The 72,089-nt window shown below is 41.6% G+C and overlaps 1 long non-coding RNA gene across 4 annotated transcripts; it reads left to right on the top strand.

The window, feature by feature from the left end:
- The first annotated feature begins 26,887 nt into the window (after nucleotides 1–26,887).
- Nucleotides 26,888–36,194, top strand: LOC308187472. Of its 4 annotated transcripts, none has more exons than XR_013944716.1 (3): nucleotides 26,888–27,869; nucleotides 32,118–32,211; nucleotides 35,944–36,194. It is a non-coding gene; the product is annotated as an uncharacterized lncRNA (long non-coding RNA). The 4 variants fall into 4 exon arrangements; XR_013944717.1 differs by having other exon boundaries at nucleotides 32,118–32,216; XR_013944718.1 differs by having other exon boundaries at nucleotides 26,888–28,107.
- Nucleotides 36,195–72,089: the final 35,895 nt, after the last annotated feature.

Genomic DNA, 72,089 nt, shown 5'->3' with positions numbered 1-72,089 from the left:
CTAATGAATATGTGTATGTTACTGGCAACCAAGAGGAGAGGAGTGGTTTCCATTATAACTGGTTTTCTTACTGAGGTTGGTTGGTAGAACTTCTCACAGGAAGGACGTAACACAGAAGGTGGCTGATTAAAATCTCCTGTTTCTAAATGGAGCCAACTGCTGTTTACAAGCAACTGCACCCTGGAGGCACTGAGGCATAAATACCTACCCAACAGCCTATAGCCAGGTAAATAAATTGCAGGCTTTCATAGATCTCTGGCTTGTGTGCAACTAGCCAATGATTCCTAATGAAATCCTGAAACCTTTCATCACACAACTCTCCAACAGCTTTCTGCATTTGTCCTAGAGCCATTGAACTGGCCCTTACCATTCCAGGCAAGGATTCCCAAAAGACGTAATTACCCATCCATTGGAAAGACCCCTAACAAGACAAACCCTTCTGGAGTGACCGAGGGGTGCTTCCTTGCAAGACTATCAGGGGGTTCGCTATCTTGGCAGCTGACTGACTCATGATACTAAGTACTCTCAGAAGTTAAAATATTGACTCTTGGATGCAGTTCTGCAAGCAGTACCAATCACATGTGAAGACTGTCTCATTTCCCATGCCACCTAAGGTCCCAAACACTTGCTCCAGCTTGTGCTGGGTTCATTGTAAAACCAGGGTTCGGTTTTCTCAGAGCAGAGTCTTCCTTGGCTAATCCAAAGTCTGGGTTAGATATCAAGAGAGGACATCCTGTAGGCTCTCCATAGATGCAGAGAGAGTTCCTTCTGCTGTCATTCAAGGAGTAAGTTATAGCTCTAAGGACCATCACTTTTCTTAGAGGAGAGGATGAAGGGAATCAGGCACCAAACTTTCTGTCCTGAACAAGTGGTGTTTTTTGATGACATTGCAAGATCTGATGACATTGCAAGAAAGTGGATATTAAGAGGCATTTGGTTCCATGCATTGCCAAAAGATCAGCTTGCACAACTCAGATAAACTTTGGAATTTTTCATCAATCTTCCAGTATACAAAGAAATTTCAGCTTCTTGTATGTGGAGGAACAACATCTACTTTAAGTAGCTACATCAACTTTTTCAGAACTGTATCCATTTACATCAGCAGAGGATGGCTATCTGTGAGCAAACAAAATGCTGCTAGGCCCTAACACTCAGTTAAGAATTTCACAAGTGGCTATACAAGCTAGCTTCAGTAGTAGAGCATCTGGCAGAGGTCATTCGTCAAAGGTTGGTGGAACAGATATACTGCTGTATTGGGTTTACATGGCAAGAAATTGTTAGTAAGGGACTGCAGGGGTGGCCTCTGTGAGCAGAGCCCAGCAGCTGCCTCATGTCAGAGCAGAGCCAGCTCCAGATGGCTCCAAAAGGGAACCACTGCTGGCCAGAGCCAAGACAGGAAGCGAAGCTGGTTGGGCCGCTGGGAGAGCAGAGTTAAGGAAGAGAAAAGCCACCATACAAAATCAGCTGGGGGAGAGGGGTGAGAACATGTGAGAGAACCAGCCCTGCAGCCCCCCAGGTGAGTGCAGCAGGAGGGCAGGAGGTGCTCCAGGCAGGCAGCAGCAGTTCCCCTGCGGCCTGTGCAGGGAGAGGCCCCCGGTGGAGCAGGCTGTCCCCCTGCAGCCCATGGGTCCCACACGGAGCAGATCTCCACGCTGCAGCCCGTGGAGGAGCCCACGTGGAGCAGGTGGATGTGGCCTGGAGGAGGCTGCGGCCCATGGAGAGCCCCCGCAGGAGCAGGCCCCGGGCCGGAGCTGCAGCCCGTGGAGAGGAGCCCACGCAGGAGCAGGGGGTCTGGGGGGAGCTGCCGCCCGCCCGTGGGGGACCCGTGCTGGAGCAGTTTGCTCCTGGGGGATGGATGGAGCCCGTGGTACGGAGCCGTGTGGGAGCAGTGCTGGAAGAGCTGCTGCCTGTGGGCAGCCCCCGCAGGCTCAGCTCGGGAAGGACGGCATCCCGTGGGAGGGACCCCGCGGGGAGCAGGGGCAGAGAGGGACCGTGAGGGAGCGGCGGAGATGAAGTGTCAGGGACTGACCGCAGCCCCCATTCCCTCATTCCCCTGCTGGGGGGAAGAAGGTAGAAAAGGCTGGATGGGGGAAGGTGTTTTTAGTTTTCTTTTAGTTTCTCACTGCTCTAGCTTGTTAGTTATAGGTAATACATTATATTAATCTCTCTGTGCTGAGTCTGTATTGCCCGTGACGATAACTGATGAGTGATCTCCCTGTCCTTATCTCAACCCTTGAGCCCTTTTCATCATATTTTCTCCTCCTTTCCCTTTGAGGAGGGAAAGTGGGAGTGCGGTGGTGGTGGAGCTCAGCTGTCCTGCTGGGTAATACCACCACAACTGTACCTTTACTCTTTGGGCACCTTTTGGATTTGTAATTCTTAGGTTAATTCCATCTAACACGAACTGCCTGCCTCTGGCACTGCAGAATAAAAAAAAATAAAATTGAGAAAGAACAGAATGGCTTGAAGTCTGAGAAGAAAATTTGCAGTGAGATACCTATTCTGTTCCTGTCTGGAGCACGAGACCTTTGCATCCATTTAACTCCCATGCCTCTTATAAGTCTGACAGTGTAAAGAAGAACAATGAAGAGACTAAGTAGACCTCTGCAGTGTGGCAGGAGGAGAGAGGAACAAGAGGGAAAGCCATCCTGTAGTTTGCCTTGGTTAACTCACGTGTTTATGTTTACTTGGAAAATCAGTAGAAAGGCAGGAAAACTATTTTCCTGTGTGCCAAAACTCTTAATCTTTTAACCTTTGTGATAACTAATCAGACAGTTCCATAACTCTTATTGTAACTGCATGTCCTTGCAAGACAAATCTGTTCCTGCTGAAATGAGGGATGAATAACTTAGAAAGAATCAACAAACTTTTTAAAGGTAAAGATGGCTGTGAGCAGTAAAGGGGAAGGTAAGGCAAAGTGATCTTCAGAACATAATCAGGAAAGGAGGGAAGCAAAGATGTCCTCTGCACCTCCCTTGGCAAAATTCAGAGATCAACAAGGAAATAATTGAAAATCATCAGCCTGGAGAAAGATGTAGATAACAGAATAAGCTCAAGGAGAAGCATACACCAGTATGCAACAGTCCCATCAGGAATGTCTGTGCAAAACCGTGTGGCAGCAAGATGACTCCATTTATTACAGTTTAATTTATTGGCTGCTGACAATGTGTTCTATTCAGAACAAATATAGTGCAGTCTCTGTCCCCACAAGTATTCAGTTTAGCTATAAAAAAGATTAATTAAGATCTTTCAGAGTGCCCTCTGTGTATTTTAATGCAGAGGTGTTGCAGAGTCGCTCTCTTGCATTCGCTGATTTTATTAGCTGTTGCATGCAAGAAGGAAGTTGCTTATTAACAAATTTGACCTTTTGGTTTGCCCATTTTCCTTGCAATTCTTTTCTCACCTTCCTCCCCAGAGGGAAGCCCTTAGGCACAGACCAAAGGCTGGGGAGGATCATCTTTATCCATGTCCCATGCTAAGCTTTTTCTGTTTCTCAAAGGTGAGCCGCTACTGCAATGTGGTGCAGACATGAGAGCCAAGAAATCAGCGGAGGCCATGAACCCTCCTGTCCCGCTCACTGTAGTGCAATGCTGCAGCCAAAGTTTGCAGCTTTGGTTTTCATATTGAATGTGTCTCACACTGTGCAAACATGATATTATAAAGCATTCTGTGTTGCCCAAACTGTGGCAACACAGCTTGGAGAGGAAGACAAATTGCCTTTCAGAAACCATGTGTATTCATAAAGTTTTAATGGCTAGGGGAGGGATTGTTTCAGATATGTGTCAATTGGAGAGAGTTGAAGGATAACCTATAAAAGACTTTATCTTAATTTAAGGAAGGGAAAAAAAGAATAGCACTCATCACAGTTTATCTTGTTGCCCACTGGTAAAGCTTCTCTTCACAAAATCTGGTTTAATGTGGCGTGGGGTACCTATTGTTGAAACCATTGAAGTTGAGAATTGAGCACATTAATTGCATTTATTGTTCTGGAATCTGGATGAAGGGTTCCCATGGCAGGAGTACGTGTATGTCTAGAGGTGGAACTCTTTTCTACACATTACCAAGTGGCTGAATTTCTGATGGAGAACACTAGATAGTCATTCAAATGGCAGTAATTCAGGTTGTAACAAAGAACCTGTGACATACTAATAAAAGCCCCATTTCTATTTTATAAGTCACAATAATGGATGTCACATTCAGTGCTTCTTATGGTGAACAGGCTACGTATTAGGCATAGTCTATGACTTTATTTCATGTTAAAATTGCCATCTTTTCCAATTATTCTAACTTTTTAGAATTTTCCCCCTTTTAAACCAGGATATTTTTAGCATGGACTACAAGTTACAAACAACAGAAGTTGCTATAGAAACAGAAAAGGCACTTTGTAGAATGAAAATGCAGGAAGAAATATAGTTCACTATTTATCTGGTGCAGACAGTAAGATAGAATCAATATATATATATGTATGTGTATGAGTATATATATATATATAAATACATATGTATGGATATATATGACTTTCCTTACTATATCTATGAAGGCTTCAGTGCTCATCTTTCTGTCCTAACATTTAGCTGATTTTTGGCACTTCTGCACCAGAAGGCTGTTATCCCCAGCTGCATACAACTACCCTGTAGCTAGGTGCCCTGCAAGCATCTCTTTAATTCAGTCAGCCAAACCACTGCAAGTAAAACTGATGAGATATTGCAGCACAGCTAGAGACAAGTGCTAGAGACAAGATGGGATGGGGGGTGGTGGGAAGCTGCTCAGCATTCGGATCTCCCATTGTGTGACACGGATCACCCACCATGTTGGACGTTGCTAATAGAGGGGACTCAGCTGGCTCCTTTCCTCCCAACCTGAATCAGCCCCTACCATACAACCATTGTGATTTTTCTTTTACATTCTTTTGTTTGCTGTTTCAGTTATAAAAATAAACTTCATGCTCTAGCAACTTTAAACTAAGCAAAGGTAATTTCCAGTCACAGGATTTGGGCTATTTCTGAACACCGTATTTTAAATGCTGTGCAATCGCTGAGTCTTGTCTATATGGGGCTAATATGGGTGAAGTATTATGTAATTTTAAGCAGCTGGGAATCAGACTCAAAGCCTAGTGCAACTGCATGGATTACTGAGACAGATTCATAGGAAACAATAGTTTAGATTACTCTTCATGCCCTCATTAGATTGTAACTAAAAACATTGTGTGTTTCATGGGCAAGGTGTCTGCAAGACTGGACCTCAAATGTTTTTCTGGCTTCTGCTCCTATACCTCTTATTTAACTTCATTGTTCTTCAGAATGATTGTACAGGTCCGGTTTGCAATCCTTCTGTGTTAAGAACAGGTCAGAAAAGCAGCGATTAGAGATGGTTTAGAAATAGTTGATCCTGCCCTGGAGTAGAGATGCTGGAGGCAAGGGAATGAATTGGATAGGAATCAAAGACCCTTCCAAAGCTCTTTTTTCCTGTGTTCCATTATTGTTAGAGTAGTTCAACACTGCCTTAAGGAACAAGGCAGTGCTTCAGAATTCATACATAATGCCAGCAAACCACTTTGGACCAGATTTTGGAGTACTTAGGTGCCCCAAATTGGAGATGGTTGCTTGCAGTGATTGCCAAGAGGATCTTGAAAAAAATCCACTAGGTATTTTTTTTATACATGTTAGTTGCCCAAATAACTCTGAGAAGTTTCTTTCCTGCCTGTCTTCTTTTCCTTCCTTCCTTCCTTCCTTCCTTCCTTCCTTCCTTCCTTCCTTCCTTCCTTCCTTCCTTCCTTCCTTCCTTTCTCTTTCTTCCTTTCTTTCTTCCTTCCTTTCTTCCTTTCTTTCTTTCTTTCTTTCTTTCTTTCTTTCTTTCTTTCTTTCTTTCTTTCTTTCTTTCTTTCTTTCTTTCTTTCTTTCTTTCTTTCTTTTCTTTCTTTCTTTTTTTCTTTCTTTTTCTTTCTTTCTCTCTCCCTCTCTCTTTCTCTCTTTCTCTCTTTCTCTCTTTCTCTCTTTCTCTCTTTCTCTCTTTCTCTCTTTCTCTCTTTCTCTTTCTTTCTTTCATCTTTTCTTTCTTTCTTCTTTTCTTTCTTCTTTTCTTTCTTTCTTTCTTTCTTTCTTTCTTTCTTTCTTTCTTTCTTTCTTTCTTTCTTTCTTTCTTTCTTTTTCTTTCTTTCCTTCGTTCCTTCGTTCCTTCGTTCCTCTCTTAGATTGTCATCAAGTGTGAGATCCTGGTTTCCCAGCTGTCTGCCTGGCTGTGGCCTTGAAGTCCAGTTTTCAGGAGAACTGTGGACTCTTAGCAGCAACAGAAGCCAGCAGAGCCATCCTGAAATGTCTGAAGCTGTGTGTAAGTCCAATCACTCCAAAAGTAATGTGTCTTAATGGTTATCACTATTCTCCAAATGCTGTGCACCCCATCCATGCCATAGCTCTCCGTCAGCACAAGACTCAGATGTGTCTCTGTAGGCAAGTGGTCTTGTCTGAAAAGCAGTCTGAACAGTCTGAATGGGTGGTAAAGAAGGGATCTCTGTGATCTAAAGGGAATCATCTAGCCAGAATGAAACCTTGAGGTGGAACATGCCCACCCTGCCATCTAGACATAACCAATTGGGCAACCAAAGCCTTTTTTTTTTTTTTTTTTTATTGTCAACTTGTTTTGACTCAATTCATGGTTTACAAAAAGGGCATATTAAGAAGAAGCTTTTGGAGCTTATGAAGTTTTAAGGAGTAAAATAGAAATCCTCATGAGAAAATTGAGGATTAACTTCCAAGGAGGCCTGGAAAAGCATTCATGTTATAACAGCCTAGGAGAACACACTGAAAGGCAGATGAAAAGTAAAATGTGAAGAGCTGCTTGTTAAATAAGCAACACGCATCTAAGATACCAAGTAAGGCAGAGGTCCTAGAAAAAGAATAATAAATGACCCTGCAATTAGCGACTGTATCCTAATGCACACTTTCCTGGGGAGAGATGAAGCACTCACAGGTAATATGAAATCTGACAATTCCTGTTTTCAGAGCTTTACTTTCCTATGCTGGTCAGAGCGCAGGCAAAAGGTTAGCCTGTACCTGTCTATTTGTACATACTTAGAGGCTTCCAAGTGGTTCAACCTTAATTACTGCTTATAAAATCAGGTCTGATTTCAGAATTTGAGTCAGCATTGGTACATAGTCATTACTGACCCATGGATGTGATTTATATGTGCATTGTTTGGCCAATATTCTTGAGTAAGGTTATTTTCAATGCTGGTAATACTCAAGCAGTATACTACTTTTTAATATGCACGTCATTCTCTCTGACTCGAGCTCCTCAGTTCTTGAATACATCCTTGTTAAAGAGAACAGATGGTTTCAGTTTCACTAGATGAACTCTTAAGCGTAACTTCAAATCTGGGCAATACCGCTGATTATTTGGTTGAACTGTAACATAGGCCTGAGAGTCTTTGCTACATTGCTCCAAGCCTGCCTACTTCTCTTACACTTTCTGTCTTTCTTTAATTCCAGGTGGCCTTTGCAGCTAGAATAAAAGAGCAGCATCCTTCTCCAGACCAATCTTTTGTCTCTAATACCCACTTACAATAGGTAGCCAGCTGATTCCAGTGTTTTCTTCCGGTGTTTTAGCTTTACTGCCCAGACTAAGCACAGGCACGGATGCAGCTACCGACTGAGCCACAGCACTGCCATTCCAGCCTGTGCAGGCAACTGGAAGACATGGCTCAGGTCTGTAAATGCACCAGCCACATGTGCCTGCCCATGGCCTTGATGCTAGGCAGGACATTAGGATCTCTCTCAGCACGCAGGAGCTTCACCACCACTGCCCAGCACCCCCTCCTTGCTCATTGTAGCTCTGTGTGCCCTGTCTTACAATGTAGTAGTGCTGGAGGCAAGTTTTCTCCCACAGCACCAAAGTGATTCCTGCCTCCCCCATCTCTCAGCCCTACACACAGAAGCCACACGTTGGAAGGACCTCCGACAGAGAAGGCTGCCCTGGCACCTCTGCATAGTGCATCTTGTCAGTGCCTCCGCAGCACCCTCCCAGGATATCCTCTCATCCTTGACATGCTCTTGCCTAATTGTCCTGGCACTAACAGCCATAGAAGCCTGGTCTCAGGCCACGCTGATGTATGGGCAGACACTGAGGAGGGTAAAAAAAATGGCTGAATGACCAGGCCCAGAGGGTGGTGAGCAGGGGCACTAAGTCTTTTTGGAAACTTATGATGTTCACCAAGAAGTGCAAAGTCCTGCACATGGGGAGGAAAAACCCCAGGCACCAGCCCATTATGGGGGCACCCAGGAAAAATAGTTTGTCAGAAAAGGACCTTGGGTTCCTGGCCTGCCTGAAACTGCCTCTTTTTTTTTTCTTTTTTTTTTTCCTTCTTTTTTTTCTTTTTCTTTTTTTTTTTTTTTTTACTTTCATAATATTCCAGCTGGATTTTTTTTGCCTATCAAAATTTTATTGACTTAGAGTAAGTCTTTGCAAATGATAGATTAACTTTAACCTCATAAATATACAAAGCATTGTTAAAAGGGAGAGCCTGAAAGAATTACAATGCACTAGATCTATTTCCCAAACAGAAGTACATACAGTGGGTGAAATCAGTGATCAGTGTGCAGCCCTGCAGCCTGGTCAAGTGCATCCGTGTTGTTTGTATGACACGAGCAAAACACTAGCTGCTATACCTGTTTTCTGAACAAATTTCCCTGGAAATTAATTAGGTGGGCAGAGGTAGAGAAAGATTCTCAGAGATCAAAGACAGCACTTACCATAAGCGACCGGTTCAAAGGGAGGCTGGCTATCTGGCTTTGGTTGAGATGGATGAAAGAGCTGCTTGGGTTAGGAGAGAGATCTACTTCATAAGTTACATCTGGGTGTCCGTGTTTCAGTGAGCCATGAGTTAGATTATGATTTAGTATATTTTTACAGGGGAGCCAGGTCTTTGTGACAAGCTTTCACTTTCCTGCACAGGACAGGGAGAAGAGCAGCAGGTGACCAAGAACAGGACAAGGAAATGCGAGGGGGGAAGATAGGCTGCATCAGGCTGTAATGACAAGCCATGTGAGGGGCTTGTCAAGCTATCAAGGGAAACCTGGAAAGCCTGCAGTCTGCAGTGAGCTCTTGCAAGAGCAGCCTGAGGTGGTAGGAGGAAGTGGAACAGTGGTTTAAGATTTCTACCGGATGCTCTTGCTGTAACATGAGTCCTGGTGTAGAGCTGTCTTTTTGACTCCAGTGAGGTCCTTATGAATTCTTGATGACAGGAAACAGATTCAGCATTAATCTCTCCCTTTGTAGAGGTGCTTGCCATTTTCTTAGTCTTTCACTGGGCCTTCCTGTAAAGCAGTCAGCCTACCAACTGAGACTGCCACTTGTAAATCATCCTTGGAAGAGAAGTGGCTGCATGCCAACGCAGTAGTAAGGTGTCGGCTGATTTTACAATAGAAACCACAAAGAGTATGAGAAAGCAGAGTTTTACTTTAGAATTGCTCCTCTGAACTGTGTTAGTAAGTATGATTCTGATCATATTAGCAAAATTTACCTGCCAGACCCTTTGCATTATTTTTTGTAGCACCCTATAGTATCGGCCATCCCATTCAGAAAGCCATTTAATCATGTTAATCAAGAGTACCTCCTCCTTCTGCTGCCCTCCCAGCTCCTTTATGAAATGAAGTATCAGGCCAGCTTTTTCAGTAGAGCATTGCAATGAGAGCTAATGGTCTCTACATTTGGACCTAGGTACCCAGGTTTTCCAGGGCAGTCTCCTCTCTATTGGTTTAACCTGTGTTCTGGTTCCCAGCAGTCGTACCTTGCATCTGACTGCATTAGATGTTCTCTGATGGTTCCTGATTATTTAACCAAAGAAACTGGACTAGAATGTGCTAATGGTCTGCTCTCATTATTAAATATTGCATCAATTCTGGTGCTGTTTGCAATGTTGCAATGAATACTTAATGTTTTCCCAGTCAGAAGTCTTGAAGTTGTGGCTTATGGCCACTGTGGGTCTGTGTAGTCCTTCCCAGGGGCAAAAAGGTAACCGAGAAAAGCAGTCCTCCTGTCAGTCAGCTTTAGTTTCAGGATGGGAGGTGGGATGTGTTTCATGGCACGACAAATCTAATAAAAGCTTGAGCTAAGTCACTGATGACAATAGCAGTGTTAAAACAAAAATTGATTTCCTGGGACACTGCAGGAAAGAGTCTCACTTGCTGATATCTAAGCCTTAGCAACTACCATCAGAGATGTGTCATGAACTAATTCTCAAGCCATCTAATACATGCTCTGTTAATTCCATATAATGCAAGCTTTTTAACCAAAATGTCATGCGGTGCTAAGCCAAATGCCTTGGAGAAATCTAAATGTATTATATCAACACAATCGTCTTTATCAACCGAACCTATAATCCTGTTTTCAAGAAGAGACAATGGGTTTATTTGACAAAACCTACCTCGTATGTTGCCTGGCATTAAGTATATTTTTAACTTCTAGTTCTTTGTGAATAGACTCCCACATCAACTGTTCCAGTATTATTGCTGGGATGAGTGTCACAATAATTGTTCCCTAGTTCCCTGAGCCATCCCTTTTGCCCTTTTCAAATATTAGGAACGTTTGTAGTTCTGCAGTCCTTTGGAATTCCTTATTTTTCCAAGAGTTAGTAAATAGTGACAGATCATTACAGCTCCCTATAGGGTTCCTTTAAATCACATTGAAACTAACTTATCAGATAGAGTTTGTTTTAAAATGCTGAACCTAGGTGTGACTGCTCTGTCCCTTCCGTACTTGCAACTGTCAGGCCTCTGTTTCGGGACAATGCCAGCTGTCATATATTTACTTCACACGCAAGGTTTAGAAAAACAGGCAGTGGTGATTTGGTGTTTTCTGTATCACATATTTACAGTGTTACCATCAAATTTTAACCTGAGTTTTTACCTAGCCTGCGTGTTTTGTTTGTTCCTGATTTTTGGACTCTTATTATATACAGTTGAATTGATTATTAAATATTGATACTGTATTGATTATTTTCTCTTCCCTTATCATTCTCCTATATTGTTAAACTTATAAAATGTATTAATGGCCGTTTGCCTCTATTTTTCCTCCTATTTCTCACATATTAGTTAGATGTTTTATTGCTGTTTTCCTATCTTTGTATAACAAGGATGAATTCTGGGTCAAAACAGACCTTTTCTGGTGTCTGCACTAAGACAGCTTCTTGGCAGGATATTGAATTGGCTGTTCACAAATGATTCTTACTATTCATTAATGTTTACATGTTTAATGTACATTATCAGTTTATTTGGCTAATAAGTTGTTTAAACTTTGGAAAGTGTTCTTTTCCAAATTTCCAAAAAACAAGCTAAAAGTACCACTTTTATTTTCATGAAGAAAACACAAGTTCTGCTGGCTGGTACATCCAATCATCCATTTTTTAGGATTACAATTAACTACTGTTTGTCCATCTTCTTTCAATTAATTTCACTGATTCAGCCTGCGATGTTCACACCATCAGGTGTTGAGATGCTGCCTGTTAAAAGGAGCTCTCTGGGAGCTTCAGTATTTTTTTCAGGTCATTTGAGTTGACCAGTAAGTATCTCCTTATAATTTTACCCAAATTTGTTCTGTTGTTGCTTTCTTAACAGATCAGCTATTAAACTAAGTGTGATATGTCTAAATAAACAATTCTCATTGCCTGGTCTCATACAATATTCATACATTGATACAGATTAATTCCACAGTCTTCAGACAGCCTGAGTTTTGTTTCCTTACTGTGTCGTTCAGTGGGAAGAGAAGAGGCACAGAGACCTTCTTTACTAAGGTAATGAAGCCATTGAACAAATGGATGTTTTGGGCATAGGTTAAAGACACTGCAAGAACCAGACAGAGCTGGGTGGAAGTGAACAGCTTTAGCTGACTGAACCACAGGCAAGCAGACAGATCTTACTCTTCTTAAGTCTTGGCATAGTTTATAACATATTTGTATACATAATACATCTTCTGGAATTTTCACATTAAAGTGACAGCTGAGGGAAGCTGACAGCTGAAAAATTAACTAATATACCATGGCTATGCCATTCCTAGGAACTCAGCTATCTTGGGGACAGGAAAATACGAAAACAAATGATTTTAAGAAAAACTGAAAATAAATAAAGTAAGCTCATACGCTTGCATACTGAGTGACCTGAGAAAAATTACTGCGCCAAGCGGGCAGGAACTATGGGTTTCTGTAGATCTACAGAGCCTTTGGAATCACTGTGCAGCAAAATGAATTAATTCCCATGAAAACTGTTTTTAGAATATTAATATAATTGGAATGACACTGTTATATCAGTGTTTTATTTTGCATTTTGTACTGTGGAAATAGCAGTGCATTTGTCTTATCTCTTATAGTAGAAGGTCCGTAAAGTAGACACAAAGTCTGTGATGCAAAACCAAAACTCTATAAAGAATTAGTAGGATGCAGTTCTCAAGCTGAAAGCTGAACATGCAATCAGGACAATTTTCATCAGCTTTGGTGTAACTCCTAGTGTAGTTGTCAACTCCCTCACAGACAAAGGAAAAGACAGATGGCTGATTCATATTCTAACTTTTGCACCATACAGTGGTAGGAAGTAGATCCTAAGAGCATTCAGAAATCTCTGTATGGCACTGAATTGTGTTGTGTAGTCTTCCCTCCATTCTATGTTTTTTCTTACGCGTTCTTTACTCCCTTCCCTCAACTAACTTCATCACTGATGCAATGAATTCCTTGCTGACACTGAAATATTCCTCAAAGTCTAGCTTTCTTTCATTTATATATGGAAATCTGTATTTTTTCTTTCTTTATTTTGTTTATAAGGTAGATCTATCTGTTGGAAAACTAAGTATTATATGTTTCAGAGAGAGTGAGAGGTTTCAGAGAGAGCGAGAAAGAGAGTGAGAGAGTGAAAGAAAAAGAAAGAAAGAAAAAGAAAGAAAGAAAGAAAGAAAGAAAGAGAAAGAAAGAAAGAAAGAAAGAAAGAAAGAAAGAAAGAAAGAAAGAAAGAAAGAAAGAAAGAAAGAAAGAAAGAAAGAAAGAAAGAAAGAAAGAAAGAAAGAAAAATATTGATTTAAGACCTCCCAGCCAATGGGAAGATGACTTAGAAAAAGCATCCTGGGATTCTATTTGGTCAGTAAAACCTTAACAGGTGACAAAAGGGAGGAAGAGCACATACAGTTTCCTACACCACACAGGATTTGCATGAAAGTTAAGATGGAGAGATTCAGCACAGGGGTGGTTTGCTGATGCTCTTGTTAGCGGAACTGCAGAAACACATTGGAAGAAGGTCTGAACATACAGAAGAGCAAGAAATCTATTCCAGAGTGTGTTGGTAACACTGAATATAGATGTTATAATTACAAAATACCCCGTATTGACACAATGAAAACCATATTCACATCTGGCACAGAATATCAGTAACTGAAATGGATTCTTGGGAAGGTATAATAACAACAGCAGTAATAATAATAATCATAGAAATGTGCATAGCACAAAACAAAATAGCCTGATGGTATAAATATGGTGAATTTCCTCATTGATATTAATACTTTCTGGCACCTTTCCTTATCTGATTGTATATAGCTTTGGGGTTATTTTTTTCCTTTACTTCTCTCTTCTCTTTGCATTGCTTTAAGGAAAAGACACAAGAATCTCATCATTCATACACTAGGGAGTCAATTAAAAGCCAAATGGACATGCTTTGCTGGTTTTATGAGTGGCTGTTCTCTGGGTCCAGTGCTCCTAACTTTTCATCCTACACTATGTCTGAGTAGTGTCTGAGGCAGGGGTGCTAAATCTGTTCACCAGCCTCTGGGTTGGGTGTCGAGGAAGAAGATATCTGCTAGCCCATCCATGGCTTCCCTCATCCCTGTGTGCTGGCCAGGTAACTGTGGAGTCAGCATTGCACTTTCAAGATCATAAATGACTTTTAATGACCTCAGACTATAATGACCTTAATTCCTTCTCCAGCCACAGTCAAAGGGGATCTGTCACCTCAGTGCCAGAATTTTGAAATTTTGAAAATGTTATCCCAGCAACTGCCTTGCGCAGCGTAGGGCACAGAGCCTGTTCTATTGCCTTCGAAGGGTGAGGTGTCTCCTGTGGAAGCTCTTGTCTTGTATCATGCGTGAGGCTGTCCCACAGCCTAAGTGCTTGTCTTCTGAGGCTGATGAATGTCCTTTCACCTTTCAACTATCCTTTCAACTGGATAAAGTTAGTGCCACTATGTAGAGATGTGGGGTGTGGCTGGCAGAAGTGAAAAGCTACCTGAATATTTTGCAAGCCCTATGTAAACACACTGCTTCTGGTAAACACAAGCACTCGGTTCCTCAAAAAGAAGGACACCACGCGTGTTCCTGGTTTTCTCCATTCTGTAGTATGAAGCATGAATGTTTCCTTTTCACAGCCACAGCCTTCACACTGATCCTCCCCTTGATAGCTGCACCATGTTCTCAGGGCCCGAGGGCACCCCCAGCCCTGACTGTCCCCCGGCAGCCTCCTGGGGCTCCCCCACCTGCCCAGGCCCAGGCCCCCACATCAGCCCCGGGGCTTCCAGTCCCTTCCCCAGCGAGGCCACAGCAGGGCCAGGCTCCAGCTCCCCACAGACCTGCCCTGCCTGGCCATGGGCCCTGCCCCGCCATGGGCCCTGCCCCACCATGGGCCCAGCCTCAAGGGCACAGGAGCCAAACCCAACCCTGGTTCGCAAGAGTAGGGGTGAAGAAAGCCCGTCTTCCTAGTTCCTCCCTGCTACTGTTGTATACGAGGCCTATCCCTTGGCCTGTGAAGGATTCCCAGCAACTGCAAGGGAATAAAAGTAAAGGTATGTTCAATGTGAAAGAGAAAACATCGCATACAAGACTTAAAGCTACTAATACCTGAAAATTTTACCCCAATGATTCATTATGTTATAGTTTGAAGACACAGCAACAACCCCAGCTATGCTGCATGCAGAAGTGAGCATTTCCTCCTGTGTGCTTCTTCTGCCGTGCATTGTCCTGCTCTATGTAAGAACAGAAAAAGTAGTAGAAAGAACCAGTATAAATTGGCTATCTGTCAAATTTACTGTACCCTGGCACTCCATAGCAGACCACAGCAAGATGAGATCCCCTAGACAAGCAAGCATGAAGTGTTATTTGAATAATTCTGAATTGATCATGAAAAATGCTTAGTTAGCCTTTCCCACATCAATACTTGGCAGTATACAAACATCATTAACATCGTTTCCCCTTAAAATTGAACCAGCTGTCATTTTTTAATGGATATATTGTCTGTCTGAAGTAGGAAAAGGGATTGATTTGCAATTATTTCTTTCAGATCTTGTGTAGTTTGATACACAGTTTGATTTTCTTCCAGCAATTAAATTCTTTGTCTGTATATGTTACAGATAAATTCAAAATGATGCAGAATTGGGAAATAACAGCTTTTAACCAGATTGCTCTTTGACTAACCCACATGTACCCAGTGAACTCCAGAAATGACAGTTCTCTCTGGGCATATCTCAAAATGTAGAATGAAAGCAGTAGGCATCTGGTATTGTTGAGTTCATGACAATAGAGTTTCAGCATGGATGAATTAACTGCACACATACCTAGGATTTCTTTCCCATGCTGCCCTTCTTCAACTAGCTCTTTTAAAATGATGTCTTTTATGACAACAAATTTAATGCAAGAAATGTTCATGAAATCAAAAGAAGTTTCAGTTTCCAAACGTAAAGAATTGTAGCACCTGTGAATTGTTATATGGAAAACACTACAATGAGCTTATTCATGAGGTAGAACAGGACAAGGAACAAAACTAAGAGACTTCCTCTACAGGAGACTTTAGAGCAGGATGGGATGGTGTGTTCAGCCCCAGTAGGATTTTTAAAGCTCTCTAAAATGTTTGTTTGCCATCCTATCTTAATGACCATTTTCAATGGTAGCATAAAGTAACGAGTCATAGAAACTTATTATAGCATGTAACAGCCTTTTATGATATGTGGAAAGTTATGGTAGTTTTAACTAAGGCCTAAACATGTTACCAAGTTCCCAAGCACTCCTAGGTCTGCACAAGTGTCCTGAACCAGGACTTACCTGGCCACCCCAAATCTGCCAGCGATGACATGTGACAACCCAGGCTGGGCACAAAAAGGGATGTGTAGTAGAAATTACAAGATATTTGTGAAGGTACAGAAGCTTTTACTGTTTTACAGCTGAGCATTGTCCCCTTTCAGTATTTACTTGAAAATGAATAGCCTACATTGTTGTTTGGTAGAAAACTTTTCTCTTAAAATTTTGTTACTTTCGACAGAAAACCACACATAAATTGCACACATGCCTATTGCAAAACTTTCTTTTGAGGTTCCTCTCAACCAAACGTACTAGATCTAATAGTGCTCAGGAGATTTGAAATTTTAAGCAGAGTCCAAGACTCTAGTCATTAAGGGCATTAGAAAATAAAATACTATATTCATTGGAATGAGCTTTATCACCTATCACCTTTGCACAGAGCATACCTTAACATCAGACATGAAAGCCTCATTAAAATGGAGAATGATTTAAAACCAAGTATTATATGAGAATAACTCCAGAGGTATAATCATAGCATATCTCGGTTTATATGGAGCTTACCAGTAAAAGTGGTTTCAGACCACATTAAAAAAATAAAAGAGAAAGAAACAAGGTAAAACTTCTGTCTTTCAATGAACTAATTGCGGATGCTCAAATTAATCTCATCAGCATGCAAACAAGCAGAGGTAGAGATTTCAATTACCTAATAGTATATTGGAAATGTCTTAACAAGGTGCTGTGTCTTTATGCCCTCAGAAGTGAAATACTTCTTGGCTGAAGTTGCATTGCATTTAATAGCACGCCTGAACTTCAAGCACATTGCATCTGACAATAGATGTGAATTTATTAGCCCCACTGAACTAAGCTATATTTACCAAGGATTTAAGACTGTACACAGCTAGTTTCACAGAGTTAGGTAGTGATAGAGCAAGAAAATCCAGTCTTTTAAAACCTGCTAATGTCTGAACAGAGGAGAAAGTACAAAGCCCTGCTATGAAGTACTGAAGTTCTATCAGTTTGGTAAAAGTGATGTTCCTCACAGACATTTTCTAAAGCAATAGTCACTTGAAGTTCACATATGACTCCATATAGAAACACACTTTCAAATCCTGCAGTTGCTATGATAATTTAGAAGAGCACAAATAATGCTTCAATCTTTCAAGGTAATCTGATTAACCATATGATTAAAAACTTGAAAATCATAGCAATCATTGTTGCCTCAGTGTGGATGAGAACATATGAACTGGAACTATTTACTTCACAGGTTGGGGAATAATCTGGCAAATATGAAACAACTTCTTATGGACCCCAAATTGCATGACAGGAGGACTGTCAGACCAGTCAGCGTGGGTTTGTAAAAGTCAGTTCTGCTTGATTAATCTGTTCTCCTTCTGTGAGAAGATAACCTGATGGTAGACAAGGGAAAGGCTGTGGATGTTGTTTACTTGGACTTTAGCATAGCATTTGCCACTGTTTTGCAGTGTTTTCCTGGAGAAACTGTCTGTTCATGACTTGGATGGATGTATTTTTCAATAGGTGAAAAACTGTCTGTGTGGCTGGGGGCAGAGGGTCATTGGCAATGGACTTAAATCTGCTGGGTATCCGGTCACAAGAGGTGGTCCCCAGGGCTCAGTACTGGGGTCAATTTTGTTTAATATTTTTATCAATGATCTTGATGAGGGGATCAAGTTCTCAGTAAGTTTGCAGAGGACATTTAAGTTGGGTGAGAGTATTGATCTGCTTGAAGGTAGGAAGGCTTTGCAGAGTGATCTAAATAGGTTAGATCTATGGTCTGCATCTAGTTGTGTTGGCATTCAACAAGGCTAAATGCCAGGTGCTGCACTTTAGTCGTAACAACCCCATGCAGTGGTATAGGCTTGGGGAAGAGTGGCTGGAAAGTTGCCTAGCCAAAAAGGACCCAGGGGTAGTTCTGATCCACAGACATCTGAACACGAGCCAGCAGTGTGCCCAGGTGGCCAAGAAGGCCAATGGCATCCTGGCCTGCATCACAAGTACTGTGGCCAGCAAGACTAGATAAGCAATTATCCTTCAGTACTTAGCACTGGTGACACCACACCTCCAATATTGGGTTCAGTTTGAGGCTCCTGGCTACAAGAAAGATACTGAGTTGCTGGAACGTTCAGAGAAGAGCAACAAAGCTGGTGAAGGGTCTAGAAAGGAAGACAAATGAGGAGTAGCTGAGAAAAGTGGGGCTGTTTAGTCCGGAGAAAAGAAGGCTGAGGGGGGACCTCATCGCTCTCTACTACCACCTGAAAGGAGGTTGTAGTAAGGTGAGCGTTGGTCTCTTTTCTCAGGTGACAAGTGATAGGATGCAAGGAAACATCCTGAAGTTGTGCCAGGGGATGTTAAGATTGAATACCAGGAAGAATTTCTTCATACAAGGGGTGATTAAGCATTGGAATGGGCTGCCCAGGAAAGTGGTGGAGTTGCCATTCCTGGAGGTATTTAAGAGCTGTGTGGATGTGGTGCTTAGAGACATGGTTTAGTGATATGTAGCCAGGTGGTTGGGCTTGATGATCTTAAAGGCCTTTTCCAACCTAAAATGTTCTATGATTCCATGATTCTATGTGAAAGTAGAGGAGAAGATCAAACTAGTCAGTCTGAATAAGACAAAATAATTAATTTTGTAAGCATTATTTCTAGGAGATGTTGGGACTGCAGAATGAAATCCAACATACAGAATTCTTGGGAGCAAAGAGGTAAAAAAAAAGTCCTTGATTTAGTTGTGGTGGTAAGAGGTAACAGTTCCTATAAAAGTGGGATACAGTATGGTATATCTCCTCTTTTTTTTTTTCTTCTATTAACTGATTTACACAGTGCAAATGTTCTTTTGGCCCCTCTTCTACAAAGAGAAAGCCGTGTGAAAATAGCAGAACACAGCAACAGACAGGTGAATAAGGCTTTATGAATTGTTTCTGAAAAGTTAACTCTACATCAAGGACTGTAAATGTGGAGTCAACAAGTTGACATAAATAACAGCAATTGTATTTAACAGATTTTAGGTTTGAGTTCCAAATTGCAAGTTTCTGACATTTTTTTCGTTTTCAGTATATGACTTTAAGCAAATGAAATAGATGTGATTTATAACTTAAACACATCAGAAGAAAGAGATTTCATTACTTGGAGGTGACGATCCTACATTTCCTATGATGTTTCCTACTATTTCACATTTATTTTCACTTTATGTGATTACATGTGATGAAACGATATCACATTGTTCAAGAACATTTTTTGTTTGCATGTTTTGTATGGTATACTTGGCAATGAAACAGCTATTGATATAAAAAAAATCATCCCAAGTGTAACTGCGTAATTCAAGATACACCCTCCAAGAACACAAAATCTTGATTGAATTTTATCTTTGATTAACTTGATTTTCCCAGTAACAATTTAATTTAAGTCCCTGTAAAGATTTTCACAAATGTACTGGAGGGGAAATTCCAAGCTTCCCAGGATACTTTTATAAAATATATATGCAAAATATGAATGTGAAGTTGTAGACATACCTTTCAAACTGAGTAATGAAATGCAGTGGTAACCCTGATATACAAGATTTCCAGTCACTTTCATATGTGCGTTTGCCAGGACATGTCAAGATGTCTATAATTTATTTACCTATTCAGATATCCATTATAAATATTACCTATTTGTTTGTATCTTATATTTCCTATAACCATTCTGTTTTACTTCCATGTATTAAATGATTTTTAATTTTTACAGTTCTCTAAGGAAAAACAATGATACTGTTCAGATATGTTCAGGAACACTAGTGGGTTTCAGGTCTCCATTTCCCCTTTTTTACTGTTTATTATGTGAAAACAAAATCTCTGTATTCATTTTTTTTTCAGAGCATTTATTACTCTTCACACTCTTTACAGTTTTTTTCTCCCTCTTTTTCTCTCTCTGTCTGACCTGTCCCCCACTCATTACATAGATGGCTAAATGAAAGCTTTTAAAAATGATTATATCTCCACGGAAATAAACAAACAAACAACAAACAAACAAACAAAACAACCATGTCTCATTTGTTCTCCAGGATTCCTAAGTAAATGTTTTAAACTTTCTTGTGGTGTGGATTCCAGTCAGGGCTCTGTGTGTGTGTATGTGTGGTTTCCTAACACAACTCTAACTTTCTTAGTGCTGTAATATTTAATATTGTAGTTTCAAGCTATATTACACACCAACATGTAATATTTGTTAATACACAAAAAGTAGATCTTATGAGATTCCATTTTTCCCAAACATTTTCATGGAAAAAATCTTCAGCTGTTTTGTGGACTAACAGCACAGAAGATTGAAATGTTGTTTCCTTAGAAGATGTGAAGACCAGAGGTAGCAGCAGACATAATTTCTCCCCAGCATCTGCCACCTAAGACAGTTTGACCTGGGAGGAAAAGACAGGAAGAGGAAAGAGTTTGATTTTTCTCTACCTGTGTTCTGTGTTCTCAATCAGCACTGTGAACAAGGGCCCCAGTGCTCTAATCAAAATGGTTACGGGCTTTATTTGGTTGGTTTGGTTTTTGCTCGTGTTTTGTTAACATGAGTCTGCCCCTAAAAGAGTAAACTACTGATCCAAAACAGAGAGCAAATGGCCCGGTGTGGGAAGCTGGACACTCACATAACGTGGACTCTTCAGGCTGGTAATTGAAATTTAAATTTTCAATTTTAAAATTCAAAACCCTTTTGGGTAGCATGTGGGAGCAGAAAATAACTAAAAGTTACTCCTGATCTAATCATTTATGCTCTCAAATTTTCCCTGTCAAAATATAACACTAAACACATCTACATCAGGAAAGACAGAAAGTGAGAAGACAGAATTCAATAGTGTGAAAAACACAGTAGATGTGACCAAGCCATTTTAATCTAGAGAGCCCTACCTAGCCTGTCATCAGTGAATTGGTTATGACACATTAAAACAGAGCCGAGACCCCACAATGTGCTTTTGGTTAACGCACTAAACAAGCTTGTCCTTTCTTGAGGAAACCTGATTGCTAAAAGCCCTCATCTGTTATGCAGTCCACTGATAAGGAAGCCTGTCACACAGTTCTTCATCACTGACTGTCACTTCACTCAATTTACATTTGCATCTTAATCCCGACTTGATGTTTCAAAGTTTGCAAGGAACATGGGCAGAGGTCAAAGAGATACACTATTCAGATACTTGCAAGGTTATCGCAGGATCAGAAGAGAGGACTTTTCCTTTTTCCTAATGATTTTTTATGTCGACCTTTGAATAAAGTTTTGCACACTCTACGAGTAACAGTTAAGCTAAAGCTTGTGGTCCAAATGAATTAGAGGTTAATTTAAAGGTATATTAATGTATAAGCACACATATATATGTATCTTGCTTTCTGTTTCCTTGAAGGGCTTGCTTTTGCTACAGTCCAAACATCATTGCTAAATTTAGATTATTTTAAAAAGAATATATTCAGATTTTAGGAATCAATTTTAGGAATCTTATAAAATGCCCACACAAAAGTTTTAAATCTTTAGTAGTAATCCATATCTCTCTATTTCACTTTGTTTTATCTGCTTGTCAGAATTTAATTTTCATTTTAGCCAAATGAAAGACCAGCCAAGTTTCTGTTACAAGAATGTGAATGAATAGGCGAATTGCAAGGGAATGAATGGCTGAGTGCACATATATTTGACCTACCACAACAAAAGCAGAAATTTAATCCAGGGCAAAGATTCCTGAAGCGTGCAGCTGAAAGCTTGAGCATCCAAATGCCAACCGCTAGACACAAATGTATGTGGGAACTGGCAGCGCAGGCTCTGATAGTGATACAGAATCAAACAAAGGTTGGAGCTCCTGGTGTAGAGGACTACTTTCTGTCGTTATGAAACTGAAACCCCAGTTAGCAGTATATGGGGTAGATTTAAATCAATAGAAGTTCATTCCAAGAGCAGAGATCCATGTTTCAGAATGTAGGCTTTTTGAAGTAAGTAGCCAGAATTTTATGAGTAAGTAAGTAGCCATCAGCAATTCATTACAGAAACCATGCGTGGAGAGGACTTGCATTAGGTAAATTGGTGTGGTCTGAATCCTGTAAGCCAGGGATGCTGATGGCACTGAGTGTGAGTTCAAGTAGAATTTCTAGGGCCAAGTGAATACCTGACATCACTGCAGGGGAATATAGCTGTCAAGGGCTCAGAAGAGGAATAATAACTTAATTTATCTGGTTGAAAGTGTGCAAATAATACTGTAAATCGTAAGATGGCCCACTTGTAACCTAATAATAATGGGCATTTTTTGCAAGGAGTCTACCAAATGTAGATTGGTCTTCAAGAGCTGTTCAATGTAATGACAGGGTGTGGGCTATCTGGAAGTGCAGAGGGACAGCATTCGCTATTTTCTATGAGTTCTCTTGTTAATGAAATAAGTGCACTAATTAACTACTTAGACATACTCTTTAACCTCAGGAAATCTTCCAAAATTTGTTCAGCACAGTTAGCAATTGGCTTTTGAAAAGTTATTTCAGCATCACACACTAAGTTTTCATGCGTTTATCCAGCATATCTATTAGCTGGCCCTGAGTTGCTCTGACAGGGCACTTTCCATACTGGTGTGCATGGCTCTTTAGGTGCCAAGCAGTCAGTAGATGCACAGTCTTTCCATCCCCACTCTTTTTCTAGGGACTGCTATCTCTCCAGCTCCACTCTCACACGCACCCTGGAAAAAAAAAGAAAATTGAATTAGAAACAGAGAAAGCTCACGTTTTCAGGACAGAAAACTTGTAAAGATGCCTGCTGGCTATCAGTCCCCAAGCTAGTTCAATAGGGAAACCTATTTCCTGGAGTGACACGTACCCATTCATGGCAGAAGTTCAGCTCTCTGACATAAAGCCAGCTAAGGCAGACTTGAAAAATAGGATGTGTGTAGAAAGGTGGTCTTCTCCATGTCCAAGATTTGTTGTTACCTGTCATCACTTGCTATCAGCCTGCTCAGATATCCCTGAGCTTTCTGAGAACTATCACTGCACACAGAACTGTACAACCTCACGTGGCATGGCAGAACATCCCCATAGCAGCTCCCATGGTCATCACAGCCAGCTGGGGCAGGGTAGCCTCATCTTCCAGGCTTGGATTTGTTGGGCAAATGGGAGCAGCACAAGACCAGCAGAGGCCTGGACACTGATCCTAACTGATGAAATGAACACTGCCTGAAGGTCCCTCCCATGCCTAAGTAATCTGTTCTGAATATGTTACACTCACCTCACCTACACATCACTCGTAATTCATACCACCAGAAAACCCCAATACAACCCACTAATAAAAATGACAGCCACCTTAATGCCAACAGTCAAAATGTACCAAAGTCATAGTCAGCTTGAAAAAGGACAGATAAGAATTACTGACAGATTTAGAATTATATTACTAAATTGGAACCATTTCAATACACCTTTGTCCTGGTTTTGGCTAGGATAGTGTTAATTTTCTTCATAGTGTCTGATACGGTGCCATGTTTTGGATTGAGGTGAATGATAATGTTGATAACACACAGATATTTCAGTTGTTGCTGAGCAGGGCTTGCACAGAGTCAAGGACTTTTCAGCTTCTCACACTTGTATGCTGCGGCACACAGGAAGCTGGGAAGGGGCAGAACCAGGACAGCTGGTCCAAACTGGCCAAAAGGATATCCCATACCATATGGTGTCATGCTGAACAATAAAATGGGGAGAATTGCCCGGGGGGCTGCCATTGCTCAGGAACTGGCTGGACATCAGTTGGCTGGCAGTGAACAATTGTGTTGGGCATCACTTGTTTTGTACATTCTTTTTTTTTTTTTTTCCCTCCCTTTTCTTTCCTATTAAAGTGTCTTTATCTCAACCCGTGAATTTTACTTTTTTCCCCCCGGTTCTCTCCCCCATCCCACTGTAAGGGGCTTGAGCAAATGGCTGTGTGGTGTTTAGCTGCCTGCCAGGTTAAACCACAACAACCCTTCATAAACAGTACAAAGATACCTTGAAATTAAATTATTCCAAGCCCCTGGAATAAAGTGCTAGATAAATAGGAGTTAAAACTACTTGTTCCTGTGGGGGAAGCCATCTTTCAACTTCCTGCGTTGAGTGATGCTGAGCTGGGAGCATTCAACATTTGTCTTTGATGACAACAGCACAGATGTGAAAATGATGTCCATGTCATGTAGAAGTGATGAGGACTGGCTCTTCTAAGTTTTCTTGTGAGTGAATTTGGATGATGACTGTTTGGTTTCTGCCTTGCCCTGCTATCTTCTTGTCCATCCTTCCCCTTCTACTGGCCAACTGTTGGCCATCTGCTCTTTCTGACACCTCTGCTTCTTTATACTGTCTTCCTTAGCTCTGACAAATGGGTAGGTTACTTCTACCTTTTATGGATCTTGTCAGACTTGCAGAGAAATTAATTTTCTAGCATTTTAACAACTGGTGGCAGGCCAGGAGTGGATGCTGGAGCATTCAGTTGTTGAGTTTGGCAGGAAGAATGGAGATGGGTACTAGGCACAGGCTGCAGGGTGGGGTTTCTCTGACAACACACCATTTTTTGTGTGTGCATTGACAGTAATCTGGAAATTTCATATTTACAATCTAGTTCAGCTTCCTTGAAAGCCTGTGTCCTATTCATTTACTTGAAACAAAACATCCAGACAAATAGATCAAATTTTTGATGTTATCTACTTACAGAGCTAAACCTGGAAATTTTATCCACCCTCTGCCCCAGAACATAAAGTTTACACTGACATAGTACCACTGCTTTCCATGTACTTGTTTGTGATTTACATGGAATTAGAGAAAAAATCAGATACTTCTACTGTGTCATATCAAAGACCAGTTTCAGCCCTTGATTAAAAATATTACGAGTGTCTTGATTACAGCTGATAGCATTCATCTCACTCTAAATATCTGTTTTCACCATCTTCTAGAGCTGTCTCTTGCTAAGTAAGCATTCTGTTTTGCTGAGTAGAAGCTATTAGGTATTATAGGAAGTTACAGCATTTATAGTTTCACTCCAATTATAAAACACTATTTACTTCCAGATTTCCTTTCTTCCTTCCCTCTCCTCTCCAGTATACACAGCAATGAGCTGAATGGTCTCTGTTTCTCTTGCATGTATGGCATCAATCAGCACTTGCAAAGGATAGTGTATCCTTGGCTCTACTTGATTGAGATCTGCAGTTTCACATTTACATAATTAATATACACATCCATATTTAATCTGTTCAGATGAAGACAAAGTCATGACTGCTTAAATACCAAAGAGGTTGGCAAGCTTCCAACATTGGCAAAAAGCTGAACTCCCATGCTTTCCTCTGGGTGGAATTGCAACTATTTAGCCAGCACTATGACATATGTACTGAGCCTCTATTTTTCAGATGGGATAGCAGGAGACGGTGGTATGGCTACCCTCAGATGCTCTCTGACACACTCACATAGCGTCCTCATTACTGGAATAAGCACTTGTGTCACTTCCTCCTCTCACTTGCATTTCTACTTAAACAGAAGCAAAGATACTTGGTTTTGGTTGAGCCAGGTGGACCTGGTACCATCACAGCATTTTTAGAGTTCTGTATTGATTTGTGAAAGCAGACCCTAACATAGTAGAAATTGCAAGGGTAAAGTAAAGGCATATTCTTTTGCTCCTGCAACAGGCACCAGGTGAAGCTGGGTCCTGACTATGTAGAAACTTGCATTACACAGTGGTACGTTCTCAGTAGGGCTGAATACAGAGCTTGGACTCCCCACTCCATCTTCTTAACTTTATGTATCTGACAGAGGTACCTTCCTTCATGTCAGATTGTCCCCAGATCCTCTGTATGAGTCAGTAGGCTCTATGTTCAGTGAAATGTAAGGTGAATTCAGACCTAAGACAGGAACGTATATATATATATGCTTGAAATGAGTAAAAGATCTTCTGACATTTTTTAATTAGAAGTGGACAAGTGGCTGCCAATGGCAGAGTAGTCCAGTGTGACTAGGGAACTCATACAGGCAGCAGAAGACCTTGATGTCCTGCCTTCTCCCACATCCCAGTGGGTATTAAGATCACCAGAAGCAGCTATAAGTAATCACCTTGTTAATTTTGTACCAGACATTGTCCCCAGAGAAACCCTGTTCTTGCCAGCAGCCATGAACTCTATAGAAAGTATAATCAATATACGATATCTAATAGTGTACAATATTTAATAAGGAACACTTTTAAATGGACTAGGGGCAAGGTTAATGAGTAAGAATGAACAAGGCCTACTTTTTAAATATCTTACACCTGGGTGCCAGAAAGAGCCAGTTAACTTCCAGAAGAGCATATACATAGTTCATATTCCCCTTGACTGCTTAAGGAGAAGTAACTCCCTAGTGGCATCACAGCCGGAAAAGAGCCATAAAAATGCACGCTAACAAACTTAACTTCCTGAAAAATAAAAGAAAAGGGAGAGAGCATTCCTGCAAAGCTTCAGCCAACTTTGCTCCCTGAAATCTAAAGATAAGAAGAATTTTTAGGAAGAGGTGCTAACAAACCAAAAAGGATTTCCAGTTTTTTGCTATAGAGTGATCACATTTCTTGTCTTTCACCTGTTATCTTACCTGTTTTTCGCAATCTTCTGTTTAAAAGCTTGACATTAAGTCCAGCATAATTTTGTTTTGTTTTATCATTAAACTTTTCTTTTGTTCATATCCCTGGAAAGCAACAAACACTACACTATCACACACTACAGTCACAAGTTAGCATATCTCCAGGATACAGTGTTTTCTGGAGAAAAGTCTGAAGGACCTGCCCTTCAGGATATGTTTTGGGAACACCAGGAATTGAGAAATTTTCCATCAAGATGTCAAAGACTAGTGAGGGAACTGATATTGCTCAGTATTTTGTTTCATGAAGTAGTTCCATCCAACAGATAAAACTCATCAGAAAACTGATGAGCAATATTCTCTGACGCTAGGAAACACGAAACCATCATAACAAGATTTTGGTTATTCCACGACACATAGTACTCTCCAAACAGAAATTCTATAATATGCATATTTGAAATGGGGCAAAAACACCTTCTCAGAAATTAATTCTGGTGAGGAATATTCCAGGAGGAGAAGATAAATGAAACAGGACAATGTGGCCTTTAATTTAATTTTATTTTTTTTCCAGGGGAACTGCTCTGCTACAGTTCTGTCCTAGTGGGAGGATGAGGCATGGGATGAGAGAGAGTGAGATCTAATATTGTTTAAACCATTTTTCCATGATTTTGTGTCACTGTCAATACATATGGGGCTAGCTACTGTATCTCCACAAACATGCTGTCAAAGAGTAGAGATAATGATGATTAACTAGCTGCTTCAGAAAAGTGATTGCCTCTTTTTCCTTTCCAGAGACAGTCTGAGCTACTTTCTGTTTCCCAAAAAGGAGGTGAAAATCATGAAGAAAAAAAAAAAAAAAAACAAAACACTAAAACAACAACAAAAACAACAACAAAAACCACAAAACCAACAACAAAAACCCCAACACCTGAAGCACCTCTGATGAACTCATTTTTCCTGCTGAATTGACAATCCAATTATGATGAGGAAGTGACATTAAATAATACAATTGATTCGGGATATAAACTTATCATTGCCAAGGACTGGGGATGCAGAGCAAAATCACCCAAATTCTTCTCCCAGTAGAAATTCATTAGACATTACGTGTTTCCATCAACTCAAATCAAGAAACTCAATTCAAAGGGGTGGAGCATGCCCACCAGAAAGTATATTCTTAGCAGAATAATCATGTCCAAGCTGGGACAACAGCTGTTCTCTATTGTTACATTAATGGCAGTGGTAACAAGGAATGGAGGGGTCTAGGATTCTTCCTTTAAGGTAGGCTAAGTATAACACTTTCATTTCAACTCTAATTACATCCTCCTTAAAACACTTAGCTGTATTTTTAATGGATACTGACTGGAGCACAATTAGTAGTTTCAGCAATCTGGAATCAGTCAGAAACAGCATTATTTTCTCTCCTAAAGGCAACATCTGAGCTGGCAACAGAACTGGCTTTTTCACCCCAGAGGAAGAGACTCTTTGGAGGGATTTGGTGTTCTCTGCTGGAGGCCTGGTACGGGGGGGAGGGGGTAGGACAGGATCTCAGTCCTGCTGCTCAGAACAGATGAATTGTGTTTTGATCCCATGGATGGCAAGACAGAAGAGTCAGGAAGAAGCTGTTCCCTGTTTTCTGGCAGTCTTAAAACCACAAACATCTTTCTTTGATTACAGCACCAATATTTTGCATGTATTTCTCAATACTTGTATGTCATGCATAATAACAAAGAAAACTGTACTTGGAAATCTGATTTTAAGTATATTTCTTAGTCCAGTAGGACATGTTGGAATGTAAGTATATATATGACATATAAAAAGTAAGTGGTAGTTTCCTGACATTCTCTCAGATTAAACATGTTGAAATCTCTGACCTTCTACAATCCATTTCCTTCTGTTTAACACTCTTCTAATGGTGATGCTGAATGACGCATAGGAAAGTAAGCAGGCTGCTTGCTCAATAATAGAATACATTCTTAGAATCAACCAGATATAAAACAGCTCTAACAAAGGGACTAGAGAAGCTAGATAAATTCACTCCCCCCCCCCCGACAATTGGCAACATGGATTAAAATATTATTTCCACTCAGCTGGGAGCCTGGGCCATGATCTGACAAGGTCAATAGGGCTGTATGTAGTCAGCAGCCAGGTAAAAAAGACTGAAGAAGCATAGGAAAAGGTATTAACAAGGAAGTACCTAAAATTCTTTAACTTCACGCTAAATATTCAGTCCCTGACTTAATGGGATACAACCCTATGCTTAAAGAAGTTGAGGGTCTGCCATGCAATGGGAGATACTTGGTAGTTTAAATGCTAGTTATAATTTTGCTTCATTATTCAGATTGCAAGGTCTTTAGGGCAGAGAACATGTCTGTCTGTATTCTCTGAAGCAGTGTGTATATTTACGGTGCTATCTAGGTGCCTAAATATAATGATAATGTCAAGTTGTATTTCTATGGAGCTTTTAACTTGGTTGAGGTTCAGGTCACCTGAGTATAAAAGGTACCAAAATACAGCTCTACCATGACCTCTCCAGGCTGAAGGATGCAGTTTCTTTCATGTGTACCTTCTCACCAATACATGGTTTAAAATGAAGTGGCATGGACAAGTGACTTTGCTCTGAAAAATGACATTGCAGAAGTGGCAACTTGGGGTTTGATGTTAATTCTGCCTCAGTGAATACCCTTTCAGATTGCTCAGTGCATAACTGAGAAAAAAATCGTTGTAACTGCATGACTTTCCTGGTAACTAACCTGCAATTCTGAGGATACACTTTGTCGTCTTCTACTCTAGATATATGGCACTATCATCCACAAATAAAATGAAAGACATGCGAAAAATATGGGTAGTGCAGAAGCAGACTTGACCTTAAGCAAAGAGTTTGTCTGACTTTTGCAGTGGAAGTGGATGAGGTATTCACACAGGCTAACATTAGGCATCTAGTTTGAGTGTCTCAATTGGAAGTCAGGGGCCTTTAGAGTTCTCCAGTAGCAGCACACAAGGTAGGAGTCCTCCCCTGTCCCTGGCCAGGCAATCTGTCCAAGCAGCGTTGAGTAAAAGGATCAGTTTAGTCATGGTTAGTGTTACACACCATGCAACAATTGCACATTGAACAGTTAGGGCACCAAACGCAAACTCATTGAGACAGTTCAGAAGGTGAGTGCACAGGTAAAGGAGACCCCAATATACTCATGGACCATACCTTTTGTTTAACTAATGCTCGGTTCATTGGTACTTACATGTACTTGCATAGAGAGGAGGTGATTTTCCCTATTTTAGATATTAACAAGCAGGGAATGAACTTTTGCTTCACATTTTAGTCACTCTAGCTAAGTACTGTCCTATCAGGAAAGCCAGATTTAGAAATCAATGTAGCTCAGTGATTTTCAGTGCACGGTCCATAGAAATTCTGGATACATGAAGGTTCAAGAGGTCCACATAAAATAAGTAAAAACCAGGACATTGTCAATGGATTTATGATCGCTATAGAAGAGCCTGAACACCCCTGGGGAGTGTTTTAGAGTTCAGTACATAAAAATAAATAAATATTGGAAACCATTATCCCAGCAGAGTGGAAACAAGCAGGGCAAGAATAACCAGTGCCTTTTATTGGTAATAAAGTCACTGCAGAAAATGTGGGATTTATGTTTGAGGACTGTATTTTGCAAAATAGAAATTACTTTATGATAAAGCTTCATAGTTGTTTTTTTTTGTTTGTTTGTTTGTTTGGTCTCTTGCAGGACTTAATTATTGCTAGATGAAACAATGGCTCCACAAAAATTAAGGAGAGTTTCAACTTCTGTGCAGTGACAGTTCATTTTTAGTGTTTCTCCCTTCTTGTTGCCACAGATGAAGCTTCCTTTGCTCTGTGTAGTGACGAGTCTGGCTTCTTTTGATAGACTCGCATCACAGCAAAACAAAAAATAGTTAAATATATCCAACCAGAGAGATGCAATACTTCTGCCCCTCAGCTTGATCAGGATACCCAGGGAGAAGAGAAAATAATCCCTCCAGTTGTTCTCTCCAGCCCATCCAGAAAGGTGTCATCAGACTTAGCTCTGTGGCACAGTGCGAAAGCATATTGTCCCTTCTCACCCCCTAGTGCACCACGAAGCTAGCTTTAACTGCCTCTTCTCACGTATCAAGCTCTGCTCCAGGCTGCTAAAGCATCTTTCTCATGAGGGCACCCCTTAACAGGATTAAACTACTACATTAAATCCAAATTGAATTGCGGACTCATTGTACTCACATTTGATTCTATTACAGATTGTATTTGTTTCATTTCATTATTTACTGCCAGAAAATGAACAACCCCCTTTAAACAGCAGGCTTACGGAGCTGAGGCATAACCAACCTAAAGAGAAAGTTAACCAAACTCCAGACTCTAGAGACAACAACATATCTATGAACAATCACTACCATAAGAAACGAGGAGATCATTTTAATATATTTGTGTATGTGTATGAAATACAGGTCAGGAGAGAAAATTGATAATAGCTGGAATCAGTGCACTCAAAAAAAAAATCTAGATAAATTTGTATTGTCTAAGATTTTGATTATATTTTAATTTGGTAAAATCAATATATGCTTCATATTTCTGCAAGGAGAAGGCAAAGACTAATGAAACTGACACAATATATTTTCTCCAATATTATTGAGGTGTGAATTATAAAGAAGAATGCTGGAAATGTCTATAACTCATACATAGCATATATGTATTCCTTCATCTGCTTTTAGTGACTCATTTATTGCAGAAATCAATACAACAAACAAACATATTTTCAGCATTCTTCCTGCCATCCCCACCAGTGTCTAAAAGCAGTGTGTATCAAAACCTCAAGGAATTTTGTAATGCTTATACTGGAAAAAGCAATACATATTTAACCTAGGAGCAACATACCAGATGGTTTTAAATATGCAATATTTACTATAAAATGAACACTAAGAGGAATGCTAACTTGACCCAATGCCAACTAAAGTCTAAAACCAATTTCTGTTGGTTTTCCAAGGACACTTGATCAAGTTCTAGCTTCAAATAAGTGATTTTACTTGAATTGTTTTATTTACAGCTGCTAACAAGGAACTGATGCATCATAGCAGACTAAACAACAGTCTTGGCCTGGAACTAGAGTGTGCTGATTGGTAATATCTGATGCACAGAAAAAAAGAAAAAAAAAGAAAGAAAAAAAAAAGAGAGGAGCAAATGTCCAGCTCATTTTTATGCCTCACTGATAGTTTCAGAAGGGCTACTTGTCTCTAGGACAAGGAAAATTCCCTGAAATCACAAGAGATAAGAAATTGATTAAAAATCACAAATAAAAATGAAAACTTTTGCTCCATTCTGCCATCTTTCCATGTTTGGTCTGGAAGTTTCACAGACTACACTGGATCAGGGAGGCTACTATAGCTCATTTATTGTTTGTTGTGAAGAAAATTTTGACCAATCTGCATTAACAAAATGGGTGCTAAACCTCCATTTTTATTCCTATTTTTCCTCAGAGAAATGACAACCTTCCTTTTTCTTCCTAGTCTCTTCCTGTCCTTATTCAGATCTGCCAGTTGGACTCCCTTGTGCCTTCCTTTGACTGGAGAAGCTAAATTCTCTTGACAGCCTGAAAATAGGGTGCGGTAAGAGTATTGGTGTGTGTGGATGTGTGTTTCTGCTATGTGTTGTAAACAGGAATGAAAGCAGGGGCCTTTTCCTCAGCTGGTTTCTTGCAATGCTGTTCCTTATCTCATCGCCTTCAAACCCTCTGCCATATGAGGGTAGCCTCCTGCCCCTGCTAACCCTGTGCCACAGAAATGGGGGATCTGTGGCCTGGCAGAGCAAACTGTGATGAAGTGGTGTGACCCTGTCTGGTTTTGGTTACAAAAAGGTTTGCAAAATGAGCTTCTCAGGTGTTAAGAATCAGTGTGGTTGTAGGATTCAAATTTGCAGAATTTTTGTCTCTATGTCAAATTCCTTCCCTATGACCTTGCAACATTTGTATGTTCCTTTTTTTTTTTTTCCTGAAGATAACAAATGAAAACTAAAAACTAGAAAACTAAACATGAAAGGACATAGCTGGTATGAACAAACTATTTGGGATGGTGCTTGATACTCTATAATGCTGCAGCAAGATTTAATATATCAGCCAGCAGTCAAAAGGGAGAAGGCACTTAACTGAATAACCAAAGGGAGCGCTCACTCCAGTAAAGAACATCTTCATGGCCAATGGAGCAATAGGTGGAGAAATTATCAAGAAAACTTGCAGTGTTTTAAATGGATGTGGGTAAAGTCCATCTTGATTTATGAAAGCTACCTTAACAGATAATAATGATGTAGGCTGTGTAGTGCTCTTGATGGCTGTTTTATGGATACAAATAGTTAGCAAGCATTGACAAGGGAGCTGGGAGCAGGAAAACTGCAAAGTTGCCTCAGTTTGTATTTTATCCTGTAATGTTATCCCAAGGAACAATGCCTGCCATCTGCACATTTGCATGGGAAGAACAAGAAAAACATTAGGCCTACTGATCCCCCAGGCCTCTCTCCATCCACTTGTGGTCTGAGCTGTGACTGTGTATTGGGTTTACATAGCTATTATTTGAGAGAGAGGTTGTGGTGGAGTTCAGCTGTCCAGCTGGGTAAAACCACCACAGACTGTCAGCTTCAGCCTATCCACCAGTATTACTTTCATGTGTTCAAAATTCCACCCAAAAATTCCATTTTTGTTTGAAAAATGTTAGGGGCAACAATAATACCATGAATCTTTACATTTCTGCCCTGCAAGTCTTTCTCAAATGATTCAGTGTTAAAACTCTCAGTAGATATGGGAATCATCTCATCAGGAAAGAGAAACATGAGAATGACCTGCATCTATTGCTCCCACAGCAAAGTGCAGCAATTAAATCTTAAATCACTTTCTCTGATAACCATCAATGAGTAAATCAATAACTGAGTCCTTTGCTTCTATAACGCACTGCATAATGGCATCTCTGCATGTTTTTACTAGTGATGCAGCAATGCATCTATGAAATGCATAGGCATGAACCATGTTTCAAATAATTTCAAACAATAAGCACATAAATAAAAATCAAACTCTTCTCCTAGACAGTTCACAAAGAGTGAAATTCATCCCCAGACAGGGGCTGGCACAGAAATATTTCCCTTCTCTCATCTTTCAAAAACCTTCAAAACAGAGTTTTAAAGGCAATTCAGCATTGCACAGACTTTGGTTTGGCCTTCTGCTCAGCAGTGAATTTTATCCACTGTGAATTACATGTGAGAGGCCTTTGATTTTTCACCTAAGAAGAGAAAACGACTAAACGAGTAGGATGCATGATTCATTTCAACTAGGCAACCCACTTGCAATCAGCACTTATTGTCTCTGGTGCTTGTAAAGGACAAAGCAGGGTTGTCTTGGTATCTTGGAAAGAGCTATAGACGTTTGTACATAAAACGTGAAAAACAGGAGGAAAAAGGGATGGGGGAGGAAGTGTCCTGTGAACTGATTTTTTCCCATTGCAATGGCAAGAAGAAGCTCTATTATTGGAATGCAGGCAGCAAAAGGGTACCTGTGTGTATTTTGTCCAGAGTGACAGTGCTGCAGCTACAAATGAAGCACCCCAAATTTGTACTGATCGAGGAGTCTATGCAAGTGGTATTATACACAATAAATGAGTAAAGGTTATTTTGCTGTACTGGAACTTGAGAAATATTAATATTATATACTATTCTGGGCACCGCTAAAATTGCTTAGGGGTTTGAAATTGAAAAGGTGTTATGAAGGAAAATCTTAAATACTCCAGAGGTTTGGACTTTGAGTTATGAGGAGGGATTAGCCTGTGCTGGCCTCTTCAGCCTGAGGAAGAAATGAGGTAAAATGGGAGATTGTCAGAGAGGTAAACGAAATCCTGAGAGGAACAGATTGAAGGCAGTAAGCTGTTTAAGATAGCAACTAATTTGAAAACAAGATGCCTTGCACTAAAATTGGGAAGGGATGGGTGGTTGCACAGGCAATTCAGACAAAATTACTTCACGGAAAAGAGTCTGCGATTTGGCATGAATGGGAAAAGTCATCTACTGAAGTGTGTGTGCTGGGGAGGGACTAGAGTGCAAACCCACTGTGAAAAGGAACAAGATGTATTTTTGGACAAGGGTAAAATTGAAGGTTGCAGCCACTAATTGGATTTTCAGGGATATGCTGAGATATTAGCTACCAGTAGATTGGCTGGTATTTTCTGGATTTGTAAGGACAGACTTTTAACAGACTGATATTTTCACCTAGCAGTTAATGTTCTGGAGTCCTTAAGTCATATGCAGCATGAACCAGAGCTCGTGGAGGTTGGTGGGACTCCTTCCTCAGCTACAACAGGCTTTGGATCAGGCTGCTCTGCTAGAAATTAGTAGAGCTTTAAGATTTTCTCAGCTCTGTGGATAATCTTGCTTTTTGATTACCAATAAGCCTTTTAAGTGAATTACAGCTGTGGGAGAATAGTGCTTCTTTAAGCCTTTTCTTGTCCACGTGCTGAGTGCCCTTGGAGCCTTCCTTCCTTGCTGACTTGCTCTGGAGTCCCTGATGGTCTTAACTCATTCTGCTCACACTCGTGCTACTGCTATCATGATTTCTAGGCATTGGCATAATGTTTAACCTTCAGATCTTAAAGAGTCATAGACTAGATTTCTATGACATCTGAAATCAATATGAGTAACAGCAATATTTACTTCAAAGCACTGAACAGCACGTAATTTTAAAAAAAACCTTTTGAGGACTTGCCAGTGCTAACGATCAGTGCTCTGATATTGCATGTACACTTGCTCCAGCTGTCAAATAGCCACATGTAGCCTGTAAAGCAGAAAGGCAAAGTCCCCAGAACTCCGACTTGGACATCATAAGTGAATGAAACTGTTTCATTAACTACCTACCAGGAGGAATTATGGTATACCTGAGCATATTACATGTAGGAAAGCACTGTGTTACACATATACCCAAGTCAACATGTCACAAGGTGATACCTTAATTTTATTTTGCAGCCTACGTGTACACTGGGAAATAATGCTGTGACTGCAGTCTTCAAAGGCAACAGGTGAATTTAATGTGAGCAGTGTCCACTCAGTCCTTTTTTTTGTAAATAGTTCTAGTAGTAGAAACATTGGCACACTTCAATTTTTTTGTCCTTCTCTGGTGAGGAATAGTAGCTATAGACTCCAAAAAATCAGCTAGTCAGACTAAGTTTGCAAGTGGGTTCTTGTTGAATCTTTTCCTTAAGGAATGAACGGGCAAAACCATAACGTACTAATATGCTCAGCAATTGCATTACTTTATAGTTTATCTTTTCTAATATGCCTTCCTTTCTCTTTCTATCTCATGCATAGGAGGGATGAACCTGTCGGAACGCATCATCTGGGTATTTCCACCCCTTGAATGTTTCAGCTTTTTTTAAAGCAAACTCAACTCTACATCTATGTATTTGGCTTTCAAAGTCAGAGTGCTCTCCTCACTAAGCTTAGCCTAACAGTGCTGAATTGTACTCTCTGTTTAATTCACTTTACACTTGTTTTGGTCAAGAAAGAAAAACAAATTTTAACTCATGTTGAGTTGCATTTGCCAGTCTATCAATAAAATGAGAATATTTTCCATAATCAGGTGTTACCCAGTAAGAATCCAGATGTAATTGGCATCCAGTGGAAAGTATTTTAAAAAAATGGAAATGAGAGAACTTGACATCCTAATTTATATTAAGTAAAAGCTTGAGTAAATATATAGAGTATTACAGCCTAGTTCAGAGGAACTTCATTAAATGACACCCCTTTCATAGGACTATATTTAACCTTGCAAAGTGTATATTTAAGGAAGAATTTTGTATTTGCTAAAAATAGATTGGTAAGTTGACTGATGAAAATATATGCAAAGGTTATTATTCTGTGTTCTGATATGCAGGAGATCAATCAACCACATTTTATTAAGAAAGGCCACACCAGAATGGTGTCTACCTTTTTTTTTCCTGGGTCACTTGGCTTCATCTTGAGACATGGAATTATGTGAGATCAGTGGTTTTGCTCCACCCTCTCATAGCCCACTTTCCTATGGTACTTTGTAACTGCAGTGTGTAAAGACTTGAAAGAGCTGAGTGCATCTTCACCCACCCAATATATAGAGCCAGAAATTCCCACAGTGATTAATTTTTCCTCCCAGAAATCAATAGAAATGTATTTTATAGTAATCTTAAGATCAATATTAAATAACTAAGCCAAGCTTTTGAAAAAAAATTAAGTCCCTGACCATAAACTTTCCCTAAATCTAAGCTCTGAAATCAATTGAATCCATAGTATACCCCAATATATTTTATGGCCTTTTGAACCATTGCTTTTATACTTAACACTGTATTTTGTTCTAGGAAAAGGTAATAAATATCTCTGCAGCACTGAAGAAAGCCAACAGGGGACACTGGTTGTTTGGAGTACGTTCTTTCGAAGCATTTTTCTTTATGTTGCTGGAGGAGCTAAATTAGCTGGGAAAACTTGAACTAACAACTAGTTATCCATCATGGCCCTCTGGGCCCTAATATGATTGTGCACAATTATTTTACAACATGAAAAGCCAACAGAACATGCACCCAGAGACAACCCTATACTGAAAACCATCAGACAGGTGGTACTTTATGATTGAACCTAAAGCAGTTCGATTTGGATAATAACATGTAGGAGTGAAGTATGGTAAATGGCAAAGGTTATGGAGGGCTGGGAGGAAATAAAAAAGTGTCACACTCTCTGAATTAGCAGTAGTGCCTATCTTTTCTGCACCTGACTTTCAGACACGGATCACACTAAAGAACTCCCAGAAGTGGGAGCAGGAAACCATTTAAACTCTGAACATTGTACAGCTGACTATCTGGCAACCAAAGGGATGAAGCTTTGAGGAAACCCTCCGAAACACACTGCAGTGACGTTATAAATCATTCTGTAATAAGTAAAAACAAGTTGTGAGAATATCCTGAAATGCGCTTAGACAGTAGGTAGGAATCTGTTGAAATACTGGGCTCTGTTCTGGGCTCTGGGCTCTGAAAGTTTGGCTTTTGGTGTAAGCTTATGCTCCTGGAAATATGAACATGGGATACCTCAATGTCAGATCCACCAGACCCTGTCACATTGATTCAGGTCTTCCAGATTCTTAGGGCCAAATAGGCAGTTCTGCAGAGCTGTGCTGTCATGGTTTAATCCAGCAGGCAGCCTGTAGAGCACCACACAGCCATTTACTCACTCACTCCTCCACACTGCCCACCACAGGGGAAATGGGAGAGACTATCAGGAAAAAAAAAAAAAAAAAAAAGTAACACTCTTGGGTTGAGATAACAATGGTTTAATAGGACAGAAAAGGGTGGGGAAATTATTATTATTATTATTATTATTGTTATTATTATAAAGGAACATACAAAGCAAATGATGTGCAATGCAATTGCTCACCACCTGCTGACTGATGCAAAGCCAGACCCCAAGCAAAGGTCCCATATGTGCCCTTTGTGCACTACAGTGACTTTATCCTCTGCTACAGTATATAACAGTTTTGACAGGGGAGAGCAAGCTCAATGGGCAGATCCCCTAGTGTTGACTAACCAGCTGGCTTTTGCATGTGTATCCCAATGTTTGAATGTCCCAGCACCTACTGCTCTCAGTGTAGTGTTTAACAGTCCGTTGTATCATTCAGTTTTTCCCAGGGACTGGTGCATGATAGGGGATGTGATATATCCATTCAATGACATGCTTTTTGGTCCCCGTATCTATGAGTTCTTTTTTCAGGAATGAGTCCTGTGGTCTGACTCAGTTCTTTCCAGGGTGCCATGTCACTCTAAGACTTGCTTTTCAAGGCCCAGGATAGTATCCCAGGTGGTGGCGCAGGTCATGGGATATGTTTCCAGACAGCCAATGTCTGCTTCCACTATTGTAAGCACATGGCACTTGCTATTGTAGGTTGTTTTTTCTGATTGTGATATAATCTATCTTTCAGGCCAACCTGTGTTTATATTTTAGCCATCATCCTCCATACCAGAGAGGCTTTAACTGCTTGACTTGCCTAAATACAGCATGTTTCACAATCATGGATAACAAGTGCCTTAGTGTCCATGGTCAAGTCCACCATGAGCCCATCTATATGTTACATCTCTTCCTTGACGGCCTGAGGTGTCATGGGCCCACCAAGCTACAAATAACTTACCAGTCCAGATCTACCTGAGCCACTTCAATTCTAGCAGCCTGATCCACCTGCTGGTTGTTTCAGTGTTCTTCAGTGGCCCGACTCCCGGGTATATGAGCATCTACATGATGTACTTTTACAACCAGGTTCTCTACCTGGGCAGGAATATCTTTCCGCAATGCAGCAGCCCAGGTGGGTTTGTCTTTGCACTGCCAAGTTGCTCTACTTCCATTGCTATAACCACCTCCTGTGAAGTGGCCTCCAGGATGGATTTAGGGCCTCTCCCAAAATTTACCTGCAGGGAAAAAAAAAAAACAGAGCTGGCTGTTGGATAGTCCAGACAACATAACTGTGAGTGCAAAAGCAGTAGAAGAATGTGGGCTATCGTTATATCTGCATTTTGGAGATCCCAAAGGTGCACTTCTCCATAGGTGGACAGGCCCTGAACTTCATACCAGACACGGAGAAACAGTGATATGATGTCTTGCACATCTCTTCAAATGCCCTTGTGGAAATATTGCAGACCTATTTTGGAAAAGATAAAATGTTCTTGATTGCTTCTGAAAGGACAATAATATGGGGAATGATGAGGTGGAAAGAAAAAACAAAAAGTACTCAGAATACATGGTCCCCATGTGAGACTGTGACAGGTTGTTTCTTTCTTCTTTGCACATCAGGTTACATGACAGACCTATTCAGGTATCAAAACCACGGCCCGTACCTCCTAGTCTCTTGCCCCTATACAGCAGGTTCCTCAGGGAGGCTGTGGCTTCAGGGTGTAAGACTGGGAAATGCCACCTCCCCAGTGCAATGTACACAGAGATATTATATATTCTGTAATACTCTTTCTAAACTCTGGGACAAAATAACGTCAGAGTTTTTTTTTGACACATAGTCAAGGGACTTCAACCCTGGAGCCGCCCCAGAGAAACTAGGATATCAGTTCACCTTTATGATATCTCCTGCTGCAAGAGCCGGTGGGACTTGCAGTGTCTGAAATCAACCTGGGCCTGCAAGGGAGAGGAGAAGGTGAGCACAGCCTCTGATCTCCTGAAGCCTGCATTTCAGAGGTGTTGTACATACACTATTACATGCCAGTGGCAGACACAAGGTCCAGTTTTGTCCATGGGAGACAACCTGGACACAATACAAATAGTAAAGCGTGAAGGGGTGAGGAAGAAAAAGTAGCTCCAAAATTCCTGTCCTCTCCTCTGGAGAATAATGCAGTGGAATAATGTGTTTGGTGCCCTTAAGTACTGACAGAGAGATGGAAAAGATGATGGAAGTGGCTTTCTGACCTCTGTGCAATACTGTTAGTCCATTTTCACTCTCAGGTGATTGGTTCTGTGACTTTCTGACCTTCGAGCCCCCCTCCCCAGCAGAGCAAGTCTCCTCTTATGGTGAGCTTCCTCAGCGTGGACGTATGATATGTGGCTTTGTGGGAGTGCAGAGCACCATTTTACAGTACTGGGCATACATAATCTTCCTATTTTTCTTCTTCTCACCTTGTTGGCATTGTTTGGTTCCAGCCCAGCTCATTACCAGCTGCCGTGAGATTATCATGTGCTGATAGAAATCCTCACAGCTGGCAGAGAAAAGAAAACGAAGGGGAAAAAGAAGGGAGTCAAGACAAAGAATGGCCAAATAGATGTCTGACAGACAGACAGCCTCCTTCCTTTCCCCTACAGCTTGAGCTGAAAGGGCAGAAGACAGTTATCAGGACTGGTCAGTGAACAAAGAATTAAGCAGATGCCTGTACACTGTCCTTTCACCACTGCAGCTATCCCTCTGTTTCCACCAGATATTGTCATTTGTAAAGTGCTGGCATTCTGTTGGCAGCTGTAAAGCCGTGGTCCTTCCCCTAATGCACTGACAGTGTAGATACTTAGCCTAGGTCTCTCTGCAATTTCTTAATTCAGCTTTATTCTTGGCTTGAAGGAAGATGCTACCTAATGTCCTACTGATGATCTGTCTTTTACCTCAGGAATACAGGTAATTTGAAACAAAAACAGATTTTTTAGCTTGTGGAACACAAGGACAGTGTTAGCACATGGCTTATCAACTGGCAGCAGATATGAATTTGAACCTCATTTATGATTGAGCTATAAATAACTTTGTTCTCATTTATCAGCTAGCTGAGAGTCAAACTAGTTCTGGAGGAGATGAGTTGCTGGGAAAAACCCTCATTATTTCTCCCAGATGGCTACTGTTTGGAGTTATACAAAAATATCCAACCTACATTTTTCCTTTCGTCTCATACTCTCCCAGCTAAGTTAGATTGTGGTGGCAACACATTTGTTTCATTCATGTCTTCATACAAAATATGTGAGCTATGTGAGTATCACTTGGGAGGGGTTAGTGTCCCGAATGCAAACCTGTGGGCTCTGGACTCCATTTCTGTGGCCATGGGCAGGATACTAAATGCAGTCACCTGCAAGCTTTATTGAGCAGCCTGCCAGTTTATTCCCTGGCTCTTGCTCCAGGGGATAAAAAAGAGCCTGGGGCAAACATAGTATGGTGACTACCAGCATTTTGAAAACAACAGGTAAGACTGGGGCAGTGCACACAGTGAATTCTATGGCTTTTTAAAGCACTTCATATTTTATTTTATTTTATTTTATTTTATTTTATTTTATTTTATTTTATTTTATTTTATTTTATTTATTTTATTTTATTTTACTTTTCTTAATAACAATAATAACAATGATAATAACAATAATTAATAACAATAGCTTGTTCAGTGGGGACAACTCTTCTTGTTGTCCCAAGTATATGCAGATGTACCTGGCTGCACAATCATTGCCCAAACATACCCATGTCATGGGAAGCTACCATTTCTTTATACTGCATTCTTTGCATTAGAGAGCCTTCCTTTCCTCCCACATGTCTCCTGTTTGGCCTGTTCCACACCTGGAAATGTTTTACACACCTCAATAGTGATGGGCTGCAGAAATACACCTCAAATAGCAAAGTGCACTTAGAAACTGCCAAAAGATTTGTTCCAATCATTGGTATCAAATGGGAGCTTTACAATTCTGTGATAATTTAGACACTCTTTTTAAAAACTACACAGTTTACAGGGTTTTAAATCAGCCACAGAAGGTTAGGGATGGGAGCTTGTACCCCATATGCTGCTCACTTAGACCTTTTCAGTATGCCACTGAAGCCCAGAAAAACAAACAAGATGTTACGTAATGGATGAGGAATAAAAAGATAATAACAAGAAAAATAATTCAGCCTTACCTCAAATGTATGAACAGTAATAGCTACTCTATCTTAAAGAAAACTAGGCAAGATTCACAGAGGGGCAATGAAAGTGATTGGGGGCCTAGAAAACCTTTCGTATGAAAAAGTTTGTACTAGGACCGTTCATCTTAGAAAGGGAACCAATGAAGGTGAGTATGATAAAGATATATTAAATCCTGTCTATTGTAGCATTGCTGGCTAAAAATACTCAAGTAATTGAAAAGCAGCAATTTCCAGACTGATCAAATAAAACCTTTCTCACACAGGAGATAATAAGACCATGGAACTCTCTGCTGCAAGGTGCTGGGGAGGTCAGGCACTCAGTGGGATTGGAGAAGGGAAGGATTTCTGTCTAGTAACAAGGCTCTCCAGATTTATGATAGCTAGCCATTGCACAATTAAAGATACTAACGTCTGAATTGTAAGGAAGAGATTAGGAATAGTCTTTGGGGGATAGGAGTGGGAGGTGCTGCCCTGTGATTTCTTATGCTTGTTTCTGAAATGTCTTCAACTGGGGGTAAAGCAGTGTTTTTGGCCACCTGCCTGATGAGATTGATGCCAATGTCCCTATGGGGGCTCAGGTCACTGCCCGTTCCATCCAGCCATGTTAGGAAGCCTGGGTACACCAGGGGACGAGCCCTGAGTATCTGCAGTCCCCACGGTGTATCTCCAGGGGTCCTCCAGTTGCTATCACTTCCTCCACACCGGAGGTGGTCTGAGTCTACCAACATCAGGTCTGATGTCCCCTCACTCACACCATGAATTTGCCTCCTTACACCTCTCTTGCAGAGCACCCCTTGCTCTTGAGCCTCAGCATGGCCGCACCACCAGTTCACTTGGTCTGCAGGAGCAGCGTTCAGGGGGTGGTTGCCCTTAAGAGTCATTGGTCCTGGAAGGAGGTCCAGAAAGGGCCTACAAAGACATTAGGGACATCCTGCCTCACTGACTTTCTTAAAAAAAAAAGGCCTATATATATATAACATGTGGGTGACACTGTTTACATGCTTTTTTAAGAATTTAAATCAGATGGATTTAAAAAGTACGGCCAAAAGCTGCAATGAGGTCTTGGCTTTTGTATGGGTGTTGGGGTTCTTCAGGGACTGTGCCTGAAATTCCAGAGTTGTGTCTTTCTTTAGCCAGGACTATCAGAAAAATTTCTCTTTATGGAATCAGTCCTGCCACAGACCTTTCTTAATTATGCTTTGTTGTCTAAGGATGTACATTTGCTAAAGAAGAAATTGTGTTAATCTACCCTTCAGATGAGAACGCCACTGTAGGAAAGGCTGTCTTCTTCAATTTTATGTGAATCATAGAAAAATTTATGTTGGAAAAGACTTTCAAGATCACCAAGTCCAACCATCAATCCAACCTACTGAGTCCCATCACTAAAGCTTGAAGCTTCCAAGCAGACATACAAAAGATTTCTGTATATATGATTTTGGTTATGCTCATGTTTTATTTCCACATCTATGCAAGTGAAGAGGATTGAGCTTTCCCATAGAGCTTGGATTTGGCTTGAAAATTTCATAAAGGTTTTAAAGTTGCGTGGTGTCTTATGATCATAGGTGACCATGTCCTAGATGTTGCTGTGCTTGGAAAGCAACTGGACTGTGATGGCAGGACAGGAAGCAAGTGCAGTTAGGCTGTATCTTCTTTGCAGCAAAATTGTGACCATGCCTGTGCCGCCTGTCATAATGTGGTTTAGAAGCACTTAATTTTGACTTCCTGCCTGCACTCCCTGGCAGACAAATTATTTATTAATTTCTAAAAGCAGGTTTGAATTGTCATGCCAATAACCACACAGCTTCTTGAAGTGCAAGAAGTGCCCAGCAATATATTACAGCTGGCCTGCCCCTTACTTAAGAAGGGTTGGCATAGCTGAACAATTTCCCATGACATCCTCCTCTTAGGAGGAAGTTTACATTTGAAATAAATTATACTCTGACTCAAGGTCCCTTCAAAATCTTCTTCTATGGAATACGATGGATTTTACCCCCAGGCACCAATATCTTTCCTCTTTTAGGTTAGTAAGATGCAGAGCATGCAACCAGATCATATCTAGTCTGAAAAAACACCCCTGAAACAAATGTACGGGAGATGGGAAGAGCCACAGCACCAGCTGCTTTGACAAAATGATCTGCGCCTATTACAAAAGTGAATTGCTGAAGTAGATGCACCCGTCGATCTTTTCCACTCTCAGTGCCAGGTTCAGCTACACTTGCACAGAAGGCATTTTGGGGGCAACAATCACAGTAAAACACGATTTCTCAGACAGGGTCAGCTTTCTTTGTTCAAGCAAGTAGTCAGGGACGACGTGTGGACAGGCTAAGAGAACTGAAATCTGCAGGAATCCCAGTCTTAATTCTATGAGTGGTCTTTTTTTTTTTTTTTTTTTGTGGCTGTATCTAGAGCATCACAGGTGAAAGCAGCAAGCACATGCTCATCCATAACTGGCCCAGTGAGAGAGGAGTGAAATGGGGCTGATACCAGCTGACAGAGGGCAGCCTTCCTGGATAAGTTAGAACTAATGGAGGGAGAAAGGCTACAGTTAAGCTCTTGTAGGGGATGATTGAGTGCAGGATCTTATCGTTCCCAACCAACTGAAGAGGAAACAGGAAGACTAATCTATCTCCCAAGGCTAAAGTTAGCATTTGGGTGTGCTCCCTCAGGTCCCATTAAATTCCCATTAAAAATCACTTCATTGGGAGCAGGATTTCATTATCTCTTCTTTAATAACCTAAAGCCAATGCCTTTTGTACTTCATCTGTTCCTTGAGCTCAGCTTGCAACATTTCTTCAAAATCCATTTTGTTCAATAGTGAGAAAACTATAGGATGCCTAGGTACCTAGGTTTTAGTTTATCCTTTGGTACCACAAGGAATTTTCACGCAGAAGCACAGTGGAAAGATGGAAATGGCAAAAATAGTTGTAACATCATCTAAAAAGAAAAAAAAATAAGTTAAAGCTGACTGACAGTTTTAAGTTTTACCGATTAATTTATTTCTTTTTCTTTTTCTTTTTTTTTTTCCTACTACAATTACATTTTAAGGCAAAGTCAATTTGAGCTGGATTTTCTTTTTTTTTTTTTTTTCATTCCAAGCCAAAAAGATTTAAAGCAATATTTTTTTTTTTTCTCAAAATGTTTCATAATTTAATCTGTTGGCATTTGATGTCAAAATATATTTCACTGAAAATTTCTGGGCAGTGGCATTACCAGTGATTCAATGCTTAATTTACTAAATGTTCCCATGCTTAATTCAAACTAATGGATATTTTATAGTACAGTGAACCTTTGCAATTTATTAATCTGAAAAATTAATATATATCTGTCTGACTAAAAACAATGTTTTTGGACATGAAAAGACAGAATTGCTATTATCATAAATTCTTACCACTGATGTTGTTCTGAATGCATCAAACCGGTATCTCCTTTTCAAATGCTGAAGAATAATTTGCTCTACTAATAATTACATAGTTTTCATATGTACTGTGTGCGGCTTTACAATGTGAGACACAAACAAACTTGCATTATTCTACATGTGTAAAGCTAAGGCTGAGACTAATATTTAAAAATTAAACTTTTTTTATGGTTTGCAGTATTTCAAATAAGGTTCAAAAATGCATGCACCAATGAAATCTAGGTTGTTCTGCCTTCACAGACATCTGTGGTAAGGGACTGACAATTCTGTTTCTTGTGATGAGGTAAATTTCCTTCAAGCTGTGCTTCAAGAAGATGTGACTGGACAGATGGTGACATGGCTGGAGACTTAAGCTGGTGAAGTTTCTCTTTGTAGTCATGTGAGTGGGACTGGTATATGGTAATTTATGAGCTAAGGAATATACAGGTTCTTCCTCTTTCCCCTCTGGGAATTTAAATACCGTATAGTATAGTAGTTTTATTTGGAATTACCTGCCTGCAAGCCTCCTTGATTCAATTTTTGCCTTTCCCTTTTCCTTCAGTAGACTCCTCTCTTCTTTTGCCAACAGCCTCTGAAGGAGGTACTAATTAAATTTCAGTGCAGAATTCTGCAATAACTTATTTGCTTGCTTTGCCAGCTCTGGTTTCATTCTGGTTTTACCCTCCATACTCACACGGCACCTGAGCCAAGTGTGTAGATTTGCACTGGCTGCTGGGGAAGCAGTCATATACAGCTGTGGCCGTATCCTCCCTGCTCTGCATAGAGGTTTGCCTGACTCCAAACTTGGGGACCTAGTGTGACTGGAGGGAAGGAGGCAAGGTGCCAGCCCCAGAGCCGGGCAGAGAAATCAGCAGGTGCTGAATTGGATTTCCCTGCCTGTGTCAGGCAGTTCAGCTGTCCACAGCTCTGAGCACTGCTTTTCACTTTGAAGACAGTCCTTCAGAACCCCTAAAGACTGAAACATTCTTGGCATCCCAAGTATGTCTCTGCTTTTGTGTGGATTTCCAGCCTTGGACTACTGAGAGTGACAATGATTCATTTTTTAAATACGGAAATCACAATTACTGTCAAAATGTAGGAAGTGTCATTGAATTTTCTCTGGAACACTTTCCCTGGTGAAAAAACAGGATTGAAGCTAATAGTGCTAATGGCTCTTAAACAGCTCTTGATCCTTTTGAATTAATTACCAGGGGTGAAAGTTGCTGAGTTACTCGTGAGTCCATAGAAGTTGACAACTACTCTCTTGAAAGCATAAAGGATGAATATCATTTTGGTACAGTGAGATGTTAATGTTATCTTTCACAGTCAATGGGGACCTAAAATGAGGAAGCAAGCAGTGTCCCTGTTGACCACTGATGATAAAAATTCAATGCAGAATCTAGTATCTCCAGCCATAAGCTGAGGTGGATAATATCCTGAAATAAAATTTACCACTGTGTTTTTACGAAACTTCCCAGGTCCACTGGCATATCCACCTGAAGTTCAAGCTCTTAGCTTCTCTAAAAATTATGCCTGCATTCTGTAAATACAAACACATTACCACTGACTACCACAGCCTAGGACTTCATGTAAGATTTGTTGTGAGCACTGGTCCCAGGAATCTACACTGACACAGTTATTTCATCTTCACAGTCAAGGATTCAGCTTTTCCTCCACATGCAGTTATTGCCAGCTGCATTTTTTCTTGCTGTGTGTGCATTTGTTAAAACATGGTATGTACTGACAGTCTGTCCTACTGAGCCTCTCTTTATGCTCCCCTCTATGAGCACTGTCAAAACTGACTCTTCAGGCTGGAAAATTGAGGTTTGAAGTCTTACCTGAAACTGTTTATTTCTGTATTCTAAGATATTAAGTCTTAGCTTCAGTGTAGAAGTGGGAGAATAGTCAGGTCCTCCTTCTCAGTTTAGGACAGAAGATAACAACTTGTCACCAACATCCAAGCTGTGGGACAGTGTACTTCCCTTCATCTTCTCCTTCCTTTCACTCTCAGACCAACAAGGGGTGAAGATGCATCATATCTCTTGTTTGCAATTAAATCTACTTACTGTAGCTGGATAATGCAATTTTGAGTCATAGAAGTTTGACATGTCTGTGGCAATGAGTTCTACAAGTTAATGATATGTTATATAAAGCTTTCTTCTTTGAAAAGAATAATTTGCTGGCTTTTTCTCCCTTGTTAGCAATTGAGTACTTTTTTTCTTAATCTTTTCTATACAACACGATTTTATATACCCTAGTTGCATATCCTCCTTGTTTCCAGTCTAAGGAAAACAATCCTGACCCTTTTATTGTGTCCTCATGCATCTTAGCCTTATCAAAAGCTGTCACCTGTCTGTCTCATGCCTTCTGCCTTTCTCAAAGTAGATTTACACTATTCTGGGTAGTAATGTTGACACTGTAGGCTGCATCAATGAAGTACCCAAAACCTAAGGAGTGGGTGATCCCACTTTGTAAATTAACAGTCGTTCAAGGTTAAGGTGATGGTGATTAAATGGAACAATGTGAAGAAACATTACAGGTAGAGCATCTCTAACATTGTGATTTAGGTCAAGAATCTGGGCTCACAGACATTTTCAATCATAGACGTAAGAAGAAAAGTATGGTTCTGTCCCAAGTGAGCTAAAAATTCAGTGGCAATGAGTACAATGGAGAACAGATATTTCCTTACAGTTAAGCTCCCTATAGCTCTGTAAGAGTTGTATTGTCCTCTTTTTGTGATCAGTATTCTGGGAATAGTCAGATAATTTATCAAAAAAATCAAAACGCTGATTTTTGGTGTCCTAAAAGTCAGTGAAAGAGCCATGAGAAGCTACTCCAGGCCTGTTGCTTAAATGAACTGCATAATGAGATGTAGAGAGCTCACCTTAGGCCTGATCCAATCCATGCTGAAAGCAATGAGATTTCTCCACTGGCTTCACTGAGAGCTAAACTGGCTGCCAAAACAGAAATTGATCCTTCTGTTCAATGATACTGTAGTAAAGAAGACCCACATGGTCATTTTGCTTTTACTGTGGGCTCTGCAACATCATTTTGACAGATTTGACTGAAAAGAAGCAGTTAAAAATGCTCTGTAAAGAAAAACTGTGATGTAGGGCTAGGTACCTCTCTGAATTCCTAGTAGCTTGTAACTCATCAATGAATATCTGTGCTCGGTTGAGAAATAGCCTGTTTTTGAGGAAAAGATTCACTTCTGTTCAATAGAAAAATGTAAACTCTGCTACAGGGACAGCTTTGTGATTCAGACTGTGCCTCCAGAGTACAAAGACTGTATATGTAAGTACCCTCCGCTAATTAAAACTGCACTATCACCCCACTAATTCATGCACAATAAAAGAGCTCTCCTGCCATTTCCCAAGGTAATACAGAACTGGGAAAAATGTAGCTGTGAAAGTCTGAGGAATAATGGAGACCCCTTGGTGGGGAGCTCAAGTCAGAGATCCTGGAGGGGACTTCAGATCTCCCAAAGACACAGAAAAAGCCTCCCAGTTACAGAACCAAAGATACATGCAGCACTACCCTCTCCCAGTATAACTTCACAACTTAAAGAAACAGGGCTGCTGCGTGACATAAGACGTTTTAAGGTATTTTACTATGAATCGAACATTGCTGTGGGCTTAGAGCGAAGGCCATCTGAGCCAAACCAGTAGATAAATGGTGGTTTTTTTCAGTGTAAAGCCAGTTAATATGTCAGCCAAATGATCTGCAGTCTTGAGTATTGCAGGGCTTACTGGACCATGGAGGAAGATGGGAAGGTGGAGAAAACGTATGCTGGCATTCTAAGAAGGTCTAGCATATATTAGAATAACCTGGAACTTTCTGTCCTCTTAATGTCATCATCATCAGTGAAGAAGTACTCATCATGACCCAGGCAGTCATGAGAAAGACAACTTCTTTTTTCAGGACATATAAAGCCACCCAAAATCAGTGGAAACTTCTTTTAAGACAAGTTGACTGGAAGGCTGAGAATAAGATGCCCCTACCTTTGTCAACTCTGAAGAAAAAATAATGTAAATAGCAATAACGGAGTATCTGTGGTCTCTTGCACCTTCTATGCTGCCTGTGAAGCCAGGACTTCTTAGAAAGGAGTCTTGACAGCGCTGTGGCAGCGCTGTGGTCCTCAGCTGATCACCGTTCTCAGAAGGTACCAGAATCAAGGACAAGATAGGACATTGAATGTCCTTATAACCATGCCACATGCAGTGATTTTAATGAGTAACTGATTGCTGATGGTAATGAGCAATTGATTGCCAGTGCAACTGGACAGCATGTACTTCTGGGTTTTTGATTCTTCAGTAAAACCGGTGGCTACAGGTATTTTTCTTACAAAAAGGAATGAGGACAAGTATTGGATACAAGCACAGAACTTTTTCGGCTTGCAGGTAAATGAAAGGGAAGATTTAACAGCAGCACAGTGAGAGCCGCTGACTGCTAACAAAAAATAAAAGCACCTTCCTAATTATCGGTTTGGGGTGCATCTGGAGGAATCAAAGTGCAGAAATAAGTAAAATGAAGGCACTTTGACAGTCCCTAAGTGGAGAAGAGATCTAACATTTGAGGATAACGTGCTGGGTCTGTCTGGGATGGAGTTAACTTTCCCTGCAGCAGCCCATACAGTGCTGTGCTCTGCACTCATAGCTAGAACAGTGCTGGTATCACTCCAGTGTTGTGTCTATTGCTGCACAATACTGGCACCACATCAGGACTCCCTCCAAGCCCCCAAGAGCCAGCAGGCTGGGGGTGGGCAAGTGATGGGGAGGGGACATCACCAGGGCAGCTGACCTAAACCGACCAAAGGGATATTCCATAACATGTGATGTCACACCCAGCAATAAAAAGGGGGGCTCTCGTGGTGGAAGGTCCTGTCCTCCCAAAGAACCGTTACGTGTATTGAGGCCCTGCTTCCCAGGACGTGGCCGAACATCGCTCGTTGATGGGAAGTCGAGAGTAACTTTTTTTCCTCTCTCTCTGTGCTTCCGTGCGGCTTTTTTTTTTTCCTTTAATTAAATCATCCTTGTCTCAAACCTTGAGCTCTTTGTGTTGTATTTTCTCTCCCTCTTCCTCTTCGAGGAGAGGGAGTGAGAAAGCGGCCGTGGTGGAACTCAGCTGCCCACCCAAATAAAACAACCACAGGGCAATGTCCCTGGTGAGTGGAAAAATGGAAACATCATGCCCCTACTCTTCAACAATTAAAACAATTAGGAGACATTTCTTCTCAGAAAGAGTGGTCAGGCATTGGAACAGGTTGCTCAGGAAAGTGGTCGAGTCACTGTTCCTGGAGCTGTTCAAGGAAAGGTTGGATGTGGTGCTGAAGTACATGGTTTAGTGGGTGACATTGGTGGTAGGGTGATGGTTGGACCAGATGATCTTGGAGGGCTTTTCCAACCTTAATGTTTCTATGATTCTGTGTAACACTGATCAGAGGCCAGAGCCTGAACTGGAAAACGTCATGTGGAACATGTGGAACAAGGTAGACAAGGCTGCAATTTGCAAGGTCCTGCAGTTTTGCGACCTAATCTAACCCATAATAGTGGCCCAAAAGAAAGCTGGAGAGGGACTCTGTCAGGGAGTGTAGCGATGGAACAAGGAATAATGGCTTTCAACAAATGGAGGGGAGATTTAGATTAGATTTGATGTGAGGAAGAAATTCTTCACTCAGAGCACAAAACGCTCATGGGAATTAGGACTGAAGATGCACCTTGCTTCTATTCTTTTCCATAAAGAATAGAATGAAATTACTTAAAAAGCAGTGTTAAAAAATAAACACAGGGATCAGGATGGGAGGTGGAGGGCAGTCCCTGTGGCTGAGGGGCAGCCTTTCTCTCTGGCAAGCCAAATGGCCTAGGGGAGCCAGCCCCAGAAAAGGGGCCCTCAGCCCCCACAACCCTCCTCCGTCGTCCATGTGAGGGCATCTTCCAGGCTGCTCCCAACACAGCCGCCTTTGGCCACGCGTGGGCCACTCCATCACAGAGGCTTGCTGAGATCACAGTGGCCACCACTGCCCCGCCTTTGCTGTGGGGCCTATAAAACAGGCCCCCTGCGGGTGGCCCACCATTCGCTGAGCTTCTAGGCACTCTGACAGCCAACGTGTGTGGCAGGAAGAAGAGCCGAAGCAGTAAGGCGAGCGGCAGGCCTCCTCGGTGTGAGAGGACAGCGATGCAGTCCAAGGAAGCACCGAGAAGGAGTGCACCTAGCAAGAAGTGTCATGGGCAGAGGGGTAGCGCCTGCGGCACAACAGACACCAGTGCTCGAGGGACCTCTGGCGCGCAGCCCACAGACACTTACAGGCGGTACCAGTGGGACCGTAACAACGCAGGGAACAGGCCGCCCCCTCAGCTGTACAGCCACAGGGGGCCTGGGCCTTCCCACTGGCACAACAGTGGCATGGGGCGAAGGCAGGAGCACCAGCCGGACAGCCACGGGGAGCAGAGGTGTGCCTGTCGTCCAGAACACGGTGCGGGACCCAGCCATGGCCATAAAACAGACGGCAGCGTTGAACCCACAAATGGAAATGAACTGGACAGTGGCATGGGACCTAGGCACGGAACTGGACGACCCCCTGGTTCGGCACCCTGGCCTGAGAACATTCCAGATGGAAGGCATCCCCTGTGGGCAGTCCCGGGCAAGGACTGGCTTGTCCTTCTGCCAAACACCGTGGAGCCCATGGAGTCGGATCCACCAGCAGATGTGGAGGAACCAATGGAGGTGGATCCACCTCGGCCAGACCAGACCTCTGACTACCCCGTCACGTCTTCGCTCTCTGCCATGCGATCACACCAGCAGCGTCGCAGGAGTGCCCGGCGAGCTCCCTACTCGTCGCACAGGCTCCATCCCAAGCATTAGCTTGGAGCCACCAAACACCATGGACATCCTGCAGGCTCGCCTGCAAGTTGTCCCGGCAATAAAGAACTCTTGCCAATTCTCAGGGGTTGTGTGAGTGCTTCTTTCCCATCCCCCAGCCCTTGTGCGACAGGTGGCATCCCTTCTGCACAGAGCCTCGAGGAAGAGCACAAGAGAGGACCCAGCTTCCTTCGGGCTGCTGCGCTGGGGTGACAGGAGGAGTCCCTGAGGGCCACCATGTGCCTTTAACATAAGTGAAAATAGACTGAGGGGTGAAAATAGTAGTGTGTAAGTGATCATAGGTGGGTAATTTCTCATATTAGGAGTGAGTTTCTATATCTGAGTAATTGGTAACGGCAGACATGGAGAAGGCTGAGGCACTCAACAACTTCTTTGCCTCTATCTGCACTGGTAGATGGGCTTCCCAAGTCTTTCAGTTCCCTGAACCCGTAGATGGGGGCTGGGGGAGCAAAGTCCCACCCACTGTAAATGAAGAGCAGGTTCGACACCACCTGATGAATCTAAACAGGTACAAGTCTATTGGACTTGGTGACATGAATCCCAGGGTCCTGAGGGAACTGGCTGATGTAGTTGCCAAGCCTCTCTCCATTATAGTTGAAAAGTCCTGGCATTCGGGTACGTGCTGGGTCTGTCAGGGATGGAGTTAACTTTCCCTGCAGCAGCCCATACAGTGCTGTGCTTTGCACTCGTAGCTAGAACAGCACTGGTAGCACTCCAGTGTTGTGTCTATTGCTGCACAATACTGGCATTGCATCAGGACTCCCTCCAAGCCCCCAGGAGCCAGCAGACTGGGGGTGGGCAAGTGACGTGGGGAGGGGACATCACCAGGGCAGCTGACCTAAACCGACCAAAGGGATATTCCATACCTTGTGGTGTCACACCCAGCAATAAAAAGGGGGTCTCTCTTGGTGGAAGGTCCTGTCCTCCCAAAGAACCGTTACGTGTATTGAGGCCCTGCTTCCCAGGACGTGGCCGAACATCGCTTGTTGATGGGAAGTCGAGAGTAACTTTTTTTCCTCTCTCCCTGTGGTGCCACACAGCCTTTTTTTTTTTTTTTTCCCTCTACCTTTTCCCTTTAATTAAATCATCCTTGTCTCAAACCTTGAGCTCTTTGTGTTGTATTTTCTCTCCCTTCCTCTTTGAGGAGGGGGAGTGAAAGAGCGGCCATGGTGGAACCCAGCTGCCCACCCGAATAAAACCACCACAGATAGCACGGGATTTCTTGCAATCAGCCGGAAAGGTATTTGTAAAGTCTTTCTGAAAACACAATTACAAGTGCATCAAGGACTGCAGTGCTCCAGAAGGCAGGTCACCAGGGTTGGCCCTCCCCCTTTTCAGAAGACCTTGCTGACCACGCACATGAGGAAAAGGAACTAGAACAGGATGTGCTTTTTTGTACTGTCACCTCCTCTCTCTCAGAGAGTCATCATTGCACTAGGAGTACAAAATGCTACATGGTTCAGATGTTGAGAGAGGTCAGGGTTATTTCTGGATGGAAGATGTGCCTGAGAATCTCCCAAGAGTGTCTGACTGCACCTTGGCCCCATGGGGATGAAACCTCTTTTGGCAACACACCTTGGTGAGCTTGGGAAATAAACCTGCCTGCTGGAAGGGAGCAACAGCCACAAAAACTTGGGAGCACATCTATGTGCAGCCTGCTTGTGGCCTTGGTGGATGCTCAACAGGATTTCAGCCAAAAAGCAGCACCCAGTTGTTCTTCCCTGACCTCCCCCACCGCCCAGCCCTTCCTTCTCATCCCCATGGCAGTTTCCAAGGAAAGGAAGCTGAGAGGCTGGTGGCTTTTTAATGCTGAAAAATGTTGTCCACTGCAGGTATAATTTGCTGCTTAAAGTCATAATGGCCATTTTATATACATTTTCTTGAACCATCATCCGTGAACAATGGGCTTTTCTACAGAAATGTGAGTTTAACAACCCTAAGGCTCTTCTAATTTACCCCAGCAAGCTGATGAAGGGAATAACTTAAAAATCAATTTTTCCTCCCCCTGTTTTATTCCTGCCCCAGTATAGTTACTGCAAGTAGAGACCTACAGAGTGAAGACTCAAAATGCAGCTGCTTCCTGCATTTCCCATGCTTATAGCTCTGTCCTCAATTTCCAGAATTAACTCAAATAAATTATGCATTTCTACATGCTTAACCAGGAAAATTCTGCATAATGACAGTGCAGAGTCACTCAGGAAGGAAAAAAAATCTGACCCTCTATTGCCATTGATGACAGCTATTTTTGCCTTTTGGCTGATACACTGCCACCTGGGATCATTTAGTAAAACAGAAACTAATGAGATTACTAAGGAAAGGAAAATTCCCACTGACATCTCAATACAGAAAGATGCAATCCTATCTGCAAATTTCTCAAAAAACATTTCCACGGAGCCTCAGCTTCTAATTTGGCTTCAATGTATAATGGCAGAAAACTTGAGTTTATTGAAAGGAGATAGATGTGTGTTTTACCAAGGCAATGTGATGAAGACACTAAGGAAATTGCAGCAGGTGTGAGTGTTAATATTATTTTCCCCCTCTGCCCTGAAATGTGTTCACTTTGCACATAAACCACAACTTTCCTTTAGTCTGTATCATTCCAGCTCTGTATTAGTTTTGAACTACTGAGTTTTATTGCAGTGCTATCTAAGGTGCAGACAAGCTGGCTGAGATCCTTTTGGGTAACTGTGCCAGGTGTACAGAGGGAGTAATGATGGCTGTGCTTAAAATTATGCTTAAACTGTTTCTTTTTCATGTGCTGACAATTTGTACTTGTCAGTGAGAGCCCACACAAACTGTGGACTCCTTATGAATCAGCACTCAATACGCAGCCCTTTAGGTTGAAGTGATGAACTGGTTGTAGTTTTAGAGAAGGATATACATTCATTTCCACATCAGGTTGGCACGCTTTACACATTCATACATTAATTTGATTCACAAATGTACACCTTTCATTTTCCATTGATCTCCTGGTCACCTCCAAAATTACCTTTTGCAGTCTACATTTTCAATACCTTTTTTTTGTTTTTCCCTTCTGTTCTGATTTCTTCCCATCTTAAAGAAATGCTTTAAATTTTCTTTGAAAGAATTCAAGAGATCTAGCCTTGCAGCGTTTACACACGCTTCTTTGGTTTTCCTCTAAACAAACATTTTCCAAAAATGACAGTTCTAAGGGGCGTTAGAGGGAAATCTAAGTCCAGCTCTTAGGGGCAGATGTCCTCAGCCTCCTGAGAACAAGATGTACCAGCCCCGCAAGCTCAACCTGTACAGACAACAAGAACCAACACAACATCCACGTTATTGCTTACCATTCATATTCCGTGTATTTTAATGTTGGAAGGCAAATCTACTCTACCTACAAACGACAAAGCAAGATTTATTTTCACCAATTAACCCCCCATTTTAGCCACTAGGTTACCTGAAACCCTCCTCAAACTTGTGTGTAAGGTCTTCACAACCCAGTGCTGCTGAGCAAAAGTTTGAAATCTTTAAAAATCAAGGAAAATATGGGGACCTCTGATCTCACATTACTCTTTCTGTCTTTATTAATTATTATTATTATTTTAATTTTACAAGTCAGCACGGTTTTCTTAAATACTTGATTTAAAACACAAGCTTTGCTATAGTGTGGTGAGGTCATCACAAACAGGTGAGGTCTTTGACATTCAGGATTAGCAGAAAGAGAAGAAGCCACCGTGTCTCCTGTTCTGCAAAATAATCTCCAGTGTTGGTACAGGAATGTGGCATGCCATATGTCTGTTTGTGTCTATTTCAATCCCAGCTAAAGTCCAAGACCCAAACTGGGAAATAACCGGCCAGCCATGGGTTCAACTCAGAATATGTTAAATGATGCTTAAATATGTTTAATATTTAATGACGCTGATGCTTAAATATGTTTTTCTGAAATATCCATTGGAAAGTGACTTTGTTTTATGCATGGCTTCATTTGTGAAGTAGAAGTTCTGCTATTGGCAGCCAAGATCCCATAATGATCTAGGTACAAGCACGCATAAAACACAGAAAGCCCACTAGGTCAGTATTTTACCATTTTTTTGGTATGAAGACTGAACATACTGTGGGGATGGAGAATTTTATAGTCATGTCTTCTCCCAGCTTCCATTCCAGGTGGGACAAAGTATCTTCCCTTTTATCTATCTCTCTCTCACAAGGTGTCAGCACATCTTAAGCAGAAGTGGAGAAGTGCTCACGATGAGTCCATAGAGTAAAACACATTTTTCCTTTTTAAATTCCTGAAATAAGGTCAGGAAATTCTCCTTCTGTTTGTGGACTTTCTGCAAGCTGGCAAAGAGGCTAAATTAACTGCATACATTATTCATTACAAATTATTCACTCTATGCAGCACATACTGATTGTTTAGAAAATTCATTCTTTCTGTCCTAGAAATGTCACTGGCTGTAACTCATTACCTCATCATTGACAAATTCTGTTGATTGCTTGACTAGTTGCTTTAACTAATCCAGGATTATGGGTCACAAGAATAAAAACAGGCACTTCACTAGCAGTTTGCGCATGAGTATCTCCAAACATGATTTCCAAATGCTAATTAATCCCCAGAGCACCTGGGAAGTGAAGTATTCCTATCCTTATAACAGATTTGTAGCTCTTGAACCTTGTCAGGAGGTGGAAAGTCATTTTGCTGACTCACACAAGCTGCCAGGTCAGGTGGGTCTCATTAGCTCCAACCAGCTAGGATAAAAAACCTGAGTATTAAATATTAGAAAGGGAAAAAAAAAAGAAAAAAGAAATCAAGTAAGAGGATATAGGGAGGATGGAAAAAAAACAGCAGATAGTACTTTTGTTAGCTGCTGTGGGTTAGAGGAAGTATTGACAATGCTGTTTGGTTTCAGAACCTTGTTCTTAGTATAGTTGTTGAAGTAGCTAAATAAATGATAGGGAGTTAAATGGGATTGAACCCTTTCAGTTCAATTCAATAGGTTGATTCTTCTGGGCCTTTATTTATTTGTTTTCAAAGTGTTTCTATGCCAGCCTATGCTAGCAGTCTTAAAATTGTATGAGGTAAGTCTACTGCATACCTGTAGTTAATCTGTGTGGCTGCAGCAATTTGGAGTTGCTGTATACACTGAGCTAAGCATGCATTGCCTATTTGTCTTGGGCTTCTGCACCTTTAGTAGCTTGACAGTTTCTTGCTCAAAGACGGTTATTTAGCTGCTACTAGAAGAAAGTGTGTTTCATCTAAACAGGCTAATATGATAGGTTGGCAAGCAGGCTAGGTGGCTAGAGATTTTGTTTTAATGTGGATAACTTCTAGGTATAAGAATGTCTATAGTGGAGTTTTAAAAGCTAGATGCTGGAGCCAGACTATCTTTGGCTGGTGTAAGGACTGGTGGGAGAAAGGCTTTTGCTGTATATTTTCTACATTCACTATGCTGCTTTGCTCTCCCAGATATTGGGAAACTGAGGCACACAAGGCAAAAGTAATTCATTCACTTTCTGAATGTGTGGGAGGTGTAGAGATTTGAATCACATCTTAGAGTCTTTCATGAACAACAGCAAATCTTCTGCTGTTTTAGATTTTTCTCTTAACAGATCAAGTGGCACGACTGCTGGACACTGCAATAAAGTGGAGCTCTGTAAGCCAAGCCTGTTGTGCTCTGCACCACACGTCAAGCAAGAGCAAACTGCTCACAAACTGCTCTTCATCAGTGGGTGTTTCCAGGGGAAGTAAAGAGCAGGGGCTTTTAACAGAGAGTTAGGAAAAATACATAAGCAGGTGTTTTCCTTTTAAAAATAAGCAGGACTAGAGATTTAGGTGAAAAAAATATTATCAGGGCTGGACAGTTGAATGTATGCTGAAGGAGGGGAGTAAAAAAGGGGAGAGGGTGTGTGATTCCTAATACCACCTTTGTCTAGAAGCATGCAGTAAGGCTGCTAACATTTGTGCTTTAAAAATACAATTACCATCTGAAGAAGTGAATTTAGACAGCAAGCAGAGGCAGAATGAGAGGTAGGGGCCAGTTCATGGCTGCAAGCTGCAGTGCATGGGTGTTAGTTAATGTTGTTCTGGCACTAAGACACTTAAAAAAAAAAAAGAGAGAGGGGTGAGGGAAGGCAGAACAACAAAACAGCCTGTGAAAGCTGTGAGCACTCGTGGTTCAAGGGAAAACAACATTCTGGATAGCCGGGACATTTAGACTGCAAATGTGACAAACAAAAGCTTACATATTGCTGCAGGTTATACTGCAGGGCTCTATGACATTGATGTGAGTGCTTGATTAAGAGCAGTAGGGGGAATAGAGAGCTGCTGCTTAAATTTTAGGTAAAATATTCTTGCCATTCCACATTGATACAAAAAAAGTCTGTGTCCACATGACCTGATTCTACTCTTGCTTGCACCAGCAGATGAAGGACTTGCTTTCTGGAGGTTAATGGCTTTAGACTGGTATGTAAATCAGAGAAAAGTCTGATCTTAAATCTCTAGGAAGCAGAAAATAGTGACACAATTTACTGCAGACCTCTTCTACAGAGGAAGCCTGTGGGGGCTGGCAGGGAGGGGTTGTGCAATTAGAGGAGCCTTCAGCAGTGTCATTCATTCTGCACTTGTCATTCCATTTCAGTGCTGGTGAGCGTGTGGATTTGAGGAGGAGGAAGGAGGTGAAAGGACTCTGCAAAGGGCTGTCCCAGATCCCACGAGGGTGTGTTCATGCTGTCCCTTCCTGATGGTGTCTTTCAGGCCAAGTTCCCTGATGGTCTGTGCTGTCTCACCTTGGGGTGTGTTTGCAGCATCAGAGTGATGGTTCAGGGGGAGCCTGAGCAGCAGTAAGCTCCTCCAGCCTTGGTGACTACTCTGTGTTTGCAGCTATCTGTCAACACAAACTCACCCCACACAACGTGGTGCAGCAGAAAAGGTGATACTACCACGCCATCGTCACTGCAGGACTCTTCCTAGCCTTAGAAAGGTGGAGGAACACCAGGGTCCTGGGTGAAGAGCAGCATGTCTGCTTGTCCAATAGATGAGCCCTATGTTGGAGGAGCATGAACATGGCCAGATTTGGCTTTGCCCCGGTTGTGATGAGGTAGTAGTACCCTGGGTGGACAGGATCAGACACCTTGCCCATTCCTACTCCCAGTTCCCCAAAGCTCAGTGCCCCAGTCTGGCTTTCTGTTCTGGTTTCTCTTTTCCTTTCATGACCAGGCCTTGTACCTCAGAGGCTATTGCCAGCTCAGGTCTGCCCCAGCAGAAGGACTAAGGGTCATGGTTTAGTGAAGGGACTTGGGAGGTCAGGTTGATGGTCAGACATGATTAACACGAAAAGGAGGACTAAGGAGAATCTCCATCCTTTACTGGATGTGGGGGGAAACTTAGTGATGAGAGATGAGGAAAAGGCTGAAGTGTTTAATGCCTTTTTTGCCTCAGTCTTTAGTGGTAAGACCAGTTGTTCTCTGGATACCCAGTACCCTGAGCCGGTGGAAGGGGATGGGGAGCAGGATGTGGCCCTCACAATCTCCGAGGAAATGGTTGGCGACCTGCTACAGTACTTAGATGTATGCAAGTCGATGGGGTTCGATGGGATCCACCTGAGGGTGCTGCGAGAATTGGTGGAAGATCTGTCCAAGCCGCTTTCCATCACTTATCAGCAGTCCTGGCTGTCAGGGGAGGTCCCAGTCAACTGGCAGCTAGCAAATGTGATGCCCATCTACAAGAAGGGCCAGAAGGTTGACCCAGGAACTATAGGCCTGTTAGTTTGACCTCAGTGCCAGGGAAGCTCATGGAGCAGATTATCTTGAGCGTCATCACATGGTGCTTGCAGGACAACCAGGCAATCAGGCCCAGTCAGCATGGGTTTATGAAAGGCAAGTCCTGCTTGACGAACCTGATCTCCTTCTATGACCAAGTGACGCATTTGGGGATGAGGGAAAGGCTGTGGATGTGGTCTACCTTGACTGCAGTAAGGCTTTTGACACCATTTCCCACAGCATTCTCCTCGAGAAACTGGCTGCTCGGGGCTTGGACTGGCGTACGCTTTGTTAGGTTAGAAACTGGCTGGGTAGCCAGGCCCAAAGAGTTGTGGTGAATGGAGCCAAATCCAGTTGGAGGCCGGTCACTAGTGGCATCCCCCAGGGCTCAGTACTGGGGCCAGTTCTCTTTAATATCTTTATCGATGACCTGGATGAGGGGATCGAGTGCACCCTCAGTAAGTTTGCAGATGACACCAAGTTAGGTGCATGTGTCGATCTGCTCGAGGGCAGGAAGGCTCTGCAGGAGGGTCTGGATAGGCTGGAGCGATGGGCTGAGGCCAACTGCATGAAGTTCAACAAGGCCAAGTGCCGGGTCCTGCATCTGGGGCGTAACAACCCCAAGCAGCGCTACAGGCTGGGAGATGAGTGGTTAGAAAGCTGCCTGGCCGAGAAGGACCTGGGAGTATTGGTTGATAGTCGGCTGAATATGAGCCAGCAGTGTGCCCAGGTGGCCAAGAAGGCCAACAGCATCCTGGCTTGTATAAGAAGCAGTGTGGCCAGCAGGGCTAGGGAAGTGATTGTGCCCCTGTACTCGGCTCTGGTGAGGCCGCACCTCGAGTACTGTGTTCAGTTTTGGGCCCCTCGCTACAAGAAGGGCATGGAGGTGCTCGAGAGAGTCCAGAGAAGGGCAACGAAGCTGGTGAGGGGTCTGGAGAACAAGTCTTACCAGGAGCGGCTGAGGGAGCTGGGATTGTTCAGTCTGGAAAAGAGAAGGCTCAGGAGCGACCTTATTGCACTCTATAGGTACCTTAAAGGAGGCTGTAGCGAGGTGGGGGTTGGTCTATTCTCCTACGTGCCTGGTGACAGGATGAGGAGGAATGGGCTAAAGTTGCACCAGGGGAGGTTTAGGTTGGATATTAGGAAGAACTTCTTTACTGAAAGGGCTGTTAGGCATTGGAATAGGCTGCCCAGGGAAGTGGTTGAGTCACCATCCCTGGAGGTCTTTAAAAGACGTTTAGATGTAGAGCTTAGTGATATGGTTTAGTGGAGGACTTGTTAGTGTTAGGTCAGAGGTTGGACTGGGTGATCTTGGAGGTCTCTTCCAACCTAGATGATTCTGTGATTCTGTGTGATAATCTTGATGGACTTTAGAAACCTAAATGATTCTGATTCTGTGATTTCTGAGTGGGCATCAGAGATGCTCCCCACATGTGTTGCTCACAGGTGTGTGTGTAGGCAGAGAAGGATCTGATGAATGTGGTGTCCAGGAGATAAAAACTCCTCGTTGTGCTGACCTGTGACTTTTTGTGGCACCTTTCTGTCACCTGTGTGACAATGAGGAGGACAGGAAAGGCAACGCAAATCAGAGGCTGAATGTCCATTTTGTGCTAAAGAATGAGATTTAAAGTTAGGGAGAACTGCAGTAATTAGATTCAAAGGGCAGAGAAAACAGTAGCATGTTCACCATGGAAATAAGCCATCTGAAAAACCAAATGGATCCCTGGTGTAATTTTATGAGCTTCAGCAAAATTAGTGCGGGATCAATAGCAGGCATTGAACTGAAAGTTTTCAGGGGAGAAATATTAAGTGCACACGTCTTTGCCTGCTGTGGAATGGATAATGTATTTCTCCTGCTTTGTCATCTGCAGGCTCAAAGGCTATCTGGGATTGGCATCCATTTGTTCTTCTCTTGGACAAGATATACATGTTCTTGGGAGTCCAAGGTCCAGTTGTCTGTGTATCTGGCACAGATACAATATAAGGCAAAGAGCCTGAATTCTTCCTTCCATCTGAGTGATGGCTGGGATGCCCAGGTGAGACGGGACATAAAAGTACGTGCTGCTAAAACTTGTGCTTCTGTTTCTGCAATGGACAGATAAGTGACCTCAGGGCTTCTAGGGTGGCATTTCCCATATATGTTATAATTCATTCTTCAGGAAAGGAAAAATAATGTAATATATTCTGGCATTGTCTACATGATATAGGATTCTATTTGCCTTAATCTGTTCCTTCATTTGCTGTTTGCTGTCTCATACCCTTTCTGTATATTTTTCTTCTCGTTTCGTTTCCTAATGAAATGTGATTTCCCTAGTTTTCTAGTTCCCTTGAATCATCAACAAAAAACTGGCAAGATTTTTTTCCAAGGTTTACTACTAATACACTTATAAAAATAACTTTAATCAATGCTACCTCTTAGGGAATTCCGAAGTAATTGCTAGAATACAACTAATTATTGTGCTGTTACTTTAGTCTTCATTTGTTATTCTTCTGTGTAGTCGTAACTTTTGCTATCTAAATATTAGCTCTCTGATGAGCACTCCCATTAGGCTAAGCTTTTTTCCTCAAGAAAATATGTAATTTGCTTAATTACTTTCACTCATCTGCTTAACTCCTGTGCTACCATGTTACGACTTCTGAGAACACAATTTATAACTTAAAAGGCTAAGAACTATGAAGTGGGAGGGAAGGGAGGTGGCTTCAGTTCTGAGAGGACTTATGTACTGTGGGGGATTATCTCCAATAGTCCTTTTGAAAATTATAAAAAGCCAAAATATCAAAAACTTTTGTTTCCCATGAGGTTCAGAAAAGTTTGGGGATAAGTTTTTTTTTGTTTTTTTTTTTTTTTAAATTTCCCTCAAGTGAAAGTTGAATATTCTGTGCAGGATTCATTTCAGTTTGAAATGAAGTCTTTTTTTTTTTTTAATCTTTTCACTAAGAAATTATTTATTTGTAATGTTTAAAGCAGTTCCACTAAAAATGTATGTACTTTTATCACTTGCAATGTGTTACTGTGTTTTCCATTTCCACATATGCTGTAGAATATGCTTTTTTTCTTTGCTAATAACCTTGTTTTTTTTGCCTGTTGTTAGGTGGTATGTTCCTAGACATTGTCACAATGAATAGTCTGTGGTAGTTCATCATTCTTTCTATTGAAATTAGTATATTAGTAAAGAAAAGCTATCACCGAGATCTGCAATTCCAGCAGAAGCTTCTCTGTCTTCCAATTTCTGTAACACCGTATGCTGATATGTAATAAAGACTTGAAAGAGTGCCCATAATAGACACTCTTTCCCTAATTTGGTTAGAAAGGTTCTCATGAAATTCTTGCAAGCATCAGACTTTATTTGGATTCTCATGTAATATAAGTGTTTTGTTGTTGTTGCTTTCCTTTTTTTTCCTTTTTCTGTTTTTTCTTTTTTTTTTTTTCCTTTATCAGATGTCTGTTGACCTTTTTAGGATTGTTTCCACTTCTATTCCAAGTTAACCCCTCTGAACAATAGCACAAACTATGCAGACCCTATGATGGTCAGGTCCTCAGCGTGTCGAGCAGCAGTGGGTTACACCAGCATGGGGCTAACTCAGGAGGTCCAGTCCCTGATTCCTCTCAGGTTCTTATCTCCTCAATTTCCAGTTCAGTGGTGTGTGGTCGTGGGCAAAGCACTCAGACCCAAGGGGCAGCACAACACAGGAGGCGTGTTGGCTCTCTTGTTTTCTTAGTGCATCTTCACTCACCAGTTCACAGAATTATGTTAGTAGCAACGCTGACTGGCTTTATCTCCCTGTGCTTGTTGGCAAGGGGGAGGAAATTGCTACTGCTTATATTTGCAGAATAAGGAAGAGGAAGACATCCTCCTGTGAGGCCGCATGAGGAACAATGGCAAATAAGAGAAAACTGAAGTATTGGTTGAATTCCTCTTGCCCCTGGCATTTTCTGTAGTGCTACAGAGAGCTCTAGGTGGCTTAGTTCTCATCTATCTGTGATTTATTGTAAAACGTCCTTCTCTTATACATTCTCAGTCTCTGCTTAATGAAGAGACAGGCATCATGAGAATAGTTTGTAATAGATTTATTAGTCAGTCATATGTATTTAATTAATATATAGCACTGTATTCTACTTACAGGCAAAAATTAATAACGAAGAGAAACAGATGGACATTTTTGTCTTGCAGAAAATGAAGGCACACTTAATTCTCTTTGCTGGTGATGTAATCCTAGATTGATCTGCTGCCAGAGGTTCTGGTGTTAAATTCATCTGCTGAATTATTCAGGGTGTAAAGAGTATTTGTATCAAGTTTGCCAACGTAATGGCAAGCAGCCTGTCTAGGAAGGATGCAGCTTCATTCATTCACTTGGTGAACTGTCTGCCTCACCTGCCCTCTCCCTTTCCTCCTCCTAACAGTGTTGTTTAAAGTATTTTCTTAGTACATGGAGAAACCTTACCCGGGAAGCCAAATAGACAGCAGGGCTGTTCGTGCCAGGAGTATGTTCATGCAGGCTGCGTGTGACCTCAGTGATACCCTGCCAAGGTCAGGTGGAGGTTGGCAAATCAGTCACACTTACACAGGGCCCCACTGGGATGGCTCCTCCATCGTGTTAGCAGCTGTGAGCACTGACTGCAGTAATACCCTCCCAGGCCTTGCGTGATGTTACCAGATAGTCATTTAGCATCATAACTACTTTGATCTGATTAATGCAAAGGTTTCCTTGGGAATCAGTGTCAGGATGCTATGGAGTGTGTGAACCTATCATTAATTAGCTACAGGTGGCCTTTTTGTGTTAGAGGGATAATAAATATGACTTCATATTGCTGAACCCTCCTGGAATTGGACACCATGAGTAACATGATCCCTAAAAATGCTTCTCTGTTTTCTTTGGTTTTCAACTTGCTAATCATCTATGCTTTTCTCTGTAAGCCACACAAACCATGTATAAAGATATTAAAAGAGCGGAACTAAGATTCTGCAGTTACATTAATGTGAAGACAGAAGAAAACCCAAGAATGTCAATATCTTCTACAATGGTTATCTATAGGAAAAATTGTCCCAAAATGCAGATGACATTTGCAGATGATGTGCTAATGGTGTAATGAGTATGTCACTTTAAGAAGAGCTGAGCAGGTGATCTATTTCTCTTCTGGAAAAAAAAAAAGATGAAAAATAATACTGATTAGGTACAAGTACTAAGTACTCAGGCCAATCAAAGTATTTTCTCTTGCATCAGAAACACTTTATTCTGACTTCTGTTTTTTTTCCAATCTTCTCATCCCAAGCTCAAAATTCCATTAGAAAGGGGAGACTGAAGAAAGCTAGTTGTTTATTTTTAAACAAAATATTTGTCATTGTTTGACAGCTTACAAAACACATAGGTTTGGATGCAACAGCTTTTTCCTACAGAAAAAAATCTGACATTCAAATTCTGGTCAAATGGTTTCGGCATGTGAAACAATGTACTATATTCAGTTATTCTGCCAGGTACTGCCCCTAATGAGGCTGCTCAGTGGGCTATTCAGTCATGAACCTTAAGTGCTATTCTTCAGACAATAAAAATGGAAGGGAGCATCAAGCAATTGGGATGGGAAAACTGAGATTTGAGTAAGGGGAAAGGGTGAAATCAGTGGACCCGGGAATGCTGTTAGGCATAGCGCCACCATTAAAATACAAAAGAAAGCATATGGTGAACTGTGACATGATACTCTGCATAATCAGATAATTTAGCAAGATCTAGTGGGTTGCTTTATGACTGAAGCATGGAATAGAGCAATAATTATTAATCTGTCACTTCCATTGACTTTGACTATATAGGACAATTGCTGCTTGATGTACTCTACAAATCCAGGCTGGTCACATTCTCCCTTAAACTGCGTTAATTTATGTTGTCAGAAGCCCAAATTAGTTGGTCCTAGGGATGCCCTGCCATGCCTGCTTTCCTCTGTTAATGTCTCTTCTCCTTAAAGCTGGGAGACAGGTATGGGAATGGCAATGATGTCTCGGGTCTGCTCTGGGAACCTTACAAAACAAAGGAAGCCTGGGATGACTGAACAAGTACAACAGCTCCCTTACTGAGGTGACCCAGATCTATCCTACTGTTTGCTCATGAATGAGCTGCAGACTGAGTAATTCACCTTTGCAGGATTCCTGTCACCCATGTGGACCAAAAGGCTGGGTGTGAGTACTGGCGCTGCCATCGCGATGGCCTTGGAGGCACCTGAGGAGCTGAAGTCTGTTTTACTTGCTGCAGTAAGCCAGAGCTATTGCATACAGCTGTATTTATGGAGGGTTACTGATACAGCACTGAATATTGATTCTTGTCTCGGTTTTTCCTTTTTCAAAGGGCCTCCCGAAACAGCAGTATTCTGATTGTCAAAACAGTGATAGTTAGCAGCACTGTGAGGATTTTATCCTACAGTTTAAACAAAAATGATGTTTTATATCAAGTAAAAAAGGCTTCCTCAAACTCTCTGAGTCTTACCCCTGCACAAACACACAAACAAGTTGCTCTGATTACATGGCCTGAGACAGAGGTGCTGCAATTCATCTGGCTGCTTTGTCTTCAGGGTGCATAATACATCTGCCTTTCTGTAGCCAGACAGGCATACTTCTTGCTCACCAGTTTCCCAGCCGCACAGAGATAAACACATTTTTCTGTCTAAAAGCTGAAAAGTAAACTGAAGGTGCCGAGAGGAGAGGCTGCAGGGTTTAGTGGCTGGACTGCAAAGTCTGGCTGCTTTTCTTATCCTCCTTATTGATCGTGTGTCTTCAGTCTCTCCTGCTCTCTGCATGTTTCCCTTACCATTGTTCTGTTGCTCCATCTCTGGCATAGACAATTTGTCTTTCTGTGTGTGCTTGGTGCAACAGGCTATGCTGAGCCAAGGGGGAAAAAAAAAAAAAAACACATATGAAGCATCCTATAGAGGTGTGTTTGCTGTAAGGGCTTAATCTCCTGTGCTTGCAGATGATAATGGCTGCTCGCAGGCATAGTGACAAAACACAGACGACTCCAACAGAAGCCATTCCCCCAAAGGTGGGGATGGCAAACTGCCAGCTGTTCCCTGTGGCCTTCAACACACAGATCTGCCCTCACCTTGGGTCTCAGCGCTTGTCTGTGTGTGCACTTCCCCTGGCAGCTCTCTGGTGCGGGGAGTTCTCTGGGAACCCTGTATAATCTAGAAAAGACTGTCAGTGAGCAAGATTCTCCCAGGTCTTCTCAGCCTGGTGGTTTGGCCTTGTTCTGGTGCCTGTGATGCTTCTCCACAGAGCTACAAGCCATCCCACTGCATTGCTCCTGGAGTACGTGCCTGCTTGCATGATGATACAATTTTCATTTTTTTTAGTGAGAAATTTTGTTCCTGTCACTGCTGTTATTGATGAATTAGCACTACTGCTGTCTTTTGTTCAATTTATTGCTGTGATCCATATATGAGCTGTAACTCTCCTCTCTTATTGTGGGCCCCACTTTTCAACACCCCACCTCTGGTACTCTGCCATCAGTCCCTGTTCCCCGTGCTTCACCTCTTTTCCCTGTGCTCAAGTCAGGGACATGCACAGCTCTGGCACAAATGACTTGATTATTAAGAACAGCAAAACATCCCCCTGCAAAACTGCTGAACCATCTGCATATAGCAGAGCATATGACATGTAACCTACTGCTGTGTTTCTGGCTGTCCTGGCTCCCCCCGCTCGTCCCTCAGTGCTTGCTGTGCCACATGCGTCAGCATAAAGATCACGCTCTGTAGGGGTGGTGCTCAGTCTCTGTCTGGGCTATAAATCCCTGTGTACCATGGAAATGACAGGGAATCATCAGATAATCTCTCATGAAACTAACGGTGCTTCACGAGGTCGTGCAGATTATAATTTTTATCAGTTTTGAGTTTTTGCTATCCTAAGTATCATCTGTTAATGGTCCCTCCTCTACACAGGCTGATGATCACCCAGTATGCTGCTGTTTTTATTTGCAAACTTGTAATTTATTGGCATTAAAACTGTGAGGGAAGCTTGGATTAGAATTTCATGATTCTTTATTATACCTCTTCCTTAAAGAGGGGATGTGTAGTATAGACATGGGATAAACAACAACTTTGTCAGGTGGTTTGTGTTTTTCCTTTCCGAAGAAGGGTAAGAGGATTTGCTCTCAGCAGTGCTCTCCCGTTATATACTCGATAACATACTGAAATAGGTTTAATATAATTCACTTAGCATTGTGGGAGGATACTTTGCCAAGTAGTGGAAACTGGCTTGTGGCAGCTTAAAAGGTCATTGCTGCGTAAGGGTGCCCCTTCATGCATTATCTGTGAGCACAGCTTCTGATTTACTGTAATTGATTTTAAAGCCTGATAGTTTGCCAAATTGATTCATAATATGAATCTCTGATGGGATTGAAATTTTTGAGTTCAAATGCAAGTGGTAAAACTTCATCAGCCCAACCTGCTTTTGTTTGCAGCCTCTGCCTTCCTTATCATTGTGGTTAACTAACGTTTTCCACGGGAACTGGTAGAAATCCTTCAAGGCAACTCTGAAACATAAAGGCACACGTGGGCATTTTGTCTAGCACCTCCCTTGTAAGAGAAGACAATGCAAATAGAAGCCAATTTAATTAACAACAACTAAGGGTCTATTTCTGGTCTCATATAGGCAGATCTTTTGTGTGACTTCACTGTTTCACTGTATTTATTCCTGGATTACATCCTTCTCACTGTGGTCAAAATTATGTCTAATGTCCTTGTGATACAGGAGAATCTTCTAACTAGGAAAGTGCCTAAAAGCATGCAGCAGTTAAAAAAAAAAAAAAAAAAAAAAAAAAAACAGTAATTTAGAGAGACTACAATAGAAGGAAATGGTAGAAGTGCTGCCTGTATAATAGAATAATAATAATAAACTGTAGGACAATGCCTTTGATTGGCTGGGTGCTTGCAGGAGAAATCATCTGATTTATCAGAATCAAGTAAAGCCGGAAAAAATCTTTAATAACAAAGAGAATAATTTCATTTCCACATAGAACACAGAAAAAAAAAAAAAAGTTTTATCTGATTTGTAATGAACTGTAGTATGCCGAGAAATGTGTGGAATGCAGGGCTCTGAAATAATTTTATCGTGACAGAACAATTTTTTTTTTTTTTGGTATGTTCATCTCTGTGTGGGTTTGGGCTGCTGGCCAGCAGGGTGGCAAGCATATTTGCATTGCTCATGCTTCTGCATGTGAACTTTAAAGCTGACGGTATTCCTGAATGTTTGTGAGACACTGACAGGTAACTGCAAATGAACTGGTTCAGAGAGTGAGAAAACAGAGGTGAAAAAGTGGAAGGGTACCTCACAGGACGGCTTTAACACCGACTGCCCTGTCTGCTGTGTTGTTCAGCTTTTCCTTCCTCTAACTGCAGTATGCTTACAGAACCCTTCCAAAAATTCTGTCCGTCAGTTAGGATACCTATTTTCTCCTCAGTGTGAGTTGTTTATTTAATTCCATAAAGTGTTAAGCAGCAGGAATCTTTGTGAATGACAATGAAATGGTATAATTGAGCAAAAACTTGGGCCAATTTATTTTGGTCATCTTGTATTACTACCCTTATTAATGATGAGTGCTGCATGAATCTCTTACCGTCAAAGCCTGAAAATTGACCATTTGGGGTCACTTTAGTATGCAAAAGACTGGATTGGCCAGAAACAGAAGTACCTTTGAAGTATCGTTGGCATTGAAAATGTCTCCAGCAGTGATCTGTTGGTCTGCTCTAATTCTAGGCTTAAATTCTCATTGGCATTTAGTGAAAATGATGATAAAAGAAATCTTTATCTTTCAGTGTGATAGATGTACCTGTTTTTTTTATCTCATGTCTCAGCAAGGGTGAGGGAAGCCTTTGGTTGCAGGCTGTTTTTAGCGGCTGATGGTACTTGGCCTTGAGTGCCAGCAGGGCAGAGAATTCAGTCTCACAAGGACAAGTTATGGAGAAAAGAATTAAAAAAAAAAAAAAAAAAAAGATAGCTCACTGATAAACTGAGACACGCCATCTGTTGCATCTAAAGTCTACCAAAGGTTTTTATGCAGGCATCATCGGACTATTGACAGACTTCTACAGCTCAGGTACCTGGCAGATAAGGAAATAGGAAAGAAATCAAATGTTTTATGGGAAATATTCTCAAAGCAGGTGCCTAACTTGTTTCCTGTACACCAAGGTTTCCATTTTGTTGCTCTCACCTAATGACATGTCATCTGTTATAAGAAACTTTTTTGACATTCAGAGCAGCCAGGCACATTCGTTTCCATGCAGTCAGCCTAAGATTCTGGGTTTTAACCACTGATTCAGAGATGTCACATGTATCAAAACTGTCATATAAGCCCCAAACTCCCAAGCTGAGATCTTCTAGGAAAGAAAAAATGTGTACCACACAGGCCATCTGATGAAGCCAGGACATACACCTCCAGCCAAGAAGACTGCACAGATTTGAGAACATAAGGGAAACTCCTGATGCAGCTTGAAGATTTGTGCTACAATTTGCCCTCTGAAAGCAACTGAATGTCAGTCCTGTTGCAACAGAAAGATTATGCATTTGCTTCCTACTCTGTTACTGCAGCAGAAGTACTTGAAGTTAAAGGATGAAGTGTACTGACGTTAATTTCGGCCCTGTCAGAAGGCACGGAGTGGAAGATTAGAGGCATGGAGGAATAAGTGTACCCATGTGGCTTCTGTTGCTCTGCCTTTGAGACCGTTTATGTTTTACACAATTAGATCTGCACCACCAATGCACATTCTTGTAAGATGTTATCAGGCCATAAAATAAGATGCCTTCTGTCGCTGGGCTGAGGAAGACAAAAAAAATAATAATAATAATAAAAACCACATGTATGGCGTGTCCTTTCTAACACTGAGAAGCATTAATCAGAAGACTACGATGTATCTGCAGTTTCTAGACTTGTAATGACAGGACCCCAACAAGCCAAAAGAACTTCTTTTTGAAGACCTCTGCTTCAGCTTAATCTCCTAAACTCCACCTGTTTCTTGTCTTCCTGCTCTGCATTGAACCTGCCCTGCCCAATTCTGCATCTGTGAAGCATCTCCAGACTGAGATCCACATGGAGCTGCTTTTCGGTGAGGAACAAGCTCCCCTGTTCATACAAGGGCTCCACCTTGCTACAGAGCCATAGCAAAGCCACCATAAATCGGAAGCCTTCTTCTCTGTTGACCAGCCCCAAATACTTTTAACACAATGTCCTGCACCAACGTATGGTATGAATGGCTCATCAGTGTCACTGTTCACTAAGTTGTAGTGAACAATAGTCACCTTTTCTAAAATGATACTCAACTAAGAGGATGACATTGCCAATGTTATGAAGGACGTGGTCACAGTGGAATCTTATTCCAGTTTTCCCTATTTCTATCAAGCTTCCTTACCTGGTCATCTTTATCAGCTATTACCCCTTCTGCCATGAAGGGGTGCTCTGTAACTCAGATGTTAAACTTTTAGTTTAATTCTATGTTTCCGGTGGGGAAAATTACCTCAATTTCAATTGTCTTTCAGTGCTTTCAGCTTTCACTGGAAAAACGAACCACATTTTTCCTTCAAATATGATCACGTTTGGTCTGAAAAGATGACAGAAAGATAGTTTAAGCACTGTTCAACAAATTTACCAAAATAAGACTGCTACCCTGGCTCAGGCTAGGCAGCATTTCTGTATAGAGCCAAATGCAATGCAACTTTCATTACGATGGTCCTTTTTCAGTGTTGTCCCACCATCCCTCTGCCACATGCTTGCAGATCAGGAGCAGCTGTGCTCTCGTTGCATGGAGTCAGCCAGGAGCCAGTTCAGCCCAAATTACAGTTGCACTACATGCTTCTAATGTGTGTTTGTTTCAGTCTTACAGATGTACTGGTTTCAGGCTGGCTGTTCCTATTTTCTCACGTAATAACAAGAATAAATGCTCCCTAATGCTCCAGGGAGAAAAGCAGACTTTTCCAGGAGGCTCCAGGAAGGGCAAAAATGCCTGGTCTCTGTTTTAGAAGTGCAATAGTTGACTAGAGCTGAGAAATGATCAGGTCCAAATAGGTTTATTTGCATCTGCATTTTGAAATAGGGACATTGCTGCTAAAGCCAGGCATTATG

The sequence above is a fragment of the Anser brachyrhynchus genome (assembly GCF_964034855.1).
Source record: "Anser brachyrhynchus genome assembly, chromosome: 1".
NCBI lineage: Eukaryota > Metazoa > Chordata > Aves > Anseriformes > Anatidae > Anser > Anser brachyrhynchus.
The sequence above is the reverse complement of the archived record's forward strand: the minus strand, read 5'-3'. Positions and strand labels throughout refer to the sequence as shown.